Source organism: Neoarius graeffei, chromosome 11 (assembly GCF_027579695.1).
Source record: "Neoarius graeffei isolate fNeoGra1 chromosome 11, fNeoGra1.pri, whole genome shotgun sequence".
NCBI classification, from domain to species: Eukaryota; Metazoa; Chordata; class Actinopteri; order Siluriformes; family Ariidae; genus Neoarius; species Neoarius graeffei.
The window spans coordinates 62453867-62525955 of NC_083579.1; the positions used below are offsets into that span (position 1 = coordinate 62453867).

The 72089-nt window shown below is 41.7% G+C and overlaps 2 protein-coding genes across 3 annotated transcripts; both read left to right on the forward strand.

Annotated features, from left to right (window-relative positions):
- The first annotated feature begins 14802 nt into the window (after window positions 1–14802).
- enpp4 (ectonucleotide pyrophosphatase/phosphodiesterase 4) lies at window positions 14803–21352 on the forward strand. 2 transcript variants are annotated; one of them, XM_060934549.1, is made up of 4 exons: window positions 14803–15049; window positions 15752–16629; window positions 19028–19198; window positions 19327–21352. In XM_060934549.1, the coding sequence occupies exons 2-4, from the start codon at window positions 15783–15785 to the stop codon at window positions 19695–19697; spliced, it is 1389 nt and encodes a 462-aa protein (XP_060790532.1). In that variant the 5' UTR covers window positions 14803–15049; window positions 15752–15782; the 3' UTR covers window positions 19698–21352. The 2 variants fall into 2 exon arrangements, with proteins under 2 accessions (XP_060790532.1, XP_060790533.1); XM_060934550.1 differs by having other exon boundaries at window positions 14808–14880.
- A 2800-nt stretch (window positions 21353–24152) lies between these two features.
- Window positions 24153–31788, forward strand: clic5a (chloride intracellular channel 5a). Its single transcript, XM_060933117.1, has 7 exons — window positions 24153–24483; window positions 30135–30244; window positions 30338–30463; window positions 30548–30654; window positions 30741–30922; window positions 31030–31190; window positions 31315–31788. The coding sequence occupies exons 1-7, from the start codon at window positions 24421–24423 to the stop codon at window positions 31325–31327; spliced, it is 762 nt and encodes a 253-aa protein (XP_060789100.1). The 5' UTR covers window positions 24153–24420; the 3' UTR covers window positions 31328–31788.
- Window positions 31789–72089: the final 40301 nt, after the last annotated feature.

Sequence of the window (72089 nt, forward strand, 5' to 3'; positions counted from 1 at the left end):
GATGGTTCAAGCTGCCAGGAAGGATATAGTAACTTCCTCATAGCAGCTCTTTACAACCATGATACCATTGTTTAAAACCGGAGATAGACACCATTTCACAAACTACAGGCCTGTTTCTTTACTCCCCCAATTCTCCAAAATACTCAAAAAACTTTTTTCAGAACATGCAAACTCCGCACAGAAAGGCCCTCGCCGGCCACGGGGCTCGAACCTGGACCTTCTTGCTGTGAGGCGACGGCGCTAACCACTACACCACCGTGCCACCCCTTTCAGAAATATGTTTTAGCATAATCTTGCCAAATAAACAGAATGTAGAAATCTTTCTTTTCTAGTAGCGTTAGCTACCCAATATGATTTCGAGTTTGAAAAGAGTTTGCTAGCATGTCAGGTGGAGTTTCACTGACTAGCTAGCTTAACGTTAAACCACCATGATGGCACAGCATGCGTTCATTTTCTGAATTCATGTCTTTGGTAACGGCATTAGGTTTTGTAAGCGCTGTGGCAATAATACAACGATGCATTGACAGAAAATGTACTTTTAATACTTAAGTATTTTTAAAAGCAAGTACTTTAGTACTTTAACTTAAGTAAAAATTTGACTGGACAACTTTCACTTGTATCGGAGTAACATTTGACCAGTGAGATCTGTACTTTGACTTAAGTAATGAAGTTGGGTACTTTGTCCACCTCTGTTTGCAAGACAGAAATAATTTTGAAAGAATTATGATGGAATCTGGGCGGCACGGTGGTGTAGTAGTTAGCACTGTCGCCTCACAGCAAGAAGGTCCTGGGTTCGAGCCCAGCGGCTGGCGAGGGCCTTTCTGTGCGGAGTTTGCATGTTCTCCCCGTGTCTGCATGGGTTTCCTCTGGGTGCTCCGGTTTCCCCCACAGTCCAAAGACATGCAGGTTAGGCTAATCAGTGGCTCCAAATTGACCGTAGGTGTGAATGTGAGTGTGAATGGTTGTCTGTGTCTATGTGTCAGCCCTGTGATGACCTGGCGACTTGTCCAGGGTGTACCCCGCCTTTCGCCCGTAGTCAGCTGGGATAGGCTCCAGCTTGCCTGTGACCCTGTAGAACAGGATAAAGCGGCTACAGATAATGGATGGATGTATGATGGAATATTAAATATAGCACACATTGTGTGAAAATGCTCAGGACATGGCCCACACACATTAGTTTGTCTTACTATCCTTGTGAGGACTTTCCACTGACATAAATTATTAATGCTATGCCTACACTGAAAGCTAACCCTAAATCACCAAAGGGGGAAATAAATAAATAAATAAATAAAGCTTGAATTATATTCATCCATCCATCCATTATCTTGAATTATAACTAAATAAAATAGATTAATAAATCAATAAATAAATATTCAGGTATTCCTTTCGTTGTGGGGACATTTGGTCCCCACCAAGATATAAAAGCACATACACACACACACACACACACACACACAGAACTGTGTACATCAAATGCACTGCAAATGCTGAGATCATTCCCAGCAGCATGACACAGGAATGGAGTAAAAGCCTGAAAGAACCACTGTAGGAGGCTGCTAGCTTACAGCTCACACACACACCTCGACATGTGCACGCGCAAATACCCACATTAGCTACAGATGCCACTGCTGTAATCTTCGGGAGCATGGACTGTGAATGCGCCATCTCTTCAGCACACACTGCACTCACAGGAGGCTCTCCAGCTTCGTGCACTCAATGCTGCAATAATGCAATAACCCTTAGACTGCAGCCGTGTAGTGATCTGATATGCGTGCAATGAAATAACACCTACCTCATGTCTTGGTGGGCAGGACCACAGGAGTGTGTATGCTTTTTCTCAGAGCATCTCTCCACTGCAGCCACCAGACTCAGAGACTCATTCATACATATGGGTGGGAGTCTTTACCCACCCACCCACCCACCCACCCACACACACACACACACACACACACGCACACACACACACACACACAAGTACTCAACAAATTTTAGAATGCAAGATAATGCAAATATATAGGCTACACTGTTAGAAATAGGGGTACAGTAGGAGTCCATTTCTGTTCCCCAAGGTACAATCTACACTACTGTAGATTTATTGTTGGACCTCAAGATAACTATGGGTACTTTTTTAGGGCCAAAGAGGTACATATATGTTCCCAAGCAATATATAAAGGGTACAAATAAGTATCTTAGAGGATCCTGCCCCAGTGATAAGCCATTGTACCCCTACAGTGGTGCTTGAAAGTTTGTGAACCCTTTAGAATTGTCTATATTTCTGCATAAATATGACCTAAAACATCATCAGATTTTCACACAAGTCCTAAAAGTAGATAAAGAGAACCCAGTTAAACAAATGAGACAAAAATATTATACTTGGTCATTTATTTATTGAGGAAAATGATCCAATATTACATATCTGTCAGTGGCAAAAGTATGTGAACCTCTAGGATTAGCAGTTAATTTGAAGGTGAAATTAGAGTCAGGTGTTTTCAATCAATGGGATGACAATCAGGAGTGAGTGGCCACCCTGTTTTACAGTATTTAAAGAACAGGGATCTATCAAAGTCTGATCTTCACAACACATGTTTGTGGAAGTGTATCATGGCACGAACAAAGGAGATTTCTGAGGACCTCAGAAAAAGCGTTGTTGATGCTCATCAGGCTGGAAAAGGTTACAAAACCATCTCTAAAGAGTTTGGACTCCACCAATCCACAGTCAGACAGATTGTGTACAAACGGAGGAAATTCCAGACTATTGTGACCCTCCCCAGGAGTGGTTGACCAACAAAGATCACTCCAAGAGCGAGGCATGTAATAGTTGGCGAGGTCACAAAGGACCCCAGGGTGACTTCTAAGCAACTGAAGGCCTCTCTCACATTGGCTAATGTTAATGTTCATGAGTCCATCATCAGGAGAACACTGAACAACAGTGGCGTGCATGGCAGAGTTGCAAGGAGAAAGCCACTGCTCTCCAAAAAGAACATGGCTGTTCGTCTGCAGTTTGCTAAAGATCACGTGGACAAGCCAGAAGGCTACTGGAAAAACGTTTTGTGGGTGGATGAGACCAAAATAGAAGTTTTTGGTTTAAACAAGAAGTGTTATGTTTGGAGAAAGGAAAACACTGCATTCCAGTATAAGAAACTTATCCGATCTGTGAAACATGGTGGTGGTAGTATCATGGTTTGGGCCTGTTTTGCTGCATCTGGGCCAGGACGGAACCACATCACGGCCTACAAAACTCACCGTCCAACATGCAGGAGCATATTGAGGTATATAAATGTTTTATTCCAAGAGAAAGCTTGCAATGAAGTTGTATGTGCTTTTAGAGCTAGCGATAATGTTGCAAACGTAGCTATGCAGTCTGGTTAGTCAAATGACTTTCTATGGATTTGCCCGCCAAGTTGCCATCACCTTGTCCATGGCTAACATTAACACGTAGCAAGTTAACTTGGACACTGTTAGTTAGCATGTAAAAACCGAGTTACACTAACATCCATCCATCCATTATCTGTAGCCGCTTATCCTGTTCTACAGGGTCGCAGGCAAGCTGGAGCCTATCCCAGCTGATTATGGGCAAGAGGCAGGGTACACCCTGGACAAGTCACCAGATCATCGCAGAGCTGACACAGAGACAAACAACCATTCACACTCACACCTACGGTCAATTTAGAATCACCAGTTAACCTAACCTGCATGTCTTTGGACTGTGGGGGAAACCGGAGCACCTGGAGGAAACCCACGTGGACACGGGGAGAACATGCAAACTCCGCACAGAAAGGCCCTCACCGGCCACGGGGCTCGAACCCGGACCTTCTTGCTGTGAGGCAACAGTGCTAACCACTACACCACTGTGCCACCAGTTACACTAACATGAATAACATTAACTTATCTGAAGTCCTTTGAGAAATGTTTTAGCATATCCTGCCAAGTAAACAGAATGTAGAAATCTCTCTTTTCTAGTAATGTTAGCTACCCAATATGATTTCGAGTTTGAAAAGAGTTTGCTAGCATGTCAGGTGAAGCTTCACTGACTAGCTAGCTTAACGTTAAACCACCATGATGGCACAGCATGCGTTCATTTTCTGAATTCACATTTCTGTCTTTGGTAATGGCATTAGGTTTTGTAAGTGTTGTGGCAATAATACAACGATGCGTTGACAGAAAATGTACTTTTAATACTTAAGTATTTTTAAAAGCAAGTACTTCAGCACTTTCAGAGTAAAGAACTGTCTTTCCTACCACCATCAGACTCCTGAACAGCTGACAGGAGTTTATAACCATGGACTACCTCCCTGTAAACTGTCCTTGACTGTTTACATCTGTTTACACTTGTTTGCACATTACTGCCCTTCTGCTGCTATCCGATCATTGCCTTATTTTTGTATTACACTACCTATTTTGCACTACATTTACCTTTATTTTGTACTATACTAGGTGGTTTTTTGTTTGTTTGGCTTTTTGCACTATATTGCCTTTACTTTGTATTCCTTCTTCCGCCTATTTATTTATTTGTAATTGGCATTCATGGTGGACAGCAAGCTAAGAATTTCATTGTACAAGAGGACATGTCCTTACTGTGCATATGAATTTGTTTGTTTGTTTGTTTGTTTGTTTGTTTGGGTCAACAACAACAGCAGTATATGTACAATAGAAGCCAATTTAGTCACCACAAACACAACAGTTCTGTGGCTGACCGAAAAGGGTTTAGGCTGAAGCAAAGCTTATAAGTGCCTAACTCACAAATCACTTGCCCTACAGGATGGTCCAAAGAGCCATACAAATAAAATACAATAACGAAAAAGAAATAACTGTCATTTGAGTAAATCTCATCTCATTATCTCTAGCCGCTTTATCCTGTTCTACAGGGTCGCAGGCAAGCTGGAGCCTATCCCAGCTGACTACGGGCGAAAGGCGGGGTACACCCTGGACAAGTCGCCAGGTCATCACAGGGCTGACACATAGACACAGACAACCATTCACACTCACATTCACGCCTACGGTCAATTTAGAGTCACCAGTTAACCTAACCTGCATGTCTTTGGACTGTGGGGGAAACCGGAGCACCCGGAGGAAACCCACACGGACACGGGGAGAACATGCAAACTCCGCACAGAAAGGCCCTCGCCGGCCACGGGGCTCGAACCCGGACCTTCTTGCTGTGAGGCGACAGCGCTAACCACTACACCACCGTGCCGCCCCGTTTAAGTAAATATAAATTTATAAATTTATATATTTCTTTATAAAACACAAAAAAGATTGAAGAAAAAAGAAAGAAAAGATATCAAGCAACATTTATTTAATCCTTTAACTATCCATACATTCTTCTCTATACTTCTCAAGTATAATGTTTTTAAGCTTTATCTTGAAATGTGCAACACTTTTACTCTCTTTAATTTCAACAGGTAAACTATTCCACAGCTTCACCCCACATACAGATATACACATACTTTTCAGCGTGGTATGAACTATTAAGTGATAGCCCCCTTCTCTATCTATAAATATTTTTTGAATATTGCCAGAAAGTAAATTGTGCAGTTTTGAAATCAATTAAATCTCTAAATGTCAGCATTTTTTACTTTAGAAACAGTGCATTAGTATGTTCATGGTATTCTACATTATTCACTATTCTTATGACCTTCTTTTGCGTAATGTATATTGACTGCAGGGTACTTTTATAGGTGTTGCCCCAAACTTCCACACAATAAGTCAGATATGGTGAAAAGAGAGTACAATACAATATGTGCAATGATTTATAGTTCAGAAGGTGCCTTATTTTACAAAGAATCCCCACTGTGCGTGCTAACTTGGACCTGACATACTTAATATGGGGTTTCCAGCTAAAGTTGTGGTCGATTATTCTCATCTCATCTCATTATCTCTAGCCGCTTTATCCTGTTCTACAGGGTCGCAGGCAAGCTGGAGCCTATCCCAGCTGACTACGGGCGAAAGGCGGGGTACACCCTGGACAAGTCGCCAGGTCATCACAGGGCTGACACATAGACACAGACAACCATTCACACTCACATTCACACCTACGGTCAATTTAGAGTCACCAGTTAACCTAACCTGCATGTCTTTGGACTGTGGGGGAAACCGGAGCACCCGGAGGAAACCCACGCGGACACAGGGAGAACATGCAAACTCCACACAGAAAGGCCCTCGCCGGCCACGGGGCTCGAACCCGGACCTTCTTGCTGTGAGGTGACAGCGCTAACCACTACACCACCGTGCCGCCCTGGTTGATTATTACCCCTAGAAATATATTCTCATATACTCTTTCCAGCTTTACACTATCAATCATTATTTCCACCAGTGTGTCCAGATGTTTATTCTGTTTACCAAAAACCATAAATTTTGTTTTTTTTATACTTAATGATAATTTATTTACATCAAACCACAGCTTTAGCTTTCCTAGTTCTTCCGAGACTACCTCCAATAGCTGCTGAAGGCTCTCCCCTACACAGAATACGTTTGTGTCATCCGCAAAAACAATATGACAATAAACACTTTGAACTTGAACTTGACTTAAGTAAAAATTTGACTGGACAACTTTCACTTGTATCTGAGTAACATTTGACCAGTGGGATCTGTACTTTGACTTAAATAATGAAGTTGGGTACTTTGTCCACCTTCTATGTACTTCTACTTTATTAATTGATAAAGCGTATTTAAACGCATCACATCAATATAAATAAAACATATAAATGCAAGTAATATAAAACTTATAAAATAAATAAATAAAATTAAAGTTCAAGGCTATAAATCATATATATCTAATTTAAAATTTCCTAAAACCACCTTCCATTTTCACTGAGGTGATCATGTAAAGCGGCCTTAAATTTTGTGTTATTCTCTATATTAACAATATCTCCTGGAAGCCAATTCCACTGATTAATCGCTCAAGGAAAGAAACTATTTGAATGCTGATTACAATTTGAATGTGGCCGTAAAAAAGTCATAGAGTTTCCACCTCTTGAAATACGAGGTAGAGGAGTAAGATACAAGTCTCTCTCGATATCAATAGTCCGATATACAATCCGATGAAACATAGCCAATCGAGAGAGAACTCTTCTACCTTCAAGGGATGGCCACTCCAATTTGTTGAGCATATCAGTTACTACCCTTGGTTCCCTCGAATAATTGTTAAAACACAATCTAGCTGCGGTACGTTGAATCATATCAAGACGATATATGTCTTTTTGAAAATAGGGATACCAGGCAGAATTTGCATATTCTATCTTAGGTCTTATTAAACTACAATAAAGTTTAGGTTTACAGGTTGCAGAGACATTTCTAAAATTCCTTCTGATGACACCGAGGCTTTGTTTAGCACGAGATGTAATGTGTGCAACATGCTCTGACCATTTTAGATTTTCAGAACACCTAAATAAGAGTAATGATGAACTCTATCTAAGCTATGATTATTGAGGACATATATTGTATCTTGAATAGTTTTTTTGGTGGAAAAACAGATAGTATGACATTTGCCAATCTTTTTCCCACTTGAAAGAAAACAAAGCACAATTTTATTCATCACACACTTGTGAAATTTCCTCTCTGCATTTAACCCATCTGAAGCAGTGAGCATACACACATACCCAGAGCAGTGGGCAGCCATGCTAACAGCACCCTGCTCAAGGGCACCCAGCCAAGGCTGTCCCATATTAACCTAACCGTATGTCTTTGAACTGTGGGGGAAACCCACACAGACACAGGGAGAACATGCAAACTCCACACAGAAAGGCCCTCACCTGCCGCTGGGTTTGAACCCAGAACCTTCTTGCTGTGAGGTGACCGTGCTAACCACTACACCACCGTGCCACCCACTTGCTTAAAGCATCTAGATCTTTCTGTAGATGCTGGCAATCAGTCAGAAAAACAGTCATCAGCAAACAACCTTATTGTTGATGTAACACATGAAGGCAAGTCATTAATGTAAAGCAAGAACAGTAATGGTCCTAGGACTGTACCTTGAGGGATTCCTGATGTTACAGAGCACGGATTTGATAAAATACCCTCCAAGGCTACCCTCTGTGTTCTCTTAGTGAGAAACACTTTGATCCAGGACAAAAGGCTGCCTTGAATTCCATAATAGCTTAACTTATAAAGTAGTATAATAATAATAATAATAATAATAATAATAATAGGGCGGCACGGTGGTGTAGTGGTTAGCACTGTCGCCTCACAGCAAGAAGGTCCGGGTTCGAGCCCCGTGGCTGGCGAGGGCCCTTCTGTGCAGAGTTTGCATGTTCTCCCCGTGTCCGCGTGGGTTTCCTCCGGGTGCTCCGGTTTCCCCCACAGTCCAAAGACATGCAGGTTAGGTTAACTGGTGACTCTAAATTGACCGTAGGTGTGAATGTGAGTGTGAATGGTTGTCTGTGTCTATGTGTCAGCCCTGTGATGACCTGGCGACTCGTCCAGGGTGTACCCCGCCTTTCGCCCGTAGTCAGCTGGGATAGGCTCCAGCTTGCCTGCGACCCTGTACAAGGCTGGATTAACTATATGGGCCTGCGGCACAGTGCCCAGGGGCACTAACCACTCACAGCCAGTGGGGGGGGGGGGCACCACATGACAGAAACTTTAAAAATATTTTTCGTAAATGTTTGTACACTTAAAATGGTTATACACTTGACATTGTTAAATAGTCATATATAATTCATTATGAACACTAATTTCATAAGAACAACAACAATAATCATAATTCTGAGCAAGAGTGGCCTATGTGACCATTAAGCCCCCTTTCCTCAACCTGTCAGTTGAGTCAGTCCACCTACGGTGAAAAGTATCAATTTTTTAAAAACCGCGGTAGAAATGAAAAATGGACAGACATCAAGTGAGTGGTTGTGCGAAGAGAAAATTAAAAAAGAGAAAGACGTGTAGCTGCAATTAAAAATGTTCCAGTGTTAGATCGTTTTTTTTTATAAAAACATCGACAACTGCTGTCACTACCAGCGCTGAAGCCGGGGAGGAGGATATGTGCGAAGCCACTTTAAGCCAGGTCGAGATCAGGTCACACCAGGCCCGGCGCCATGGGGGGGCGAAAGGGGGCGTCGCCCCCTCGTGGCTACAGCCCCGCCCCCTCAACGGAGACTCAGATCACTTAATTGTTTTCTTATGAAAATATAATGTATTATAGACGTATTAATAATTTGCATTTTCAAATACGAAATATTAAGTGGTTGCGCATTGCACAAAAATACATTTCACATAAATCACTACTAAAACTGGCACGGTAGAACAAATCTGATTGGTTGTTATGATTCTTACGTTGCAATCGTAGAATTCAACTGTATTAAGGTAGGATTATTTCAAAAAGCCTGAATTTAATATTAACCCTGTTTTAGACATATGTATCAATCCTAACTACTGGGGACTAGTTATTGTGGGTGTATGTGTGAAATGCTGACACAGCCGCGCACACACAGACCTGTGATAAGGACAAGGGTCGTGCGGGCGGGCGGGGGTTTTACATGTACACTTACAAGTGCACTGTCTCTGCAATATCCTGTAATATGCAGTCAGTTTGCGGGAGTAGTCTTTCCCCTTCCGAATTAAACGAATTCAATCACAATATTGTGAATCCATTTTCTTTCTTTGTAGGCTAAGTTTATCTCCGTTTATGTTGGTGTATGTGTTCATATATGGTCCGCTTTGTGCGCAAATAGCGTAAGAATATGTGTCGTTGACGTCACCCCCCATGCAGCGGGGGTGAAAATTCATCACTTCAGAGTGTTTAGTCCCCTACACGCCTAAACTGGGATCGCGGATTAAGTGGTTAGCGTTGACTCGGTGCGAGTCAGGAAGGCTATTACTGGTGCAGCCGCGGGGTCTGTTGATTTTTTTAAATTATGATTTTGGCCGCCGAGCCAAGTACCTTAGACTTGCATTGACGTTTTGTTTTCATGCCGCGGAGCTATTTGTATGTATTTTAAATGTAAAGGACTTGCCTGTAGGTTTGTGTGTGTTGTTTTATGTTTGGCATCTTTCCGGTTGTACCGCGTGTCTGTGAGAAAATTGGAGGGGAGGGTTAACAGGTGGGCACGGGGGCTGATAAAGCGCAACTGCCCTGGTAATATGCCACATGATTTTCCCGGACTAAAGCAACCTTCGGGGCCGTGGTTTTGTGGTTGGCGCAGTTAATTGTTTGAAACACGTTGTCAGACCGCCATCACTACTACACACTATATGAAAAAATATTTGCCCCCTTGCGATTTCTAATTGCCCCCTTAGTAAACTGTTCCTGGCGCCGGGCCTGGGTCACACCATGGTGACGAGAAGGAAGACGAGGGTGTTATGGATGTCAACCCAGCGCAGCCAACGCCAGTAGAACACAACTGATCCTGCGCTATGGGGAGAACATGGCTAGGTTCATACAGAACAGACACTCTTTGAATTGATACACATACGTACATTGTAGGGCGGCACGGTGGTGTAGTGGTTAGCGCTGTCGCCTCACAGCAAGAAGGTCCTGGGTTCGAGCCCCGTGGCCGGCGAGGGCCTTTCTGTGTGGAGTTTGCATGTTCTCCCCGTGTCCGCGTGGGTTTCCTCCGGGTGCTCCGGTTTCCCCCACAGTCCAAAGACATGCAGGTTAGGTTAACTGGTGACTCTAAATTGACCGTAGGTGTGAATGTGAGTGTGAATGGTTGTCTGTGTCTATGTGTCAGCCCTGTGATGACCTGGCGACTTGTCCAGGGTGTACCCCGCCTTTCGCCCGTAGTCAGCTGGGATAGGCTCCAGCTTGCCTGCGACCCTGTAGAAGGATAAAGCGGCTAGAGATAATGAATGAATGAATGAACGTACATTGTACATCTGAACACGCCGTACTGGATGTTATTTGAATTTATATTTCGAATTGAGACATTTGAATATGTTGCCTAGATCGATGCTATTTTAATTGATACACATTTTGAATTGACACATTTGAATATGCTGTATTGTATATAGATGGATGCTGTTCAAATTGCTGATGCTGTTTGAATTGATACACATTGTGAACTGAGACATTTTAATATGGATAGAATAGAGTATGGATGCTTTGAAGGTTTTTATTGAAACATACAAACAGGATGCGATTTGTCAAAAAACCAGAAGGGAGGATGGTTTTTTTTTTTCAATCATGAAACGACACAAAATTAAGGTAACAATAGGCTAACAGCTCAATAACATCCGATGATATCAAATGAATAACACTAAATGAAAACGAACACTAAACCAGAGATAGTAAATTCATCTTCCTATCTCTCTGACTAAATACACGAACACTAACACACAACAAAGTTCGCATTGCTTGTCGCGTTGCTATGATGTTTCTCTCATCCCATTCTCATTATCTCTAGCCGCTTTATCCTTCTACAGGGTCGCAGGCAAGCTGGAGCCTATCCCAGCTGACTATGGGCGAAAGGCGGGGTACACCCTGGACAAGTCGCCAGGTCATCACAGGGCTGACACATAGACACAGACAACCATTCACACTCACATTCACACCTACGGTCAATTTAGAGTCACCAGTTAACCTAACCTGCATGTCTTTGGACTGTGGGGGAAACCGGAGCACCCGGAGGAAACCCACGCGGACACGGGGAGAACATGCAAACTCCACACAGAAAGGCCCTCGCCGGCCACGGGGCTCGAACCCGGACCTTCTTGCTGTGAGGCGACAGCGCTAACCACTACACCACCGTGCCGCCATGTTTCTCTCCCTCCGGATTAAATGGACAGTGACTCGAAAATCACTGAAATACATGAATACTAAATGAACAGTTTGCTCTGATGGCGCAGTTCATGTGGCCTTTTCTGCTTTCCCGTCGGTGCGCTATCCGCCGCGTTTCGCCCTTCTTTAATCCACATTTCTGCGAATTTCTCAGCAGGGAAGGAACGCACGTCTGGCCCATTGACAGCAAGGAAAAGAAGGCTGTTCAGTGTGGATACATTCATTCTGTTGCGCTCATCAATAAGGATGTGATTCATGGCGCTAAATCCACATTCACACTCTGGATATTGTTTTTATTATCTACAATGTAGGCTATCTATTTGCTGCAGGCCCGGCGCCATGGGGGGGGCGAAAGGGGGCGTCGCCCCCTCATGGCTACAGCCCCGCCCCCTCAACGGAGACTCAGATCACTTGTTTTCTTATGAAAATATAGTGTATTATAGACGTATTAATAATTTGCATTTTCAAATACGAAATATTAAGTGGTTGCGCATTGCACAAAAATACATTTCACATAAATCACTACTAAAACTGGCACGGTAGAACAAATCTGATTGGTTGTTATGATTCTTACGTTGCAATCGTAGAATTCAACTGTATTAAGGTAGGATTATTTCAAAAAGCCTGAATTTAATATTAACCCTGTTTTAGACATATGTATCAATCCTAACTACTAGGGACTAAGCTACTAGTTGTGTGTGTGTGTGTGTGTGTGTGTGTGTGTGTGTGTGTGTGAAATGCTGACAGCCGCGCACACACAGACCTGTGATAAGGACAAGGGTCGTGCGGGCGGGCGGGGGTTTTACATGTACACTTAAGTGCACTGTCTCTGCAATATCCTGTAATATGCAGTCAGTTTGCGGGAGTAGTCTTTCCCCTTCCGAATTAAACGAATTCAATCACAATATTGTGAATCCATTTTCTTTCTTTGTAGGCTAAGTTTATCTCCGTTTATGTTGGTGTATGTGTTCATATATGGTCCGCTTTGTGCGCAAATAGCGTAAGAATATGTGTCGTTGACGTCACCCCCCATGCAGCGGGGGTGAAAATTCATCACTTCAGAGTGTTTAGTCCCCTACACGCCTAAACTGGGATCGCGGATTAAGTGGTTAGCGTTGACTCGGTGCGAGTCAGGAAGGCTATTACTGGTGCAGCCGCGGGGTCTGTTGATTTTTTTAAATTATGATTTTGGCCGCCGAGCCAAGTACCTTAGACTTGCATTGACGTTTTGTTTTCATGCCGCGGAGCTATTTGTATGTATTTTAAATGTAAAGGACTTGCCTGTAGGTTTGTGTGTGTTGTTTTATGTTTGGCATCTTTCCGGTTGTACCACGTGTCTGTGAGAAAATCGGAGGGGAGGGTTAACAGGTGGGCACGGGGGTTGATAAAGCGCAACTGCCCTGGTAATATGCCACATGATTTTCCCGGACTAAAGCAACCTTCGGGGCCGTGGTTTTGTGGTTGACGCAGTTAATTGTTTGAAACACGTTGTCAGACCGCCATCACTACTACACACTATATGAAAAAATATTTGCCCCCTTGCGATTTCTAATTGCCCCCTTAGTAAACTGTTCCTGGCGCCGGGCCTGATTTGCTGGCGACGTTCGTGAACATCAAAGCTGCCACTTCGGGTCATTTTGAAAGTGAGTGCAATGTAGACCATAGAATAGAATAGAATAGAATTTCATCACATAGAGTATAATGAGATTCAGAGCTGCTCCATAAAGTGCACACACACATAGAAAAAAAAGAAAAGGTATGTACAATATACAATATACAAAAACTACTATTGAACTACTAGCTACTATATACAGACACATTTGTATAGGTCCTGCATGGAGAATACACCCAAGACAAAGCACAGTAGATAAAACCTTAAGGGCAAGTAAAGTGGCTGATAGTAGCAGCATCCAGTGGTGTGCAACCATGTGTAACATAATTACAAGTATATTGGCATTACAATTACAGTGTATATATATATATATATATATATATATATATATATATATATATATATACACACACGTACATACAGTTCAAGTTGGCATCAATACTCCAGTAGTATAAGTAAAGTGGCCATAGAAAACTGTGTCACAACATGCCTGTCATGTCAACTTTTTTTTTTTTTTTTTGGTTTGTTTGTTTTATTGACGGGGTTGTCCCCGAGGATTTTTTTTTTTCAGCAGAGATAAAAACCAGAGGGGGGGATGATCCCCACCAGCAAATCGCACCCAGCATACAAATATATGCTGCTCATTTTTGAATAAGACATTTCAATATGCCTACATGCATATCGTTGGTTGTTTTCAGTGAATTTGATGGGCTGATGTCTCATCTCATCTCATTATCTCTAGCCGCTTTATCCTTCTACAGGGTCGCAGGCAAGCTGGAGCCTATCCCAGCTGACTACGGGCGAAAGGCGGGGTACACCCTGGACAAGTCGCCAGGTCATCACAGGGCTGACACATAGACACAGACAACCATTCACACACTCATTCACACCTACGGTCAATTTAGAGTCACCAGTTAACCTAACCTGCATGTCTTTGGACTGTGGGGGAAACCGGAGCACCCGGAGGAAACCCACGCGGACACGGGGAGAACATGCAAACTCCACACAGAAAGGCCCTCGCCGGCCCCAGGGCTCGAACCCAGGACCTTCTTGCTGTGAGGGGACAGCGCTAACCACTACACCACCGTGCCGCCATGGGCTGATGTAGCCTACTTAATACATTTTCAATGAGGAAGAATGACCTTATGTGTACTATTGTTTATGTATATGCTACTATTTTTGACAGCAAAGGGCAAGGTTTGTGAGTGTGTGCAGGAGGTTACTGAACGCGTGCACGCAGGGTGGTGGTGGTGTGTGTCGGGGGGGCACTTGAGGTATAGTGCCCAGGGGCACCGCATTGGCTTTAATACGGCACTGACCCTGTAGAACAGATTAAAGCGGCTAGAGATAATGAGATGAGATGAATAATAATAATACTATCAAACACCACATTTCCCTGCAAGTGAGCGCCTGCTGTTGAGGGGCGGGACCATTGCAGAACTGAAGCCTGCTATTGGCTCATCGAGCTGTCTGTCACAACTTGAGGCTCACTTTGAGGAAGTGAGCAACCCGGTAATAATAAATACAATAAAGCTTGGGGCAGGTTGCTTGTAAAACAGTAAGTGTTTGATTTAGTGACTTATCACGGCTGAGTATAGTCGTAGTTACTCGTTATGGTACAGGAGCAGATATTTTTAACTTGGTTCTGGTCAGTTGGTGGAAATTTGTTTGGGGCTTTTGGAGTCTCTGTGTCACACAGAGTGTGTGGACTGGATTCTGCCTCACTGGTATGTTGTTTAAATGTTATATAATATAATATAAAGCTGTGTTTGGGGCTAATGTAGAAGATAGAGAAGTGTTTGGAGCTCAGCTAGCGTCTTAGCATTAGCTAGTTGTCAAATGTTTTCCACACGGTTAGCTAGCTGTGGTAAATTCCTCTGCTTGCCACCAAGCTCAGGAATGTGTCTCTGACTCGCTTTAATTCGTTGTTATTCTTCTCAAATCCACTCTTAACTCTGACTAACACTAGAATAATCAAGTATTTCTCACTTGTTTTAAAATAACTTGGATTGTATTGGGTTATTCGGTAGTGGGAGGCCAAGTCGGCTAGTTTAGCATTATAGCACCAAAGGAAGAACCTGGGTCAAACTGCTCTTCATAAACTCTTTTTTTTTTTTTTTTTAAATAATCAGCTATCTAGCCCTTAAAATGATCAGATTTAATTTGCAATTGCTCAGTAGAGTTTACACACAACCATGAATGTCCATGTGAGACCTAGAAAAGTCTAAATGAACCTTTTTTTAAACATGTATATAAATAAATAAGGCCTTCACAGCTGCAAATCTGATATGCCAGTTGACACTCATCTAAGGTAACTCAAAGTACAGAAGACTTCATGTGTCCTCTTTCCATTCTGAACTTTTCACAGCGTAAGGCTTAAAAAAAAACATAAATGACATCTGAGTTGATGCACTTCTTCTTTCTCGCAGTAAGGACTGGTTCCTCGTTCCTGCTCGCAGGATGCATCTCCAGGTTCTTCTGTGTGTTCTTGCAGCATGCTATGAATCAGCTGCTGTTCTGAATGTGACGAGCAATGAACAGAAAGGCGATGGAAAAGATGTAATCCCACTCCTGATTGTATCGTTTGATGGTTTCCGGGCAGATTATCTGGAAAAATACCCATTACCTAACCTGCAGAAATTCTTCTCTGATGGTGTTCTTATTGATCACGTGAGCAATGTCTTTACTACTAAAACCTTTCCTAATCATTACAGTCTTGCCACTGGATTGTATGCGGAAAGTCATGGAATCCTGGCAAGTAGGATGTATGACTCCGAGACAGGAAAACATTTTACTGTTCAGAATTCGAGCGATCCTTTCTGGTGGAATGAAGCAACGCCGATTTGGGTGTCTGTGCAGAACAGGAATTATAAATCTGCAGCTGCAATGTGGCCAGGAACGGATTTGTTGATTCAAAACCGTACCTCGACCTACTTCTTAAAATATGACCCAAAGGTTGGCTTTAATGAAAGACTGGAAAACTTAACAAAATGGCTCACTGAAGACAATTTGGTCAAGTTTGCTGCTCTGTACTACGAAGAACCTGATAAGACTGGACACCACTATGGACCAGAAAACACCACAATGATGGCCAAGGCGCTGAAAGAAGTCGATGACCATGTAGGATTTCTGATCTACCACCTCAACCAGACAGGACTGTGGGGGAAAGTTAATGTAATTATTACTAGTGATCATGGCATGGCGCAGTGCTCCCAAGACCGACTTATCAAGCTTGATGAGTGTGTTGATCGGAATAGCTATGTTTTGGTGGATGCCACTCCAGTGGCTGCCATCATACCACGCAATGGTGAGTGTTTGCCATTAAGTAAGTGTGCTATTCACTGTGAACTGAGTAACTGTGTAATATTCACCATAACAATTAACAACTGGAAGTTTAAAATCTCACCAGAGGTGTCAACATCAGTAATATGTTTTCAGGATTACCATTTCGGTCTCCTTTCTACAGCCATACAAAAGACAGCTGGTATTTACACTTTGCTGCTTTTTCAGTTAAACCAGAAGTCAAACTAAGCACGAGTAAAATGCGGTCAGTGTAAAAGTTAATTCACTGAAAGGGAAAAGACCGCGGATGTGAAAGGCATTCATGGTTACTCTTGCGTTACACTGACTTTGTCGGTTTGTTTTACGGTGGTGCTTGAAAGTTTGTGAACCCTTTAGAATTTTCTATATTTCTGCATAAATATGACCTAAAACAATATCAGATTTCCACAAGTCCTAAAAGTAGACAAAGAGAACCCAGTTAAACAAATGAGACAAAAATATTTTATACTTGGTCATTTATTTATTGAGGAAAATGATCCAATATTACATATCTGTGAGTGGCAAAAGTATGTGAACCTTTGCTTTCAGTATCTGCTGTGACCCCCTTGTGCAGCAATAACTGCAGCTAAACGTTTCCAGTAACTGTTGATCAGTCCTGCACACCGGCTTGGAGGAATTTTAGCCCATTCCTCCGTACAGAACAGCTTCAACTCTGGGATGTTGGTGGGTTTCCTCACATGAACTGCTCGCTTGAGGTCCTTCCACAATATTTCCATTGGATTAAGGTCAGGACTTTGACTTGGCCATTCCAAAACATTCACTTTATTCTTCTTTAACCATTCTTTGGTAGAACGACTTGTGTGCTTAGGATCGTTGTTTTGCTGCATGACCCACCTTCTTTTGAGATTCAGTTCATGGACAGATGTCCTGACATTTTCCTTTAGAATTTGCTGGTATAATTCAGAATTCATTGTTCCATCAATGATGGCAAGCCGTCCTGGACCAGATGCAGCAAAACAGGCCCAAACCATGATACTACCACCACCATGTTTCACAGATGGGATAAGGTTCTTATGCTGGAATGCAGTGTTTTTCCTTTCTCCAAACATAAAGCTTTTCATTTAAACCAAAAAGTTCTATTTTGGTCTCATCCGTCCACAAAACATTTTTCCAATAGCCTTCTGGCTTGTCCACGTGATCTTTAGCAAACTGCAGACGAGCAGCAATGTTTTTTTGGAGAGCAGTGGCTTTCTCCTTGCAATCCTGCCATGCACACTATTGTTGTTCAGTGTTCTCCTGATGGTGGACTCATGAACATTAACATTAGCCAATGTCAGAGAGGCCTTTAGTTGCTTAGAAGTTACCCTGGGGTCCTTTGTGACCTCGCTGACTATTACACACCTTGCTCTTGGAGTGATCTTTGTTGGTCGACCACTCCTGGGGAGGGTAACAGTGGTCTTGAATTTCCTCCATTTGTACACAATCTGTCTGACTGTGGATTGGTGGAGTCCAAACTCTTTAGAGATGGTTTTGTAACCTTTTCCAGCCTGATGAGCATCAAAAACGCTTTTTCTGAGGTCCTCAGAAATCTCCTTGGTTCGTGCCATGATACACTTCCACAAACATGTGTTGTGAAGATCAGACTTTGATAGATCCCTGTTCTTTAAATAAAACAGGGTGCCCACTCACACCTGATTGCCATCCCATTGATTGAAAACACCTGACTCTAATTTCACCTTCAAATTAACTGCTAATCCTAGAGGTTCACATACTTTTACCACTCACAGATATTGGATCATTTTCCTCAATAAATAAATGACCAAGTATATTTTTGTCTCATTTGTTTAACTGAGTTCTCTTTATCTACTTTTAGGACTTGTGTGAAAATCTGATGATGTTTTAGGTCATATTTATGCGGAAATGTAGAAAATTCTAAAGGGTTCACAAACTTTCAAGCACCACTGTTGATTTGTTCAATAATAAAACCAAATGCCCTGCATTATAAGTAATGACGTATACGGTATTATTTTTATTTTTTTAAATAATGCTTTTTTTTTTAATGTGCATCTGACATCAACCAAACTGCAACCTGGATATTTTGTCATGTTTTATATAAATAATATAATGAAAAGTTTTTACACACACCTAGTTACAAACATTTTATACAGATTACAGATAAGTATTAGATCAGCCACTAAATATCGTATCACTTATGCTGTTAGTATGGAGCAGTCACTTCCATCAAAATGGGTGTTTTTGTTTGTTTGTTTTAAATTATGAAGGGTACAGTTCTGTTTTTCTTGTTTTCAATGTTGGCACCATGGTCCCAGTCCAATCCCAGTGTTTTTGAGAGGAAATCTGTACCATTTTATTTAACAGTTTGAGGTGAAAGATTTCTGTTTTTGTTTTTTTTTCCTTTTCAGATTCCTCAGATCTGTACAGAAAACTTAGCAAATGCAATAATCACATGAAGGCTTACAAGAAAGCTGCCATACCTGACAGGCTGCACTACAAAAACAATAAACGTATTCAGCCCATCATCCTGGTGGCTGATGAAGGTTGGACAATTGTTCAGCAAGGCAACCTCCCACGATGTAAGTGGTGTCCAATCAAGTTAGAATTATCAAATGACTGCTGAAATGTAGTATGCTTACAGTGCTGTTTAAATGTTCAGTGTTTTATTTTGACATTGATCCTGTATTGTGTGGTTTCCCCCCCATAGTGGGTGATCATGGCTATGATAACTCTCTGCCCAGCATGCAACCCTTCCTAGCGGCGCAGGGCCCTGCTTTTCGGAAAGGCTACCGGATGAGCACCATAAACAGCGTGGATCTCTACCCACTCATGTGCAACCTCCTGGGCATCCCTGAGATGCCTAATAATGGCAGCTTCTCCAGCGTGCGCTGTGTGCTGCTCAGAGAGAAGTGCTCAGACCTGGCAGCAGTGGTAGGCATCGTCATCGGTGCACTCATAGTGCTCACCACCATCACCCTCCTCTTCAGACTGCTAAAGAACAGGGAGCAATCCTCGTCACGGCCGTTTGCCCGCTTGGAGCTGGAGGAGGAGGACGACGATGATCCTTTGCTCGAATGAGTGCGAAAATCTTTAGGGTTGGTTGAAGTACATGCAGTATGTTTTTGTCCAAAAAGAAAATAAATAAATAAAAAGCACAAATAGGCAAAAGATGAATGAAGGAAATGATTGTAGGTTAGGAGCTCTACTTCTGTAGCAAAATTTTGCCTATTTTCTCCTATAGCTATCCAAAGATTAAGACTGCTCTTTTGTTATTAAGCAACAGCGTCCCATAATGTTCAAACACATTCCCGCTTACTTGTGGGTTGTTGGGGTTTTTTTTCTCTCTCTTCTGTTTTCGGTATATCATGAGAATATTAAGATGTTAGAGATGAGGACTCTATATAGTGATGTTAATATGTAGTCTTTCAGTATAAAGCATTTGCAAATGAATGTCAGGTCATATCTAATGTAAAATCGCATAATATCGAATACTTCTATTATTTTTAAAGCGGCTATTTTGGGGCACATATGACACAAACTATAGTAAACTAATAAGTCAGACAGGTATAGGTATTATCAGGTATGCTCAAGTGCAATGTTCATTTGACTTAATGGCTTACTGGAAATGCACTGAGAATTTTCATATTATGCATCGCTTCACGGGTTTGAGGAGTTTTCTGATCTCAAGCATAGTACCAGGAGCTGAAGCAATCAAGTTACTGAGTCATGTACACTGTGTATTTATTTCCCTTTTTTTTAATGCTTTTATTAAGAGTATATGAATCGTTTTTCTCCTGCTTCCTCAGTGAATATTGATCATGTTTAGTGTTAAAGGAAATTTCTATTTTTCTATGTTGGTAGTATATAAGTGTAGACTATTCAGTGATGTGAAAAATATGCTTTTAATCAGTTCAATTAAAAGAGCTTGTTTGGGGTTTTTTGGTTTTAAATGATTGAGTTTCTTGCACTTAGATGTTTGTATTTATGGTGAGAGGGGTTTAAGGGCTGTTTCACTGTTTTCTTGAAGTCTTCCTTGAAAGGTATTTGTACTGTAACTATGCAAGAGAGAATTTCAGGTACTGATACGTTGCAGGAGCTTTTGCGGAGCTGTGTTTGCGTTTAAACTGTGGTTGTGTTAGATTTTCTTTGTGATATTTAGTAATGTTATTTTACGGCAGCGTAAACGGTTTGCTAGATGTGAAGTAGTAATACATTGACAGATGTAATATGGTTACATCTGAACCAGTAGAGGTCACGCTTTCTAATGTGCATCTTATAATGTGGCTCACAGTAGTGTGTACAATTATTCTTAAGAGGATAATATTCTGAATTTGATACAGGTCTTGTAAACGTATATTCCATTTGGATGTTCTGAATTTAGCCTTATTCCCAATTTAGCATTTTCTGATTTTAAGATGTGCGATATGCTGATATTTGGGTTTTAGGAGCATTATTTGAACCTGTACGCAGTGCTTTCAGAATGTGTATCGCAATTGGGGTTTTTATAGCAGTTTACAACACACTGCCTCTTACCTGTTTATGGTCAGCTCTGTGTGTTTTGTACACAAACTAGACATGTGGAGTATGCATGGCTGCATGTAAATGGGAACGATGGAATATTTTTCATTAGCCATGTAAACAGCTTGGTAGACTTGTTGTCTTTTTCTGAATAAGGGGAAGAAATGGAATATTTTGTGAATGTAAACGTAATAAATAATATATAAGACTCCTAAGCTTTCCTGGAATCATCTTTGGTTTCAAAAAAAACTGGATGAAACAAAATGAGTGACTGGTACATTTGAAGTTGATTTTACTCATGCATCTCAAAAAATTAGGATATTGTGAAATTTTTTTTTGGTAATTTGATTAAAGTAAACTTTCATATGTTCTATGTTCGTTACATATAAAGTGAAATAGTTCAAGATTTTTTTGTTTTGTTCTGATTTTGATGATTATGGCTTAGAGCTCATGAAAATCTGAAATCCAGTATCTCGAGTTATTAGAATATTTCTTAAGATCAATCAAAAAAGGATTTACAATACAGAAATGTCCAAACGTATGTTCATTTATACACTCAGCACTTGGTTGGGGCTTGTTTACCATGAATTACTTCATCAATGTGGTGTGGCATGGAGGTGATCAGCCTGTGGTACTCATGAGGTGTTATTGAAGCCTAGGTTGCTTTGATAGTGGCCTTCAGCTGATCTGTGTTTTTGGGTTGGGTGTTTCTCATTTTCCTCTTGGCAATACCCCATAATTCTCTATGGGGTTCAGGTCAGGAGAGTTGGCTGGCCAATCAAGCACAATAATATCATGGTCAGCAAACTATTTGGTAGTAGTTTTGGCGCTGTGGGTAGATGCCAAGTCCTGCTGGAAAAGGAAATCAGCATCTCCATAAAGCTTGTCAGCAGATGGAAGCATGAAGTGCTCTAAAATCTGGCAGATGGCTGCATTGACTTTGGACTTGACAAAACACAGTGGACCAGCACCAGCAGATGACATTGCACCCAAATCATCAGACTGTGGAAACTTCACACTGGACTTCAAACACCTTGGATTGTGTCTCTCCACTTTTCCTCCAGACTTTAGGACCTTGATTTCCAAATTAAATGCAAAATTTATTTTCATCTGGAAAGAAGACTTTGGACCACTGAGCAACAGTCCAGTTCTTTCTCTCCTTAGCCCAGGTAAGACGCTTCTGACATTTGTCTCTGGTTCAGGAGTGACTTGATATTAGGAATGGAACAGTTGTAGCCTCTTTCCTGAAGACGTCTGTGCGTGGTGCCTCTTGATGTACTGACACCAGCCTCAGTCCGTTCCTTGTGAAGCTCTTCCAGGTTCTTGAATTGACTTTTCTTGACAATCCTCTCAAGGCTGTAGTCATCCCTGTTGCTTGTGCACCTTTTCCAGCCAACCTTTTCAGCAATGACCTCCTGTGGCTTACCCTCCTTGTGGAGGGTGTCGGTGATCATCTTCTGGACAACTGTCAAGTCAGTATTCTTTTCCATAATTGTGGTCGCGTGTACTGAACTAGACCGAGAGATACATGGTATTTATACTGTTTTTCTCAAACTTGAAATGAAATATTTTGAGATTTTTTTAGGCCATGATTATCAAAATTAAAATAGCAAAATGCTTGAAACATTTTAATTTACATGTAATGAGTCTAGAATATACTAAATTTTCACATTCTTTAATAACTGATGGAAAAAATTGAACATTTTCATGATATTTGAATTTTTTGAGATGTTCTAGTAGTTGGGATAGTAAATTTAATTGCCCGTGTACTGTATGTGGACGAACTTGCAGCTCTAACAAGTTTTAAGTCAAGTGTTTTTCCTGTAATAAAGTCCCCTTCAGCACAGTAAATTACAGTGCCATTGCTATTTATTTAACCAAATTATCAATTATTCAGCCCAATTGACTACTTTTACATTATCCATAATGCTTTGCGGGCGGCACGGTGGTGTAGTGGTTAGCGCTGTCGCCTCACAGCAAGAAGGTCCGGATTCGAGCCCCGTGGCCAGCGAGGGCCTTTCTGTGTGGAGTTTGCATGTTCTCCCCGTGTCCGCGTGGGTTTCCTCCGGGTGCTCCGGTTTCCCCCACAGTCCAAAGACATGCAGGTTAGGTTAACTGGTGACTCTAAATTGACCGTAGGTGTGAATGCGAGTGTGAATGGTTGTCTGTGTCTATGTGTCAGCCCTGTGATGACCTGGCGACTTGTCCAGGGTGTACCCCGCCTTTCGCCCGTAGTCAGCTGGGATAGGCTCCAGCTTGCCTGCGACCCTGTAGAACAGGATAAAGCGGCTAGAGATAATGAGATGAGATCAATTATTCAATAAGTAGATCCTTGTTTACCTAGTAATAACTGTTTAAATCATAAGACCTAAGTAAAGACCTGAGCCCTAGGTGGGGGCCCTGTATATGTGGTGTGTGTGTTAAGAGTTGAGCAAGCCGCTATATTTAGAGAGTGGAATGTCCAGCTCCTTTCTCCACCTCAGGCCATAGCCCACCTCTGACTCACTATATATATAGCATATGCTGCACTTTCCAACAGGTTATCATTTTCACAATAACTACTCATCAGTATTATCCAATTTTTATATTAACCTTTTTTTAGTTTTCCTTCATGCTTTATATTCAGGAGATTCTCATCGTTTGACGCAGAGATAATGTTGGTGGAGGTTAGATATTCAAGCAGTTTATCAGATGAGCTTTCAGTGTATCTACTTATACTGCAATACTGTATTGGTTCTCGAATCGTACTCTTTTAATCACCATTTATCAGTTACTGGTGTATCATGTCCTTTAGTGCTTAAGCATTACTCATCCCCCTGGATCTTGAACACTCTGTCTGGATTTTCACACTATCTGAAGTAGGACATCTCGTTCCTGTGCTCCCAGAGTGACTCAGTTCCTGACTTATTTTTTACAGGAAAGGCTGAAAAAAGTGATTGATTGCTGGCAGGACATAAAGGCCAGAGAGTGAGAGTGTGTGGAGGGAGTGTAGGTGACACAGGAGCAGACATTCGGAGCTCCTCCCTCTCCTCTTTGCCGGTTATTTTTGGCCTGAGTGTGACAGTGAGAGCATGCTGTACCCCTGACAGCTGGGCCCAGGGGCCAAATCAAAACAAGGCTGCACCTCGTGCACTTGTTGCATGATCAAGACCATCACTAGAGCCAGCTGGAGGTACAGTAAGGAGGTTCTTTGGTGAGCAAGCTTTCTCTTGCTTACTGGCTATCCCACCCGGAGCTCAGTGGCACGTTTGGGTGAAGGAACGTTAATAAAGCCTGAGTTAAAATGACCGACTTGGTCTCTTCAAATGAAGAGGATAAGGATCCTGACATTGAATTGTTTGTAAAGGTAAGGATGCATGGCATGCTAGGATCAACCTTTATGTAATTCACTTTAGCTATCATGAGAAAGCTCTTTGCACAGTCTTTGGATTCAGTATTGAACAATGTTTTGACGTGTGCATGTTGTGTAGGTCTGTGTCTTAGTGTTTGGTCAGCAGCACTTGGTCAGTGAAGCAGAAGTACTGAAGTGCTGAGCTGAAATGGACAGGTGTCTCAGTAGCACACTCTCTGCCCAGGAGGCACACTCCCTCCTGAATTATTTCTGCCTTCCTATCAACACTGCAACGCTCTAATTCCTCAGCAGGGGTGCTACACTAGATTAAATCAGATCTGTGCTAGTGTCTCTGGATTGCTCCATCAGGCTTAATAGAGCACCGAGAACATTTAAAGATGGTGGAAATGATGTGATTATTGCGATAATGAAAGATCAGATCAACTGCACCATCAGCTGAAGCACTCTAAGTTATGTCAGTATTTTTTTGTGTGTGTGTAATTGCTCCATATCTTAGTTTATCAGGATCTATATAGCAGTTGACGTGTTAAATTGCATATCACTATTCAGTCACACATCTGTGGTACAACCAGTGGGAAAATCCCATACAACTGACCGTCTTGGTGTCTTATGAAAGTATTAAGGAGGGTAAAGTGGACCTAATGGTAGAAGCAGATCTTGTATGAATACCTGACAGTGTGTGAAACTATTCACAGAAACCTTACTGTATTAAATCAATGTAAATTTTCCAAAATAGTCAAAAGAAGAAACTTTGAATCCTCACTGCAGGCCTTTGAAATCGAAGCGCTCTGCATTTGAACCTGAAATGAAGAGGTTATAAAACAAAATCGAATGAAATGGGTTAGAATGGAGTCAAGCTCAAGGTTCTGTTGACAAGTCAGACTCGAACCGTTTGGGTCGAGGGCTAATGAGGCAAGTAATGGAATTTCCATCAATAATTCAGCTCCAGTTGGGATCCGGTGACTGGCTCAGTTTTCCGGCCCAGTTCAATGTTGCTATTGGATAGCAGGAGCGCTTCATTTCAGATATGGATTGTGATTGCTCCCTTGTTTGGTTCCTATGATTGACTAGAGATAAGGATTAGCTGCTAGGACAAAAGGCTCCACCTGATTCATGCAACTGCGCATGTCACTCAAGGGTGTAATAATCTTGAGTCTGGCCCCATGACCCTGACTCACATATTGACGTTATAAATTACCCTCCATAGCTTTAAAGCAGGGCAATGTTTCCACAACACAAGTTGGAAAAAGTAACAAAGAAATTAATTATGGCTTTTAATGACTTTGTTCATGTCATAAATACATACAGTGGTGCTTGGAAGTTTGCGAACCCTTTAGAATTTTCGATATTTCTGCATAAATATGACCTAAAACATCATCAGATTTTCACACAAGTCCTAAAAGTAGATAAAGAGAACTCAGTTAAACAAACGAGACAAAAATATTATACTTGGTCATTTATTTATTGAGGAAAATGAGCCAATATTACATATCTGTGAGTGGCAAAAGTATGTGAACCTCTAGGATTAGCAGTTAATTTGAAGGTGAAATTAGAGTCAGGTGTTTTCAATCAATGGGATGACAATCAGGTGTGAGTGGGCACCCTGTTTTATTTAAAGAACAGGGATCTATCAAAGTCTGATCTTCACAACACATGTTTGTGGAAGTGTATCATGGCATCAACCAAGGAGATTTCTGAGGACCTCAGAAAAAGCGTTGTTGATGCTCATCAGGCTGGAAAAGGTTAAAAAACCATCTCTAAAGAGTTTGGACTCCACCAATCCACAGTCAGACAGATTGTGTACAAATGGAGGAAATTCAAGCCCATTGTTACCCTCCCCAGGAGTGGTCGACCAACAAAGATCACTCCAAGAGCGAGGCATGTAATAGTCGGCGAGGTCACAAAGGACCCCAGGGTAACTTCTAAGCGACTGAAGGCCTCTCTGACACTGGCTAATGTTAATGTTCATGAGTCCACCATCAGAAGAACACTGAACAACAATGATGTGCATGACAGGGTTGCAAGGAGAAAGCCACTGCTCACCAAAAAGAATAGTGCTGCTCATTTTCAGTTTGCTAAAATCATGTGGACAAGCCAGAAGGCTATTGGAAAAATTTTTTGTGGACAGATGAGACCAAAATAGAACTTTTTGGTTTAAATGAGAAGTGTTATGTTTGGAGAAAGGAAAATACTACATTCCAGCATAAGAACCTTATCCCATCTGTGAAACATGGTGGTGGTAGTATCATGGTTTGGGCCTGTTTTGCTGCATCTGGGCCAGGACGGCTTGCCATCATTGATGGAACAATGAATTCTGAATTATACCAGCAAATTCTAAAGGAAAATGTCAGGACGTCTGTCCATGAACTGAATCTCAAGAGAAGGTGGGTCATGCAGCAAGACAACGACCCTAAGCACACAAGTCATTCTACCAAAGAATGGTTAAAGAAGAATAAAGTTAATGTTTTGGAATGGCCAAGTCAAAGTCCTGACCTTAATCCAATCGAAATGTTGTGGAAGGACCTGACGCGAGCAGTTCATGTGAGGAAACCCACCAACATCCCAGAGTTGAAGCTGTTCTGTACAGAGGAATGGGCTAAAATTCCTCCAAGCCAGTGTGCAGGACTGATCAAACAGTTACAGGAAACGTTTAGTTGCAGTTATTGCTGCACAAGGGGGTCACACCAGATACTGAAAACAAAGGTTCACATACTTTTGCCACTCACAGATGTGTAATGTTGGATCATTTTCCTCAACCAATAAATGACCAAGTATAATATTTTTATCTCATTTGTTTAACTGGGTTCTCTTTATCTACTTTTAGGACTTGTATGAACATCTGATGTTGTTTTAGGTCATATTTATGCAGAAATATAGAAAATTCTAAAGGGTTCACAAACTTTCAAGCACCACTGTAAGTATCCATCCATCCATGTACCCCCAAGAGGTCATTATTGGTCCTCAAGGTAACTATGTGTACCTTTTTAGAGCCAAAAATGTACGGATATGTTCCAAAGTAGTATATAAAGGGTACAAATACGTACCTTCGAGGATACTGCCCCAGTGACAAGCTGTTGTACCACTAAAGGTACAATAATGTACTTTATTTAGAGTGCAGTCACCAGGCCTCAACCTAATTCGGCACCTACTCGTAGATTTTGGTGATTGTGTTAGACAGTGCTCTTCACCAATATCATCAAAACACTAAGTGAGGAAATACTTCTTGGAAAAATGGTGTTCATCCCTCCGGTACCGTTCCAGAGATATGTGGAATCAACGCCAAAGTGCTTGGTGGCGCTTTTATGGTGGCTCATGGAGGCTCAAAACCTTACTAAGCCACTTCGTAGTTTTTTGTTTTGTTTTTGTATAGCACTTTAAACCCTAAGCGCACAGTGGTTTGTACAGAAATCGATGTCAATTTAGATCCCTTCTGTGCAAGCTAGTGGTGGCAGTTGCAAGAAAAGACTCCCTGAGGTGACTTGAGAGGAACCAGTCTCAAAAGTGAACCGCTTTCTTCTTTGTGTGACACCAGAGAGTGTGGTTATAAATCATTCCCCATCTTCAACAGTATACTATAAAGTCACTCAATTCTTCCAGCTTGTCCCACTTATGTGTGTGGGGTCGCTGCTATGTGTACCCTATTGATCCACATGTCATATTAATTGGAGCATAGTTTTATGCCAGATGTCCTTCCTGGGGCAACCCTCACATTTCCAGGCTTGGGAAAACAACCATTCAAACATAAACAATTTAGCGTAGCCAGTTAATCTGGCTGCATGTCTTTGGACAGTGGGGGAAACCGGAGCACCCAGAGGAAACCCGCACAGACACAGGGAGAAGATGCAAACTCCACACAGAAAGGCCCTCACCAACCACAAACCCAGAACCTTCTTGCTGTAAGGCAACAGTGCTAACCATTACACCACTGTCCTGCCCAACTATATACTATGAAGTCAAACAGTACCAAGTCCACTGAAGGGATATTCATTACAATCATGAACATGTGAACTGGAGTCCTAGAATAAGCACAAGAATGTCTTTCTGCTCAATTTTTAATAAACAAATGATAGCCCTCTTTTTAGATTATAGTTTCTTTATGCTATAAACACCGAGTGTCATGAGTAGAACGGTTGTTCTTTAACCCTTTGATGCAAAACATGGGTTAAAAGTGACCCGGCTGAGTTTTTATCTTCTATATCTTTGCAATAAATTAATTCCATCATTCAGTATTCAAGGTATTCCTCAATTAACTTCTTTTTGATCATCATACATCCTTATTTTATTTTTTCCTTTCTTACTTTTTGAATAAAAACCCTTTTTGTATCACTACCCTTCTAATGCACAACATGGGTCAAAAACGACCTGCATTCATTTTCCAGGTTATTTCATGTATGGCTGAGTGTTTCTATGATATACTTTTGAAATAAATTCATTTTGTCATTTACTTTTCCAAATATGCAGTAAATATCTTGTTTTTGTTTAGCACAAATCATCATTTTTATTTTTCCTTTCTTAAGTTATGAACAAGCACAGCTTTTGTAATTCTACATCAAGTTTACACACATGGGTCAGAACCGACCCGCATGCATTTACTCCAGCGTTTGGTGGGAACTGTGAATTGTGCTTGTGTCAGACATTTCACAGCTCAGCACAGCGCCCTTTGCCCATCTAATACATGTAAGTAATGATTTTCAATTGTTCTAACATTACCTTAGAAAAAAATTGATTATGTTTAGGTTCCCTTGAGAGTGAGTAGATTACTTGTCAGAAAGTTACAAGTAATTACTATTAGCTACCGAGCTGTTGACATATTCTACATTAGTTAGCTAATTTTATTGTAGTTGGCTTAGCTAACTACATAGTTAATAAATAAATAACTGGCCCCATTCACTGCTAAAGTAATTACTTGAAACAAATTATTATTATAGTATTAAGACATTTAATTTTAAATCACACTTGGATGACCCATGTGTAGTAATATAAAAATTATTTTTGTTCATAAAGTAGGAAAGAAAAAATTAAATTAATGATTTGTGGTAATTAAAAACAAGATATTTAAAGAATACTTGGAATATTCAATCTCATCTCATCTCATTATCAGTAGCCGCTTTATCCTGTTCTACAGGGTCGCAGGCGAGCTGGAGCCTATCCCAGCTGACTACGGGCGAAAGGCGGGGTACACCCTGGACAAGTCGCCAGGTCATCACAGGGCTGACACATAGACACAGACAACCATTCACACTCACATTCACACCTACGGTCAATTTAGAGTCACCAGTTAACCTAACCTGCATGTCTTTGGACTGTGGGGGAAACCGGAGCACCCGGAGGAAACCCACGCGGACACGGGGAGAACATGCAAACTCCACACAGAAAGGCCCTCATCGGCCGCAGGGCTCGAACCCGGACCCTCTTGCTGTGAGGCGACAGCGCTAACCACTACACCACCGTGCCGCCGGAATATTCAATCATAAAATAAATTGATTTCAAAAGACAGAGCAAAGAAAAACTCAGTCAGCATGAAATAACCTGGAAAATGAATGCGGGTCATTTTTGACCCATGTTGTGCATTAGAAGGGGTGTGCATATGTTTTGCATCAAAGGGTTAATGATGAATTTTGTCCTATTGGATTGTTTCACTTCAGGCAGGCAGTGATGGGGAGAGCATTGGGAATTGTCCCTTCTCCCAAAGACTCTTCATGATCCTATGGCTGAAAGGGGTGGTGTTCAATGTCACCACTGTTGATCTGAAAAGGTAATAATATGGTCATGAACATGGGTATATTTTGGGTGGTATAATGTCTGAGTGTTCATGTATAATCTGTTGTTGTCTGTCATTGCTCCTCAGGAAACCACCTGATCTACATAACCTGGCGCCTGGAACACACCCGCCTTTTCTCACCTTCAATGGTGAGGTGCGGACTGATGTCAACAAAATCGAAGAGTACCTAGAGGAGATGCTAGCACCTCCAAAGTGTGTAGTAAAAGCAGGGTTGGGCTTTTTTGTTGTTCTGCCTGTGCAAGTTCAATGCCACCTTACTGCCTCTGTTCTCTCAAGGTACCCGAAACTAGCGACAAAAAACAGGGAATCAAACACAGCAGGAAATGATATCTTCGCTAAGTTCTCTGCATACATAAAGAACACAAAGCCTGAGGCGAACACAAGTAAGTGGCACATTTTATGGTGATTCAGATGCCACTCGTGTTCAGGAAGTCCTCTCTGGACCAGTGTACACCTTTTCACCTTGCAGGTCTGCAGCGAGGGTTACTGAAGGCTCTGAAGAAACTAGATGACTTCCTTAACTCTCCTCTACCTGAAGAGATCGATGCAGATAGCATGGAGGAAGAGAAATGCTCCACACGTAAATACCTTGATGGCAATGAATTAACACTAGCAGACTGCAACCTTCTCCCAAAACTTCATGTAGTCAAGGTAAGACCTTTGATTTCAAAAGCCAGGAATAATGTTCCACTATTTTAAATTTTATACATTGTTTAAGCCCATTGGAGATTTCCCATTGAAGACATTCTCATTTCAAGGTTGTTTCTAAGAAATACCGTAACTTTGAGATACCATCAGAGTACAGTGGAGTGTGGCGCTATCTAAAGAACGCCTACGCACGGGACGAGTTCACGAACACGTGTGCAGCTGACAGAGAAATCGAACTGGCTTACCAGGACGTAGCCAGGCGGCTGGGCAGGTGAAATCTAGTTCAAGAGCTGATTTTTACTGACAAAAACTACAATGAGAGGTGACTTCTTTGTCATATGAACGTGTTTAATACATTTGATAAATAATGCATGACATTAACATTTTTTTTTCAGGGGGAATTTTTGAGTTAGCAACTTTATTGTGTGTGTTGCCTTGAGGACGCCATATTGGATTGGTCCTATAAATGCCCTAGATAGACTGTTGCCTGGTCTGATGCTGCCTGTGTACATTTTACATGTCGTTGTCGTTTTGCTCCCTGGGTGTAAATGGCACGAATCTGTCTAATCAGCAACTCTGTAATGGGCTTGAGAAAAGACTGTGCCACTAAACTAGTTCTATTATTAAAATCTCTGCAGCCTTCATTCTCCTGAAATGCACAAGGCAGCGTGTTTCATTTGCTTCCAGTTTGCAGTCAAATCACCAGAGTTAAATAAACCTATAGTGCTCTTTAGAATGCAGTTTAAATATGCACACATTATGCTATGGGGTGCCAAGTGTCACCGGGCCCATTTTGTGGACGAAATGGAGAAAATGAAGACGAAATTATAAAACACTGTGATGCCTTTCCTCCATGAAAGGCACACATCAGTTTTCATTGTGTCCACGAAATGATGAAGACAGTATGTCATTTCGTGTGTTTGAAATCTCATCTCATCTCATCTCATTATCTCTAGCCGCTTTATCCTTCTACAGGGTCGCAGGCAAGCTGGAGCCTATCTCAGCTGACTACGGGCGAAAGGCGGGGTACACCCTGGACAAGTCGCCAGGTCATCACAGGACTGACACATGGACATAAACAACCATTCACACTCACATTCACACCTACGGTCAATTTAGAGTCACCAGTTAACCTAACCTGCATGTCTTTGGACTGTGGGGGAAACCGGAGCACCCGGAGGAAACCCACGCGGACACGGGGAGAACATGCAAACTCCGCACAGAAAGGCCCTCGCCGGCCACGGGGCTCGAACCCGGACCTTCTTGCTGTGAGGCAACAGCGCTAACCACTACACCACCGTGCCGCCGTGTGTGAAATCACGAAATGCATTTTGTCAATCACGGAATGCATTCCCTATATCACGAAATTCATGGTGTCAATCACGACATATATTTCGTCCACAGAACGCATTCTGGACATCACAACATGTATTTCGTCCACGGAATGCATAAGATGCATCACGAAATGAATTTCGTCAATGACAGAGCGCATTTCGTCCATCACAAAATGCATTTTGTCCCACGAAACACATTCTGTGATGGACGAAATGCATTTCGTGATTTCACACACACGAAATGACATACTGTCTTCATCATTTCGTGGACACAATGAAAATTGATGTGTGCATTTCATGGACGAAAGGCATCACGGTGTTTTATAATTTCGTCTTCGTTTTCTCCATTTCGTCGGACGAAATGCATTTCGTCCACGAAATGGGCCCGGTGACACTTGGCACCCCATATTATGCATCATCAACTGAATACTATAGAATTTAATTCTGCACTGAATCTATTATAGCTATGATCTTGTCATTATCTTCGATCAAGAGTTTTGTGCAGTTTGGTTCCTTCTGTATTCTGTGAACCTGTTAAAATACATCACATGCAACAACATGTTCTTAGCATATTTATTATAAAACTGCTATACACTTAACTGTTTGATTACAGGGCCGGTCCCACAATACCAATAACTATAACTACAACTATAACGATAACTATAAATAAATCGGTCCCCTGCCGTTTATATGGTTTGTGGTCACACTAGACCGATAACGAAACCTATACTTCGTTTGCAACCACGTGACCAAAACTGCTTGCATCATTGACTGCCGCCATGTTGGAGGATATACTATACACACACATACACAGTGGAAAGAGTACAGACTGGAAGGTACATTTAGAAGCTTGTAGTCATTTCTCAAATCTATTTTAAAAGCAATCATTTTGACTGCTTCAAAAGAGAGGTATCTAATGCCGCTTTTCCACTACCAACGCGGTTGAGTTGGGCTGAGTCGAGCTGAGTGGGGCTGTTGGGGTTGCATTTCGACTACAACCACGCTGAACCGTGCTGGCTGGAAGTGGGTGGACACATTGGGTGGAGTTAGCGAAAGTGGGTGGACGTCACGTGATGTCGTTAGGCGGCGCAAACAGTGACATCAGTGATCTTTTAAGCGGTAGTCTCACGACCCTGATAGTAAACAATAAACATGGAGGACATGGAGTCGTTAGTGTTGCTGGTCTTGGTGCTGTAGCTTGTTGTCGGTGACAGCGCCAACAGATACTGGCAAGAGCGTATAGATGAGGCGAGGCGCATAAGGCTTCATAATTCTCGTAATTCGTAATTCTTCTTCTTCCAGGTTTACAGTGTTTACAGATCCCAGCGTGCTCGCGGGGCGTGTGTGGACATGTGAGGACACTCCTCCTAACCAATCAGTGCACAGGGGAGTGTCTCCTCACGCCCCTAGCCCCACTCGGCTCGGTTTGGCTCACTTCAGCCCCACTCCAAAACCGTGCGAGTTTTGGGTGCTGAGTAAGGCTGAAGCAAGCTGAGTTGTGCTGCTCTGAGGTAGTCGAAACGCGAGCCGTGTTGGGCTGAAGTGAGCTGAAAAAGAGTAGTGGAAAAGGGCCATAATACACTATATAACATATTTATTTATAAAAGAGCAGAGATGGCGGCAGGAAGTTTTGGATGAGGGGGCGACGTGTCATGGGCCAAAGGTGCGCCAAATCTAGGGGGTTCCGGGGCATTTTTTTCTATATGAAACAGAACCGATTTTACTATAACGTAATTACGTCTACTTAGTATTGTTGAGAGGATAACACCCTCTTACCATGGGTTTGGTACTTTCTACTGTGTTTACATGTGAGTAAATACACATACAATGTTCAAATGTACCTTGCTTAATTGAAGGAACCAAAGTAGCGCATTCTCTCGTCATTGAAAGACGGGAACGCAGAAGCAATAGGGGTCAAGTCCATGGTGTCCACGACATCTTTATGTGCATGTAGCAGTGTAAGTCGTTGTTCAGCCATCGAAGACTTACGGTATGTCAACACCCTTTTCAAGGTGGAGAAAGCTCTTTCAGATGTTGCAGATGCCTCCGGGGCGCCGGGATGAAGGGACGCAGTGGGATTTAATAAGGGAAAACAAAGGCGCTCAGCGGGCTGTTTATTCACACTACTCTCTCCTTTCCTTCCTTATAAATAGTCAAAGGACTCCCATCATAACCCCCCCTAAAATTATTAAAACATAATTTTTTGGGGGTGGGGGACCGCCCTGCCCACCCTCTGCCGCCTGCCCTCTGCCGCCGCCACTGAAAAGCACTCACCGGGCGAGGAGGCTGCAGTATTTGAGGTAGGGGATTGACATGAATCTTGTTCGATTGACTCTGTGATCATTTGGGAAGATTCTTCAATAATTTTGCACTTCTTTCTGCGCTCTGTAGGCCTAGCATTTCGAGCTACCTCTTTAGTAGCTACCATCTTTGATTTTGTTGTGGCCCGTATTTTGTGTTGGAGCCCAGTCTGGATCCGGAAAATTGGAGAGATCAGCTGGTTTCCCTAATGGAAAGAAAAAGCAAAATAAAAGCAGCAGCATCAAAAATGATATACAGCTCTTCTTAAAATGAAATAATCGTAGAAGCCTTTGATTGTCAGCTCACGCACTCGATGATCACAGCTTTGTCACATTTCACAGTGGCGAGTTTCTGCATGAGCAGGCTGTTAAACGATCCAATATCTCTTATATACTGCCATCTTTCTTTCATTAATAACTAGCTAGTTCGTAGGTCGTACCATTGATAAAATGTTCACTGCAGACTCGTGTGGTTTTTGCTTTCTCACATCACTTAGATCAGCCCGGTTTATGTTGGACAGCCACTGATGTCTACGCTCCATAGACAACTCTCTTGTTTTATCTCTGTGATTATTTATAATTGCTGGAATTCTAAAGAACTTACTCGTGCATCTCAAAAAATTAGAATACCATGAAAAAGTTCCTTTTTTTCATAATTTAATTCAAAAAGGTAAACTTTAATATATTCTATATTCATTACATGTAAAGTGAAATATTTAAAGCCTTTTTTGTTTTAATTTTGATGATTATGGCTTATAGCTCATGAAAATCAGAAATCCAGTATCTCAAATTATTAGAATATTCCCTAAGATCAATCAAAAAAAGGATTTACAATACAGAAATGTCCAACTTCTGAAAAGTATATTCATTTATACACTCAATACTTGGTTGGGGCTCCTTTACCATGAATTACTGTATCAATGCGGTGTGGCATGGAGGTGATCAGTCTGTGGCACTGCTGAGGTGTTATTGAAGCCCAGGTTGCTTTGATAGTGGCCTTCAGCGTATCTGTATTTTTGGGTCGGGTGTTTCTCATCTTCCTCTTGACAATACCCCATAGATTCTCTATGGGGTTCAGGTCAGGCAAGTTGGCTGGCCAATCAAACACACTAATATCATGGTCAGCAAACCATTTGGTAGTAGTTTTGGCACTGTGGGTAGGTGCTAAGTCCTGCTGGAAAAGGAAATCAGCATCTCCAAAAAGCTCATCAGCAGATGGAAGCATGAAGTGCTCTAAAATCTCCTGGTAGATGGCTGTGTTGACTTTGGACTTGATAAAATACAGTGGACCAACACCAGCAGATGACATGGCACCCCAAATCATCACAGACTGTGGAAACTTCACACTGGGCTTCAAACACCTTGGATTCTGTGCCTCTCCACTCTTCCTCCAGACTCTAGAACCGTCATTTCCAAATTAAATGCAAAATGTACTTTCATCTGAAAAGAGGACTTAGTTTGGACCACTGAGCAACAGTCCATTTCTTTCTCTCCTGAGCCCAGATAAGACACTTCTGACATTGTCTCTGGCTCAGGAGTAGTTTGATATTAGGAATGCAAAAGTTATATCCCCTTTCTTGAAGATGTCTGTTCGTGATGGGTCTTGATACACTGACACCAGCCTCAGTCCACTCCTTGTGAAGCTCTCCCAAGTTCTTGAATCAACTTTTCTTGACAATCCTCTCAAGACTGCGGCCATCCCTGTTGCTTGTGCACCTTTTCCAGCCACCCTTTTCAGCAGTGACCTTTTGTGGCTTACCCTCCTTGTGGAGGGCATCAGTGATCATCTTCTGGACAACAGTCAAGTCAGCAGTCTTCCCCATGATTGTGGTTGTGTGTACTGAACTAGACCGAGAGATACACTGTGTTCATACTGTTTTACTCAAACTCGAAATGAAATATTCTAATATTTTGCGATGGTTTTTTTTTATGTTTTTGTACTGTATGCCATACTGATTAAAATTAAAATAGAAAAATGCTTGAAACATTTTAGTTTATGTGTAATGAGTCTATACATTTTCACTTTCTTAAATAACTCATGGAAAATATTGAACTTTTTCACAATATTCTAATTTTTTGAGATGCACTAGTATAAGTCCCCTTGTCTCGAATAGAGTTGTGCCCGCGTCCAATTACAGCACAAAGATTAGGCATAGCAAAGAAACACAAGGAATTCTTGAGCGCAACAACCTCTCGAGCATATCTTCTATAGTAAACGTGCGCCGCGTGAGTTTGTGCATATCCTCCAACATGGCCACCTTCCAGTGCAAAGCCTCATGCATAATTAGCTATGATGTCACATGGAAACAAAGAATAGCCCAGGCCTGGGTTTATCCATATCGATGAGATTGCTTCTGGAACGATTTTTCCAGACCTGGGCCTGATCCAATAAAACATCTGACCAATCAGGTAATTGTTTACGTGTAACGTTGTCTGAGCACATGGTATTTTTCCACGGGCATCTTTGCATCATGAAGTCATGGAATACAAATTCACTGAAAATAAAAAATATAATACAAAGCACGGATCTTTCATTCACGGCTATGTGATTTTCCATGAAATATCAATAGCAAATTACTAAAGTAAACATATAAATGCAGGTAAGATATTTTAATTATGAAGCTCGGCAAACCAAACATTTAATTGTTTTAGACTTCTTAATTTTTTATCCACGATACATCATCTGTATGAAATCGGTAACCAATCTGTAATATACTGAAACGTCCGTGACCAATCCGTAAATTATTAGCATCTGTGATTCATCTGTATTAAAATCCGTAACCACTCAATATTTTGTATCCTTTATTATATTTCTATAATCCGTGACCTATCCGTATTATATCAACCATTGGAGTATGTACATGGGTTGTTTTGAAGTCCAACCTGTACAGTATGACCCGGAATAATGTGCTACTACTTGGAAAAAACTTCCATGACTGTTCCTACAGTGGTGCTTGAAAGTTTGTGAACCCTTTAGAATTTTCTATATTTCTGCATAAATATGACCTAAAACATCATCAGATTTTCACACAAGTCCTAAAAGTAGACAAAGAGAACCCAGTTTAAAAAATGAGACAAAAATATTATACTTGGTCATTTATTAATTGAGGAAAATAAACCAATATTGCATATATGTGAGTGGTAAAAGTATGTGAACCTTTGCTTTCAGTATCTGGTGTGACCCCCTTGTGCAGCAATAACTGCAACTAAACGTTTGCGGTAACTGTTGATCAGTCCTGCACACCGGCTTGGAGGAATTTTAGCCCATTCCTCCGTACAGAACAGCTTCAACTCTGGGATGTTGGTGGGTTTCCTCACATGAACTGCTCACTTCAGGTCCTTCCACAGCATTTCGATTGGATTAAAGTCAAGACTTTGACTTGGCCATTCCAGAACATTAACTTTTTATTCTTTTTTAACCATTCTTTGGTAGAACGACTTGTGTGCTTAGGGTCATTGTCTTGCTGCATGACCCACCTTCTCTTGAGATTCAATTCATGGACAGATGTCCTGACATTTTCCTTTAGAATTTGCTGGCATAATTCAGAATTCATTGTTCCATCAATGATGGCAAGCCGTCCTGGCCCAGATGCAGCAAAACAGGCCCAAACCATGATACTACCACCACCATGTTTCACAGATGGGATAAGGTTCTTATGCTGGAATGCAGTGTTTTCCCTTCTCCAAACATAATGCTTCTCATTTAAATCAAAAAGTTCTATTTTGGTCTCATCTGTCCACAAAACATTTTTCCAATAGCCTTCTGGCTTGTCCATGTGATCTTTAGCAAACTACAGATGAGCAACAATGTTCTTTTTGGACAGCAGTGGCTTTCTCCTTGCAATCCTGCCATGCACACCATAGTTGTTCAGTGTTCTCCTGATGATGGACTCATGAACATTAACATTAGCCAACATGAGAGAGGCCTTCAGTTGCTTAGAAGTTACCATGGGGTCCTTTGTGACCTCGCTGACTATTACATGCCTTGCTCTTGGAGTGATCTTTGTTGGTCGACCACTCCTGGGGAGGGTAACAATGGTCTTGAATTTCCTCCATTTGTATACAATCTGTCTGACTGTGGATTGGTGGAGTCCAAACTCTTTAGAGATGGTTTTGTAACCTTTTCCAGCCTGATGAGCATCAACAACGCTTTTTCTGAGGTCCTCAGAAATCTCCTTTGTTCGTGCCATGATACACTTCCACAAACATGTGTTGTGAAGATCAGACTTTGATAGATCCCTGTTCTTTAAATAAAACAGGGTGCCCACTCACACCTGATTGTCATCCCATTGATTGAAAACACCTGACTCTAATTTCACCTTCAAATTAACTGCTCATCCTAGAGGTTCACATACTCTTGCCACTCACAGATATGTAATATTGGCTCATTTTCCTCAATAAATATATGACCAAGTATAATATTTTTGTCTCGTTTGTTTAACTGGGTTCTCTTTATCTACTTTAAAGACTTGTGTGAAAATCTGATGATGTTTTAGGTCATATTTATGCAGAAATATAGAAAATTCTAAAGGGTTCGCAAACTTTCAAGCAGCACTGTAAGTTGCATGCATTTATTTACCTGAATGTCAGGACCAACTGATATTATAGTCGGGATTATAGCTGTGGTGTGACTGCCCCAGACTGGAACTAAACTCAGGCAGATGGATAGTCAGAGTTGGAGTTATAGGTATAGTTATCGGTGTTGTAGGAGCGGGCCCACTGTATGTGCTGACATTTTATGTTTATTTGAGAACAGTATTGTATGTTGAGATTGAACTTCAGTAAGCCACAAACATATCCATTCCCTGCACTCCTTGTGATGATCAGTGCAGAGGCTAATCTACATTACAGGAGCTGTCAGAGGTTCTAGTGAACAAACCACGCCATCTTGTGATAAAGCAGGAGAAGTCAAAAAAGCGATGGCACACTCTAACAACGTCCACCATCAAGTGCAAAAGTTTGCATACTCTTAAAGCAAAGGAATGGAACGAACAGTTCCACAGACATTTCTTCATTATGACAATGAATATAAATGTTATTAAATCTCTGCCAGTTCTGCAAACGTTTGCCCTCAAATCACTCTCAAAGGTTTTGCATCAATGTTCTATTTAATTCACCGAAGCCATTTTATGTGATTCTACACTGTAGCTAAAATATTGACATGGCATTGTAATTATTGTTAGTCTTATTAATAATGATATAACTGCTCATGTACAATGTCCCAATTTATTTGTTAATGAATTTTTGGATAGATCTTGTATATTTCTATCCTCTGCTATATGCCACAGTGGTTGTACTGAAATCTCTTCTAATGGCAAATAAATCTATTTTTTATAATGTTGTTTTGCATTATATATTTATTGTATTATATATACAGTGCTGGGCGGCACGGTGGTGTAGTGGTTAGCGCTGTCGCCTCACAGCAAGAAGGTCCTGGGTTCGAGCCCCATGGCTGGCGAGGGCCTTTCTGTGCGGAGTTTGCATGTTCTCCCCGTGTCCACGTGGGTTTCCTCCGGGTGCTCCGGTTTCCCCCACAGTCCAAAGACATGCAGGTTAGGTTAACTGGTGACTCTAAATTGACCGTAGGTGTGAATATGAGTGTGAATGGTTGTCTGTGTCTATGTGTCAGCCCTGTGATGACCTGGCGACTTGTCCAGGGTGTACCCCGCCTTTCGCCCGTAGTCAGCTGGGATAGGCTCCAGCTTGCCTGCGACCCTGTAGAACAGGATAAAGCGGCTAGAGATAATGAGATGAGATGAGATATACAGTGCTGAGCGTAAATGAGTACACCCCCTTTGAAAAGTAGCATTTTAAACAATATCTCAATGAACACAAACAATTTCCAAAATGTTGACAAGACACAGTTTAATATAACATCTGTTTAACTTATAACGTGAAAGTAAGGTTAATAATATAAACTTAGATTACACATTTTTTCAGTTTTACTCAAATTAGGGTGGTGCAAAAATGAGTACAACCCACAACAAAAACTACTACATCTAGTACTTTGTATGGCCTCCATGATTTTTAATGACGGCACCAAGTTTCTAGGCATGGAATGAACAAGTTGGCGACATTTTGCAACATCAATCTTTTTCCATTCTTCAGCAATGACCTCTTTTAGTGGCTGGATGGAGAGTGATGCTCAACTTGTCTCTTCAGAATTCCCCACAGGTGTTCGATTGGGTTCAGATCAGGAGACATACTTGGCCACTGAATCACTTTCACTCTGTTCTTCTTCAGAAATCCAACAGTGGGCTTAGATGTGTGTTTAGTCATGTTGGACAAGTGCACAACGAGCAAGGGCACGGAGTGATGGTAGCATCTTCTCTTTCAGTATAGAGCAATACATCTGTGAATTCATGATGCCATCAATGAAATGCAGCTCCCCGACACCAGCAGCACTCATGCAGCCCCACATAAGGGCACTGCCACCACCATGTTTCACTGTAGGCACCATGCATTTTTCTTTGTATTCCTCACCTTTGCGACGCCATACAGTTTTGAAGCCATCAGTTCCAAAAACATTCATCTTGGTCTCATCACTCCAGAGTATAGAGTCCCAGTAGTCTTCATCTTTGTCAGCATGGGCCCTGGCAAACTCTAGGCGGGCTTTTTTGTGCCTGGGCTTTAGGAGAGGCTTCTTTCTTGGACGGCATCCATGCATGCCATTCCTCTGCAGTGTACGCCATATTGTGTCACGGGAAATAGTCACTCCAGTTTGGCTTTCTATTTCTTTAGATAACTGCAGTGAACTTGCATGCCGATTTTCTTCAACGCTTCTCATCAGAAGATGCTCCTGTCGAGGTGTTAACTTCCGTGGATGACCTGGACGTCTCTGTGAGATGGTTGCACTTCCATCTTTCTTAAATTTTTGTACTACTTTTGCTACAGTATTCTGACTGATAAGTAAAGCTTTGCTGATCTTCTTGTAGCCTTCACCTTTGTGGTGTAAAGAAATTATTTTCTTTGGGGAATTCTGAAGAAGACTTGAAGACTTGGTGCTGTCATTAAAAATCATGGCATACAAAGTACTAGATGTAGTAGTTTTTGTTGTGGGGTGTACTCCTTTTTGCACCACCCTAATTTGAATAAAACTGAAAAAGTTATATTATTAACCTTACTTTCACGTTATACTGTAAGTTAAACAGATGTTATATTAAATTTTGTCTTTTCAACATTTTGGAAATTGTTTGTGTTCATTGAGATATTGTTTAAAATGTTACTTTTCAAAGGGGGTGTACTCATTTACGCTGAGTACTCTATATACGGGTATATTTATCCACATTCACCAGATATGAGCAATCGTGCGCTCTGATTGGCTACTCTACTACTAGGATATCAGCTAATATGGACCCTTTTCACGTGACGTCACGACAAACGCGGCCGCCATTTTGGACATGTACTACCAGTAGTTTACCACAGCCAACACTGAGGAACGGCAGCAAAGAAAGTTTTTACTTTCAGCAAGACTTCCATCATGCCACTATATTGTTGTGCACCTGGATGTAGTAACCATCAACAAACAAGGCAAGGTTTATCATTTTATCGGATCCCGACGGAGAAGATGGTTAGCGGCCATTAACAGATTGGCAGCCCTCGGCATACCAATGCTTGTGTAGTGACCACTTTGTTGGAGGTAAGACGAATAAAATTAGCCAGAAAAGGCATTACATTGCTGTTAACATTCTGTGGCGGCGAGCGTGTAACCAAATAGGTTAAAATAACCCATTGTAACCTCTTTGTTCTTCTGTAGTAGCTATTGTTGACTAGCTAATGTCAACAAGTAGCTGGTATGTTACTGTAGCAATGTTTACGTTCAGTCATTTGGATGACTGTTAAAACCTTTCAGTCTCAAGTTTTTCCTTTACTGTATTTACTAGTTTACTGTAATTATGATCCGGCAGCTATTTACACCGGATCCAGTGTAAATAGCTGCCGGAGCCAACGTCCGAGGTTCCGGAGCACGCTCCGGCTTGCTCCCCCTCAAATTAAGCAGCGTGCTCCGGCTTGCTCCCGGAGTGCTCCGGCTGAGGTTCCGGAGTGCGCTCCGGCCGAGGTTCCCCTCAAATTAAGCAGCGCGCTCCGGCTTGCTCCCGGAGTGCTCCGGCCGAGGTTCCGGAGTGCGCTCCGGCCGAGGTTCCCCTCAAATTAAGCAGCGCGCTCCGGCTTGCTCCCGGAGTGCTCCGGCCGAGGTTCCGGAGTGCGCTCCAGCCGAGGTTCCCCTCAAATTAAGCAGCGTGCACCGGCTTGCTCCCGGAGTGCTCCGGCTGAGGTTCCGGAGTGCGCTCCGGCCGAGGTTCCCCTCAAATTAAGCAGTGCGTTCCGGCTTGCTCCCGGAGTGCTCCGGCCGAGGTTCCGGAGCGCTCTCCAGCCGAGGTTCCCCTCAAATTAAGCAGCGCGCTCCGGCTTGCTCCGGAGCAAGCCGGAGCGCGCTGCTTAATTTGAGGGGGAGCAAGCCGGCGCGCGCTCCGGAACCTCGGCCGGAGCACTCCTGGAGCAAGCCGGAGCGCGCTCCGGAACCTCGGCCGGAGCACTCCTGGAGCAAGCCGGAGCGTGCTCCGGAACCTCGGACGTTGGCGTGTATGTGTATGGCGATGGGTTTTTAACGACATAGGTATACAGATCATGTGGGCCGAAGTCAGGTAAAGACGAGGGCTTCGTGTACTTCCGTACGTCAGTGAACGATCCTGGTGGAAGCAGGTAAACGTCGTTCTCTAAGCCTGCTAACCTCAATTTTTGCAAATACCTCTCCCTCTGCTCGCCCTGTAAATGCCGTACGTCGCTGGATAGTGAAGGTGTTTTCTGCATCTCGCTCCTTTTTCTTTTATGTTTTTCGTTTGTCGCCTTCCTCGCATTCAAACTGATTCGAGCCGAAGTCCACTACATGTCCAAAATGGCGGTCGCGTTTACGAAGGTCACGTGACTGAAAAGGGTCTATACCGTGAGCAGAGAAAAACAAAATGCCGGCGCGTGTTGCTGAACCAACCAAGGAGGAAACAGAAACTCTACTCGAAAACAAAAACCCAAAAAATACAAAACAAAGGCAACAAAATATGGAATAAAAGTATTTGATGGTAAGAACATATCTTTTTTATTTTTCAAGAATTATTATTATTATTATTATTATTATTATAGCATTTTTCACAAATTGCTCCTGTCATTTCGCTGGTTTGTTTACATTCTTAGTGGAAATGATTTTGTCGGACGTTTTGTGTAAAGTTTTTATTTATCGAATTTGCAAAAGGTAAAAATAAAAATGTACGATTCGATTTCATGGAATAGCTGTTAAATATAGTGTAATGATATATGTATATAAATATCGTGTAATAGCAATACTTCAACATTTTCCATCATACAGTGTGCATGAACATAAAGTGCTAGCAGTATTTAATCAATTGTTTAGGCAAATTTAACTTCAATTAATAAGTAAGCAAAAAGTTTTGACACCAATAGCCTGTACCTGTCCTCACGGACACTACCGTGTGCATGAAAATTCCCTGCCACACCGTCACATTGCTCTCCTGCTCTCCGTGTCAGACTTGGTTGACAACAGAATAACACACACTGCAGTGTAATATGTGGATGAATATCACACTGGTGGAGATCTGGGTGAAACCGGAGAGGTGTTCCTCAGCTACGGCTGCATGGCCTGGGGCTGCTCAGCCTCCTGGGCTTTAATTATTGCACTTCCTGTGGAGGAAGCCCTTTCACCAGCTCAGGCCTGTCCAGCCTGTTTCTTTCACTGGAAATTCAAACCATCTGTATATACGTCTACAATCTTTTTTGGCCACTGGTGGTAGGGGGGCTGTCAAACATGCACCTCACTCCTTCCTTGATTACTTAAGCAAGCTTTGCGGCATTCAGGATGATAAAATGTCTTGCCTTGAGCACACGGGTCCAGACATTCAGTTTGTTACACCACACATATCATCATGTCCCTTCAGGCTCTCGATGGAACATAATGAAGAGAGACACTTCAGTAATACATCTGTGGTGCATTTGATGTCTTTTATTCCTTCTTTTCAGTATTACGTGTAGCAATTGAGGACTGACCTGAAACCAGAAGTGGCAGAAGAAGAGATGCCAGGCATAAAATCCTTATTCAAATTATACTCTTCTAAACTGTTATAAAAAAAAAAAATACAGCTTCAAATCATGTACTCAAGGAAAGATCAAATGCACAAACCTTTGTAGTTACTAAGTAAAAGTACAAGAAAGAATGACAAAATATAAAGAAATTACTTTAAAAATCATTAAATTACAAATGACATTTGTCACTTTTCACATATCAAAACATCAGCTAAAAACAGCAAGCAAAAGCTAAACCCCAAATATTAGCTAGCATGCTACTAACATTGACAATGCAGTATAATTAATAGTTATTCCAAGAAATCGAGTCGTACATGAGCTGATAGCTGATGAGGCGCGTAGCACCGAGTCGGCTATAAGCCATGTACAATGAGACTGAGTGGAATAACTGTTTTATTCTATCCACATTCAATGGATTTTGGGAAACAGAGCACTTTTATTTATTTATTTATTTATTTATTTTGCAAATTTGATAAATAAAAACTTCATACAAAATAATTTCCACTTAGAATGTAAACAAACTGGTGAATTGACTGTAGCAATTTGTGAAAAATGCTATGATAAAAATTGTTGAAAAATAAAGATATATTCTTACCGTCAAATATTTTTATTCCATATTTTGTTGCTTTTTACCTCCGCCAAGGAGGTTATGTTTTCGGTAGCGTTGGTTTGTTTGTTTGTTTGTTGGTTTGTCTGTTAGCAACATTACGGAAAAAGTAATGAACGGATTGCTCTGAAATTTTTTCCAGAGGTGTGACTGGGCACAAGTAACAATCCATTAAATTTTGGCGGTGATCCGGATCGCCATCTGGATCTCGGAATTTTTTAAAGGATTCTTGGCGGAGGTCTGCGCTCTCCGAGTGCTTTTCTAGTTTTTTCTCTTTTTTTTTGCAGTTTTCTTCTTCTTCTTCTTCAGGTTTTTTTTTTGGTGGTTGGCAAACCAACTCATCTCATCTCATCTAATTATCTCTAGCCGCTTTATCCTGTTCTACAGGGTCGCAGGCAAGCTGGAGCCTATCCCAGCTGACTACGGGCGAAAGGCGGGGTACACCCTGGACAAGTCGCCAGGTCATCACAGGGCTGACACATAGACACAGACAACCATTCACACTCACATTCACACCTACGGTCAATTTAGAGTCACCAGTTAACCTAACCTGCATGTCTTTGGACTGTGGGGGAAACCGGAGCACCCGGAGGAAACCCACGCGGACACGGGAGAACATGCAAACTCCACACAGAAAGGCCCTCGTCAGCCACAGGGCTCGAACCCAGACCTTCTTGCTGTGAGGTGACAGCGCTAACCACTACACCACCGTGCCGCCCGGCAAACCAACTTAAAGGTGCATTAGCGCCACCGACTGGGCTGGAGTGTGGAACAGGCGATATTGGAGGAAAAAACACTATATTCTTCTAGCTATTTTTAATTTTTTCTTACCTTTATTTAACCAAGAAAGACTCCTTGAGATTAAAAATCTCTTTTACAAGAACGTCCTGGCCATGGTTATTATTTCTGTTTCTTTTCAATACTTGATAAAAATTTTTGAGGTTTTGTTACCTCACCCACAACAGAGTAAGCAGTGCGAGGTATTGTAATCAGTGCAGTTTGTTTCTTTGTGTGTCAAATCAAATCAAATCAAGTTTATTTGTATAGCGCTTTTAACAATAAACATTGTCGCAAAGCAGCTTTACAGAATTTGAACGACTTAAAACATGAGCTAATTTTATCCCTAATCTATCCCCAATGAGCAAGCCTGTGGCGACGGTGGCAAGGAAAAACTCCCTCAGACGACATGAGGAAGAAACCTCGAGAGGAACCAGACTCAAAAGGGAACCCATCCTCATTTGGGCAACAACAGACAGCCTGACTATAATATTAACAGTTTTAACAGGTATAACCCTCAACTGTCCTCATGGGGCCGTCCTTCACAGGAGCGGTGCGATAAAACTCTGACCAGACACAGGGCACCAGGATGGATCAAGCAGGTCCGAGGGGCAGAAGAGGCCAGCATCTCAATCCCAGGATCAACATGTAACTCAGAGGGACAGACTGGGGGGGGAAGAGAATGTGTGTCACCAATGTGTGTCTGTCTGTTAACAATCTAGTATCTAGACGGTTGCACCGATTAACTTCAAATTTTCAGGGTAGGTGGGCAATGGTCCGTAGATTACCTGATTAAATTTTGGGGGTAATCGGGTCAAGGTGAAGGTCAACCTTTTGGTCAAAATAATATTTTTCCATTATAACTCAAAAACGGTTGCCGATAGACAGATGTTTACTACTATGAGCATATAGGAACTCCCATATGGCCTTTCATTTGGCACCATGATCTATGACCTTGAGTGACTTTGAAAGGTCAAACTCAAGGTCACAGATTTTCAGAGGGCTGTAACTTGAAAACGGTTGATGGTAGATAGATATTTACCATTATCAACTTATAGGAAGTGCCATATGGGCTTTCATTTGGCACCATGATCTTTGACCTTGAAAGGTCAAACTGAAGGTCATGGGTTTTCAAAGGGCTATAACTTTAAAATGATTCATGAGAGCCAGGTGTTTACCATTATCAACATATAAGAAGTCCCATATGGGCTTTCAGTTGCATGCCTTGAATGACTTTGAAATGTCAAACTCACGGTCATGGATTTTCATAGGACTATAACCTGACAGCTGATGATTGAGAAATATTACCATTATCAAGGTATAAAATAAGTGCTGCTGGGTGAGGCTTGTTTTGCCTGGCAACACTTGTTTTCGAGTAGATTTTATTTCATCCTCGGTTGGTTCAGCAACACGCACCGCCATTTTGTTTTTCACTACTCATGGTATATGAGCTGATAGCCTAGTAGTAGAGTAGCCAATCAGAGCATGTGATTTCTCATATCCAGTGAATGTGGCTAGAATAATACTCATTTTAATATGTGAATAATGCTAATAGCTAGCTATCTTTAATACAAATTGGGTAGATAAATGTAAAACAGCTAACAACAGAGCAAAAAGTATTAGGTCACTTACCACAGAGTGTGTAGCGTCATTAGTGTCACTTAACTATCATTGTCCAAATAGCCTTGTAATAACTCCATCAATGGATCTGCTCGAAGTAGTCTTGCAAGAAAAAAAAAAAAGGCAGCTGGTGGTTTCCAAAAATATTCCAGTTATTTTAGATCAATGTATGTTTTTGAAATTTAAGTGAAAAGTACAGAATTTTCTTGTGAAATGTAGTGATGTAAAGTCATTATGAGACAAATAAGTCACTATTGCTCACTAACTATAGCCCACATCTTTCTACTGGTTTGTGCTTTAACATTCATCATTATCATGGAAGATTTCCTGCTTCACAGTCAGGGAATTTTCACGATATTGAATGAGAGGCTTAAAAATGTAATACTACCTAGCCAGCTTTATTTTTCTTTCTTTCTTTCAAACCAAACAAAACATACAGTTCTGCCATTTTTCCCTCTCTGTAATTTGTACTTTGATGGGATAATGTGTGCTTAGTCTGTTTACTTCTAGTTTACGCCTGTTATCTCACATGCACCTTCTCAGTCACTGCTGTCTTAATGATGTGTTATGGATGTGTCAGTGAAGCTGACTTAGATGAATTTGCCTCAGTGCACACAAAACCTTGGAGGCATTCACTAAGTGTAATCATTTCACATGGTTGTCACTGATAGGCTACATGAATATACAGTCTGGGCTAGAAAAAATCAGCCCCAGCATCTAATTCCTACCATTATGTGTTTTCTGTTTACTTCTGACCATATGGAGTGTTGTTCTCATCTCATCTCATTATCTGTAGCCGCTTTATCCTGTTCTACAGGGTCGCAGGCAAGCTGGAGCCTATCCCAGCTGACTACGGGCGAAAGGCGGGGTACACCCTGGACAAGTCGCCAGGTCATCACAGGGCTGACACATAGACACAGACAACCATTCACACTCACATTCACACCTACGGTCAATTTAGAGTCACCAGTTAACCTAACCTGCATGTCTTTGGACTGTGGGGGAAACCGGAGCACCCGGAGGAAACCCACACGGACACGGGGAGAACATGCAAACTCCGCACAGAAAGGCCCTCGCCGGCCATGGGGCTCGAACCCGGACCTTCTTGCTGTGAGGCGACAGTGCTAACCACTACACCACCGTGCCGCCTGGAGTGTTGTTGCTTACAAAAAATCTATATAATAAGCGGCAAAGTTTGTTTGTTTGTTTGTCTTGAACTAATCCTGCCATTTCTCGATGGATTTTCATCAAATTTGGCAAGTAGGTCTGGGGAATAACCCAGAATTTTGCAGATATAAACAAAATTCATGTACAGGCCCCTGGTGGGCCCCTGGGTGGTGGATGTTTGGATTTTTGTTTGTCATGGGTTAACATCACCATTCCTCGACGGATCTTCACCAAATTTGACATGGAAGTCTGGAGGCAACCCAGAATTTTCCAAAACCCTGGCAACACCAGGTAACCCGCTAGTAATATATAATCCACTTTAAAACATTAGCTAACATGAAATAAGATGATGTCGAAAATTGTTGGATGGCAAAAATTGAGCTTTATTTTTTATATACATTTTCCCTGAAAGCCTACAGCCCAATCACAGTCATGCTTATATTCAGTACAATGGCACTTTTGCTCATATGATATTGTTTAAATGTACCTTTATGGAAGAAAACTTGCATTCCCATAGCCATGATTAGTTATATGGCTGAGGAGAAAACAACCCAGATAGCAGAGGGTCGTTGATTCGACGTGGAATCATCGGCATGTTCTTCGACCTATACGCCGTCAAATCACCGTCGATCACCGACGTTGATTTAACACCGCTTTGCTCATACGAGTTTCCGTTGAAACGATGTTGAAAAGTGGCTGGTGGTCGACAGAGAATAGACCCCCTTTCACCCTTTATTCAACTACGTATTTCGGTTGATTTATAGTTGAATTTTCGGCGATGATTCATCCAACTTTACTTCCTGTTTTATGTACAACAGGAAGGCTACAAATTAATCAAAACAGGCTAAATTAAACTAGCTAACAATAAAGCATCGGGGCTCTTGCCTAGGATGAACACACACATGCATACTTCAACCATGAAAGTGAAACTTAATTTATGTCAATGTGCGTAGGCTACGTCCTGTTTAATGTACAACAGGATATAAAAATGCATGCAACAATGCACCTCTCCTAATGTTTGTCAAGCTATCTAATGAGGCATAACTTTTAACATTTATAAGGAACAGAACACACTTGAACAAGTTCTTAGAAACATTTTATGATTTATTTATAATTGTGGCCTATTCCTCCTGCGGCGCAGACCTGTACATGGAAACAGAAAAACATAACCAAAATTAATTTGATGCAGCATTGATAAAGAAAGTCAGCAGTAGGCTATGGGTTTCTAAATGCCACCCTACCTCATTATTTGGACATGGGGAAAAACTATATTTAAAATCCAAAGAGGGATGGAGGGAGGAAAATTAAAACAAAAGAAAGAAATGAAATATAGAGTAGAGAATATTTGATAAAATTAAGGATGTTTTTATTCAGTAAACATTTAAAAAAATGTTCTACAACACTCTAGCCTAGTGACTTACCAGTAACAAAATAGACTTGAAGTATTCAGATCCGCTCTGCATAAAGCAGCTAAATCCTCTCTCTGTCTCCCGGCAGAAAGCTCCTTGGTTTGCTTGTGTCTCAATCACAGCTGGTATTCTGTAGAAAGACTTCTTTTCACCTTTCCCATCAGCTTTGTTAGAACCCTAACACAGCACAAAAAGTTTACCGTTGTAGGTTTATGATGAACCAAGTGCCTCGTGGGTTCACATACTGCGCGCTGCCTTTATTTCCCCCAAATCACGAGTTTGTTGGTCTTCCAATGTGGCGCAGGGTTTGTTTACTTCCGGTTTCGGGTGACGTCAGTGAAAGGGGTCTAATGGGGGCATTACCGCCACCCACTGGATTGGGGTGTAAAGCAGTCTGAACAAAACGTGTAAACATAAACATAGGAGAAATGAACCCGTTTTTCTAACTCGTCCTCAGTCTACTTTTCTTTTTTGATTAGTCTGGATTTGATATTGTAAATTTAAATGTGAATCAATGTATATTCATCAGACATGAACAAATGAATAAATCTTGAGTAATCTTGTGTGTCCGGGGCGCGGTGTCGCGGGGGGGGATCGAATGAACCCTCCGATCCCCCCTGGCTACGGGCCAGTTGCTCATCCTACCAATGTTGAAAACTGGCCGGCAAAAGTGACGATGGTTCAACGTCGTATATTCAACCTTCTCTGACGGTCGACAGATCAACCTTTACCCATGTTGATTCAACGGTGATAAATCGACCCTCTAAGACGGCGGAGAAATCGACGTTTCACGGCGCCGTTTCAACGTTGATTTTCTGACGTACGACGGAAACCGACCATTCTGACCAAAACTCTACGTCGTTTCAACGACCCTCTGCTATCGGGGAATAGACCTCAGTGAGTGCTAACCTTTCAGCGCCAGTTCTTAACCTTAACTCACAGAGAACTCAGGTCATTAACCTTCATCCTACCAAGTGGGGTCCATCTGGACCCCGCACCTATATGTTTGTTTGCCATTTTAAAAATATGTGATATACTGCCTCACCGTTTTATGAATTTGTTGGAATTTATGTCTTAATTAAAACACTAAAGCACCGGAAGATCACTTTTTTGCATTGTGAAGGTATAATTAATTTGTTACTGGGGTCCAACCGGACCCCAGAGTAAAGTTTATCTGTCTTTCATTTTATAATTGAATAGCACACTGAAAGTTAACTTCTTTTATTTCTTTTATGTTCCATAATGAAACTACCAAGGCATTCCTTCTTGGGGTCCGTGTGGACCCCACTGCTGCAATAAGCACAGGCTGCAAAACAAAAGCCCTAAATTATTTTACAATTACTTTTTTGTTTTAAATTCTGTAAGAAAAGACCTAAGTTGTAATCCAGAATGTTTTACAGCTGCATGAGCTGCAAAAATCATGTATATAATGGCAATTTTTTTTGTGGCGCTATAATTTGCTACATGTATGCTAGTTATTGCAATATTATTGCAATGTTATTGCATTTATAATACATCATTGATATTCAGCCATAGTGGATTTTGTTCTTCAATAAAGTTATGTCTGTTTGCTGCATTGAATTGGTTCTTACTGCATTGATTTCAAGGTATTCCCTCCTGGGGTCCATACGGACCCCACCTGGTAGTTTGTGTATGTAAAATTGGCTGGTAGGATGAAGGTTAAGTGTGTTCTTTATGCCTTGGGCCCTTTAGTGTATTGCTGTTATTAATACAAGATGTTCTGAACAAAACTTATCTGGTGATTTTGTCTTTATAAGCTTTAATTTTAAAGAAAAGTATTGGGGTCCAAACGGACCCCACATGGTAAGATTAAGGTGTAAAATAGCATGGTAGGATGAGGGTTAAAATGACCTGATAAAGGCAGGGTTTGAAATTAGATTTGGTTTATTTTTCAGGCCAGCTGCGCCTATACCCCAGCACATTTTCATGAGTGGAGTTTATCATATAGTGTCCCATACCATTTTCATACCAAAGACCAGGCTTGGACCGGGGTTATTTGTTCAATGTTCAATGTTCAACCCTTCTTTTGGCAAGTCAAACCAAGAGCGTCAACTCTGGGTAACCCCTGGTATTAACAATTCAGATAAGACCTGGGTCACAACTCGGAAGAGATGCATAACAATTAACTCACAGGCTGGAAATGGGTAGATATCACACACACACACACACACACACACACACACACACTGTATCTCATGTGTTCTTTTCCTCTTGACTGCATTGTTTCTGTGCCTGTCATAAACGAGCCTTTCTCTGCCCTGGTTTTCGTTGACACCCCACACGATGAGACATGAATAAGTATTTGGATTCATTTGTACATCATTTGTGCACGCAAAAAAAAAAAAATTGTAAGTTTACACCGTGTGTGCGCGCTTGTGTGTGCCTACAGGACAAAGCACTGTTTGCATGAGATTCATTAGTCACGCCCTGGCTGTTAGCGATCCGGGTGGTGCTATTCACATTGAAATGTCCTTGGTCAACGCTGGTTAACCTTTTCAAACACAAATCAATGTGGGTATAACCTGGGTCGGCCACTCGGTACGAAAGAAGTATAATAGGTCTGTGCCTTTTGGATGTTTTCTCAAGCTAACATCCAAAAGGTTTCATTGTGCAACTTAATGGCTTCAACATGCAAATGAGCCTGGACAGTCCCTCCCAAGCGTTATTTCCAAGAAAGAACATATTAATTGGTGAACCAGTCCATAACACTACATGCTCACTCGAGCAGAATCTGTCGGGTGTTGTGAAATAATGATGCGCATTATTAGTATGAATCCCTTGACATATGTTCATCTGTATTTATTGTAGAGCTTTCCTCCAGCTTGTATGGTGTGAAAATGAAAGAGGCCACTGACTAGCAGTTCTCACTTCCCACATGATTTAACTTATACCGAAGTGGCAATTACATTTTCATAGCTCTAAAACCAATCCACATGCATCGTAATGTAAAGCAGAACCTGAGCCACAGACAGTGCCAAAGGGCCTTGCACGAGGCATGCTAGTTCACCACAAGCAGGCTCAAGTCCCCGACATCAGAGGCTTTTTGGACAGTGGAGTCAGTCCTTGATCGAGAGAACCTGCAGTTCAGTTAAGGTTTTTCAAAAACAAGCGCTTGCTTCATCCTTATAATTATAGGTTAATACACAGAGCTGGATTTGAGCAGCGCAGCACAGTAATATCTTCTGAGATCTTGTTGGATTTGTTACTGAGAGCTGGTTGTGCATCACTGACATTGCCTACACACTAAATAATACCAAATGTTTCAGCTCGTCCCTATTTCAAACAGCAGGGTAATTGTGGGTATAGATTGGTCAGATCCCGATTTAGACTTCAGTGCTGTCCGTCTGCACCTCATGAAAAGATCCAAGCGGTTCCACGTTTTATGGTGGAAAATTAGACGTGTTCATGCCGAGGGTGTATGTGATGGCGTTCAGCATTGTTTGCTTTGGTAAGAACATTTTTTGTCCCGGGCCAAGTTAACTTTTTGGATCTTTCATGAACTGCATATAGCTTTTCTTCATGTACAGCACGTTAACTTTCCATCCTACAGTGCACTCCTTTCAACATACTGTCTTCAAAGTTGATTTGCACATGCCAGTACAGCATGATGTTCATTTTCTTATTGGAGCTCCTGAACTTGTTTTGTCAATCTACAGCAAAAAGCTGTTTGTCAGAGTCGCTGCAATGGCAACTTATTACCTGAAGCCACACTTGTCTTTAGAATACTATCTAGAGTCACCTGAAAATGGCACACATACAGCACGTGAAACAAGGCTGAAGTAAACGCAACAAGTTTTCCACTAACTCACAGTAAATCACACATGCACTCTGTAAGCTGAGGAACGGCTCTTTCATGGCTGTACCATGACATGCTTTGAGGAAAGGGCCAGCGTTGATGTCAGGCCGGCCACGGAGTGCAGTGGACCGTGGCAGATTGAGAGGGTGAGTCCGACATTCTGTAAAGTTGTCACTCTATGACACATGCATTTGTTTAGCTTTTGGCACTCCATTGCTTCCATGGAGGTGTCAGAACAGGGTCTTTCTTCTGTTTTGCACATCTTTTTTCTCCCTCTGCTTTCAAATCTAAGTTTCTTTCTGAAAGAAAGGGGAAAGTAATGATGTGCTGGAATCTGCAAGCAGGGAGGCATTTTGTATCAATAAGACGATGGGCGTTAAGATGCTAGTGTCTTCCCGAGCCATGCAGGAATCCAACCAGCTTATAGCACGGCTCAGTTCCCTGGTTGCCCTGCTTGAAAACGGCACCCTGATGATCAGTCTATATTTAAAAGCACACTGAGGCCCGAGCCAAATGCCTTCCACAACAGAGGCGAAATGCACCGCATAGTAGTTTGACTTCTTCCAAAACATTAAAAAAAAAAAAACCCTGAATCCGGAGAGCATTATTTCTAGAATCTAAAACCAACCACCCAGCATGGAGAGACTGATTGCATATGTATACATGGCACAAAGCTCAGATTAAGATTTCTGCTTGTGCATCAGAATGCTGTCTTGCCATGGTTTCCATGGGCCACAGCCACCCACTCTCTCTGACTCAGAACAACGTTTGTGGATATGACTGAGTTTCCGTTTATGCGCCTGGCATTCTCTCTTCTGCTGTCGGCTCTTCTGGTCTGCCCGCTGGCGGTAGGCCATGCCAGGTCTGTGGTAGGCTGCCATGAAGGAGAAAGTGCAGAGGACACCACTGGCCTCTTTCATCACTCACTCTTTCCCTTTCCTCGAATGAATCTCAATGTTTAGAACCCAGTTCACATAAGCTGTCCAACAAATGTAAATATCGTCATAGCTCATCTGTTAAAATCACTGATCTACTCCCGCTTATATTTTCCTGTTTGTCCAGCTTTTTTTAAACAATGAAATTTCATTCAGCCTCTGAGGACATGGGGTATAAACAAGTTTTGAGCTTATAAACACAAAATAAACCCAACAGTGGAATTTATACCGTCATTGTTTTATAACTGAACTGATGGGTCTTCCTAACATGCCATTAAAATAGTGCTTTGAAAGGCTTCGCATGAGGTTCGAGATGCAAACATTCACACATGCAAAAGCATTTTCTTTTGGAACTTCACCAATATAGGAGCAATATTGATATGAAACTCATCAAATCTCAGCTGTGAGTCTTAACTTCTCTCCATACATGCCTTTCAGGACTGAGGCTTTTCTGTTTCAGTTTTGTACTGTGAACTCAAGTAGGCTGTCATTGGCATTGTTGTTGATGTCTAGCAAAGAATGGAGCTGGAGTAGAAGATTTTCGACAGGATATTACCCAAGTTGCCTTTGAGGAGATGGTGAAGATGACCACAGCCAAAACACCAGTGGTTTGGTCTGAGAAAAAACAAACAAACAAACAAACAAGCAACAACAAAATGTTATAGGTTCCAAGCACAGGCCAAGCTGGTCAAACTGATAGACCAACTTTGCCAGTTGTAAGTGCTGGGAGATGGAAACAGTTTCTGAATTACTGTTACTAATGCTACATCGTAGACAAGTTGCTTTAATACGGTAACACAACAGTCAGGCAATTAGCAAATCTCAAACATTTACTGGTCACAAGTAATAATGAAGCTGAAAAATAACATACTAGCTACACTGTAAAAAAAAAATGAATAACCTGGTTGCCTTAAAATTTTGAGTTCATTAAAACTCATATAGGCAGTACGGTGGTGTAGCGGTTAGCACTGTCACCTCACAGCAAGAAGGTCCGGGTTCGAGCCCCGTGGCCGGCGAGGGCCTTTCTGTGTGGAGTTTGCATGTTCTCCCCGTGTCCGCGTGGGTTTCGTCTGGGTGCTCCGGTTTCCCCCACAGTCCAAAGACATGCAGGTTAGGTTAACTGGTGACTCTAAATTGACCGTAGGTGTGAATGCGAGTGTGAATGGTTGTTTGTCTCTATGTGTCAGCCCTGCGCTGATCTGGCGACTTGTCCAGGGTGTACCCCGCCTCTCGCCCATAGTCATGCCAGCAACCTGTAGAACAGGATAAGTGGCTACAGATAATGGATGGATGGATAAAACTCATACAGTAAGTTAACATAATGAGGCAATCAAGTTGGGCGGCACGGTGGTGTAGTGGTTAGCGCTGTCGCCTCACAGCAAGAAGGTCCTGGGTTCGAGCCCCAGGGCCGGCAAGGGCCTTTCTGTGTGGAGTTTGCATGTTCTCCCTGTGTCCGCGTGGGTTTCCTCCGGGTGCTCCGGTTTCCCCCACAGTCCAAAGACATGCAGGTTAGGTTAACTGGTGACTCTAAATTGACCGTAGGTGTGAATGTGAGTGTGAATGGTTGTCTGTGTCTATGTGTCAGCCCTGTGATGACCTGGCGACTTGTCCAGGGTGTACCCCGCCTTTCGCCCATAGTCAGCTGGGATAGGCTCCAGCTTGCCTGCGACCCTGTAGAAGGATAAAGCGGCTAGAGATAATGAGATGAGATGAGATGAGGCAATCAAGTTGCATTGTGCTAACTTTCTATATGAGTTTCAACAAACTTGAAATTTTAAAGCAATCAGGTTAATCACTTTTTTTAAGTTAACACAACTAATTCTTTTTTACAGTGTAGCAAAGACCAGCTTGACTAACTCAGCCTGTATTTTGACAGCTAGCAACATTTTAGACTCTTTCGAATCTAGCAACAAATCTGTATATGGTATAGATATGGCTCGCCAGCGTTCAGTTGAGAGAGCAGATTCACTCGACTCACCACCACTGTGTAAAGCCTGACTTAGTTGTGCTTGTACAAGCCTGCTCCAAATATTCATATCAGTAATTTTCATAGAATCCAAAGTGAGTTTAACCAGTCAAAAGTTTGGACACACCTTCTAATTCAATGTTTTTTCTTTATTTTTATTAATTAAAAGACACTTCTTCATGTCTTAAAGTAATGACGGATGTCGTTTCTCTTTACTTATTTGAGCGGTTCTTGACATAGATTACTACAGTTGTGGAATAGGGCTATTTACTGTCTTTTTATTATTATTTACTATTTGATCTCAAACACATTAAGAAGGGAAGAAATTGCACTAATTAACTTTTGATGAAGCACCTGTTAATTGAAAAGCATTCCAGGTGACGACCTCATGAAGCTGGTTAAGATAACGCCAATATTGTGCAAAGCGTCATCAAGGTGAACGCTGGAGACTTTGAAGAATCTAAAGTATGAAACATATTTTGGCTTTTTAGCACTCTTCTTTTTGTTTACTACATAATTCGATATATGTCCCACATGTTATTTCATAGTGTTGTCAACTTCAGTATTGTTCTACAATGTAGAAAATAGTCAAAATACCAAAAAAAACCTGTGGGGGGAGGCACAGTGGTGTAGTGGTTAGCACTGTCACCTCACAGCAAGAAGGTCCGGGTTCGAGCCCCGTGGCCGGCGAGGGCCTTTCTGTGTGGAGTTTGCATGTTCTCCCTGTGTCCGCGTGGGTTTCCTCCGGGTGCTCCAGTTTCCCCCACAGTCCAAAGACATGCAGGTTAGGTTAACTGGTGACTCTAAATTGACCGTAGGTGTGAATGTGAGTGTGAATGGTTGTCTGTGTCTATGTGTCAGCCCTGTGATGACCTGGCGACTTGTCCAGGGTGTACCCCGCCTTTCGCCCGTAGTCAGCTGGGATAGGCTCCAGCTTGCCTGCGACCCTGTAGAACAGGATAAGCGGGTACAGATAACGGATGGATATATATATATATATATATATATATATACAGTGCAATGCAATAATGAGTACACCCCCCCTGAAAAATGACATTTTTCACAGTATTAAAATGAACACAAACAATATGTCCCAAACAGTTCCTTGATGATGTTTATTGCACTATGTTCTTACATTATAACTCAAGCAGAAAGGTGAAAAGATGCCTTAAATTACATATTTTTCTGTTTCCGTGAAAGTGGGGTGGAGCAAAAGTGAGTACACCCCACAACAAACTCACTTACATCCAGTACATTTAGTACTTTGTATGGCCTCCATTATTTGCAATGACAGCCCCAAGTCTCCTTGGCATGGAGTGCACAAGTTGACAACATTTGGCTACATCAATCTTTTTCCATTCTTCAAGGATGACATCTTTCAGAGCCTGGATGTTGGATGGAGAGTGATGCTCAACCTGCCTCTTCAGTATTCCCCAAAGATGTTCAGATCAGGTGACATACTTGGCCATGGAATCACTCTCACCCTGTTCCTCTTCAGAAAGTCAGCAGTGGCCTTAGATGTGTGTTTTGGGTCATTGTCATGTTGAAAAATGGCACGACGACCAACGGCCCGAAGTGATGGAAGCATCTTAGCTTTCAGTATAGAGCAGTACATTTGAGAATTCATGATGCCATCAATGAAATGCAGTTCTCCAACACCCGCAGCACTCATGCAACCCCACATAAGAACACTACCCCCTCCATGTTTCACTGTGGGCACCATGCATTTTTCCTTGTACTCCTCACCCTTGCGACACCAGACTGTTTTGAAGCCATCAGTTTCAAAAAGATTGATTTTGGTCTCATCACTCCAGAGTATAGAGTCCCAGTAGCCTTCGTCCTTTTCAGCATGTGCCCTGGCGAACTCTAGACGGGCTTTTTTGTGACTGGGCTTTAGGAGAGGCTTCCTTCGGGGACGACACCCATGCATGCCATTCCGCTGCACTGTACGGCATATTGTGTCATGTGACACATTCACTCCAATTTCAGTCTCTACTTCCTTAGATACCTGTTGTGCACTTGCATGCCGATTTTCCTCAACTTTTCTCATTACAAGCCGCTCCTGCCTGGGTGTTAATTTTCTTGGCCGGCCTGTACGTCTCTGTACTTTGGCTGCAGTTCCATCTGTCTTGAATTTTTGGATCACTTTTGCAACCGTGTTCTTACTGATAAGTAAGGCTTTACTGATCTTCTTGTAGCCCTCACCTCTCTTGTGTAAAGCAATAATCCGCTTTCTCAGATCCAGAGACATTTCCTGGCCATGAGGTGCCATTGCTGACAGCAGGAAATGGGAAAGGGTGGTTTGCTTTAGGTAACAGCCTTTTGTAGCCAACTGCCTAATTAACACCTGTGTAATGACTAATTAGACTCACCTGTGGTTAATTGTTTGTTCAGGTCCACATTGGTAGCCTAAAAAGTTGCTTTACTCAGAACCCTTCAGTGGGGTGTACTCATTTCTGCACCACACAAATTTCACTAAAACTGAAATAAAAATCATTTAAGTTATATTATTAGCCTTTGTTTTGATTTCAAAAGCTCAACAGAACCTGTGTTTAACTTAGTCTGGGAACATTTTGGAAATATATCTTTGTGTTCCTTGTTATATTGCGTGAAATGTTACTTTTCAAAGAGGGTGTACTCATTATTGCATTGCACTGTATATATATATATATATATATATATATATATATATATATATATATATATATATGAGAAATCACGAGGTCTGGTTGGCTACTCTACTACAAGGATAACAGTTCATATACCATGAGTAGACGAAAATAAAATGGCGGAGCGTGTTGCTGAACCAGCTGAGGACAAAATAAAAACTCTACTTGAGAACAAAACCCCAAAAATTACAAAAAAAAGCAACAGAATATGGAATGAAAGTGTGTGTGTATGTTTTGGTATCTTGTATTGGAACAAATAATTTCTTCATTCTGATGTATTCATATTCAGTCAAATCCCTAGAGGATGTATTCCCAAGGACCTATTCAATTCTATTCTATTCTGTCTTCAGAAAATCTTTCTTCTCCACATTTTGATATGTAAATCATCATGACAATCCAATAAATATTCATATTAGTCTGCTACGTTATTTGTTAACTTCTAGCACCTTTCTGAGCGGGCATTAGCTCCATACCCCCAGAAGATCTGGCAAAACTTGAGGTAAAGTGTTCTGTGTGGAATGCTCCATCTTTCTGAGTATTTAACTGTTTGAGGTATGTTTATAAGGAACTGAACCCAACTGTTCCTGAGTGTGTCATGGAATCGTGGTCCTTCACATCCATTTGAGTTTGTTTTTGCTCTTTTGGCAAAATGTTTCAGTGGACACATGAGGGCAGCATTTCTTTCTGTTGCTCTGCAAACTTGTGAGCATGATGCCATGGGGTTTGACCTTTATGACTTGTACATCAGCATGCTTTAAAATTTCTCCAAGAACCTGCTTTATCTTAATTACTTGCCACTTTCTTTTGACTTAAGTTCTCATAATGATAACTTAATATGTTAGAATAATTCAATATTTTTCTCATAATTCTGACTTCCATCCATCTATCCGTCCCCTGTAGCCGCTTATCCTGTTCTACAGGGTCGCAGGCAAGCTGGAGCCTATCCCAGCTGACTATGGGTGAGAGGTGGGGTACACCCTGAACCAGAGCATTTTTTAACATAGTTACTGGTCTCCCAGTGGCCAGATTTGGTCTCCTAGTCAATGCCAAACCAGCTTCACTGGGAGACCAAATTTTAAACCAAGTTATGTCTTATCATTTGGTTCAATCAGTTGCAATTAATTAACCAAGTACCATGTAAGTATACATTTAACAAGGAAAACAAAGATCCATGTTATAAGATATACACACAAGATCATGTTGGTTAAGAAAAACAAAACTAAAATTTGGTTACTGAGATGGCTGATGTCAGAATCCGATGTCATTACTGTGTAACTTTGAGTGTCTTTGACATAACATTTGTGCTTGGTAATTGCTCTTGATAGCTGTGTAGTCACTGTAGTGTGTTTGTCTGTATGGTGATTGGTGAACCACTTTGCATCACAGAATATGCCGCAGCGGTGCAGCCGCATGGACTCTGGGGCCTGTGATTGTATTGCCCAGACCAGTTGGTCTCCTGTGGAAAATCCTTAAAAAATGCTTTGCCCCGAACAAGTCGCCAGATCATTACAGGGCTGACACATAGACACAGACAACCATTCACACTCACATTCACACCTACAGTCAATTTAGAGTCACCAGTTAACCTAACTTGCATGTCTTTGGGGGAAACCGGAGCACCCGGAGGAAACCCACGCAGACACGGCGAGAACATACAAACTCCACACAGAAAGGCCCCTGTCAGCTGCTGTGCTCGAACCCAGAGCCTTCTTGCTGTGAGGTGACAGTGCTAACCACTACGCCGCCCTCATAAATCCATGTTCATGCCATTGTAAGCATTTCAATTTGATTGTCAATTAATGGAACCAATTCAATATAATTGCATTTCTTTTAAGATAGATGCAGCCACACGCTGGGCTCGAACCCAGAACCTTTTCGCTGTGAGGCGACAGTGCTAACCATTACACCACCATGCCACCAAAAAACAAACAAAAATTCTCAGTTTGAACATTTGCTATGTTGTCTTTGTACTACTTTCAATGAAGTACAGGGTTTCCATGATTCGCAAATCTTTATATTCTGTTTTTCTTTATGTTTTACACGGTGTCCCAACTTTTTTGGAATTGAGGTTGTAAAAAAGTCATTATTATGACATAATAAGTCATAATTACGACATAGTATTTCTTAATCGTGAAATGCAAAGTTATAATTATGAGATATGTGCTCATTATTATGACATATTAGGTGGCTTCTTTTCTTTCTTTTTTTTTTCAAGTGGTGTAAACGGGTTTCCACCTCGAAACCCTGACAGGTAATACTGAGGAGAAGGCTTTGGTGTGGAGTTCTCTCAAACATTCATGCAGTGTCATTTCAGACTTACACTTACTCATTCCTCATCAAACATCAAATCTGCTCTCTATTCATAAGTTTCTCCAGTCTCATGTGAAGCTCTGCTGTGCTCTAAGTGAGCTGTGCGCATTCAGTGTCTGTGCCGCCCTCTTCCTCCTCCTCCACCTCCTCCTCCTTCTTCTTCTCCTCCTCCTCCTCCTGCTCCCGGGAGCTTCACACTTCATTTGTCCGGATCTCCCTCCCGGTGGCAGCAAATATTTCACCGACACTGACCGCTCGGCTGCCGGTGTAAATCACGGCTGTGTGTGTATGGCTGAGACAGCGCAGGGACACCGAGTGGCTCTGTTTTCACATGGAAAGCACGGGCGTCTGGGCCGCTCTCGATGGCAAGGTGCCATCGTTAAACTCGTGGATTGGGATTGCTTGTGAAATGATTCTGGGGCCATCGGGTTGTTTTTAGGTCTGTGAGAAATGAGCAGGCCTCCTCGCGACACGCAGTGAAACCGGAGCCCTCGTAATTCACGCGCAGAGAAATATGGGAAATGACGCGTAAATCAGAGTTGCTCAAATAAAGACGGAGACGTGAGAAAGAAACACAGGGGTTCTGTTGGTTTGGATCGTGCAGCTCACGGCAGCTGGGAGAAATCAGATTTATTAATCCTACCGAGTCCCAAAAGGTGATTTTTGTTTTCTTGTATGCACAAGTTATTATCTTGTGCACACAAGATAATTATCTCGCATAAAGTAATAATCATGTGTGCACAAGACAATAACTTGTACATGCGACATACAACCCCGATTCCAAAAAAGTTGGGACAAAGTACAAATTGTAAATAAAAATGGAATGCAATAATTTACAAATCTCAAAAACTGATATTGTATTCACAATAGAACATAGACAACATATCAAATGTCGAAAGTGAGACATTTTGAAATTTCATGCCAAATATTGGCTCATTTGAAATTTCATGACAGCAACACATCTCAAAAAAGTTGGGACGGGGCAATAAGAGGCTGGAAAAGTTAAAGGTACAAAAAAGGAACAGCTGGAGGACCAAATTGCAACTCATTAGGTCAATTGGCAATAGGTCATTAACATGACTGGGTATAAAAAGAGCATCTTGGAGTGGCAGCGGCTCTCAGAAGTAAAGATGGGAAGAGGACCACCAATCCCCCTAATTCTGCGCCGGCAAATAGTGGGGTAATATCAGAAAGGAGTTCGACAGTGTAAAATTGCAAAGAGTTTGAACATATCATCATCTACAGTGCATAATATCATCAAAAGATTCAGAGAATCTGGAAGAATCTCTGTGTGTAAGGGTCAAGGCCGGAAGACCATACCGGGTGCCCGTGATCTTTGGGCCCTTAGACGGCACTGCATCACATACAGGCATGCTTCTGTATTGGAAATCACAAAATGGGCTCAGGAATATTTCCAGGGAACATTATCTGTGAACACAATTCACCGTGCCATCCGCCGTTGCCAGCTAAAACTCTATAGTTCAAAGAAGAAGCCGTATCTAAACATGATCCAGAAGCGCAGACGTCTTCTCTGGGCCAAGGCTCATTTAAAATGGACTGTGGCAAAGTGGAAAACTGTTCTGTGGTCAGACGAATCAAAATTTGAAGTTCTTTATGGAAATCAGGGACGCCGTGTCATTCGGACTAAAGAGGAGAAGGACGACCCAAGTTGTTATCGGCGCCCAGTTCAGAAGCCTGCATCTCTGATGGTATGGGGTTGCATTAGTGCGTGTGCCATGGGCAGCTTACACATCTGGAAAGACACCATCAATGCTGAAAGGTATATCCAGGTTCTAGAGCAACATATGCTCCCATCCAGACGACGTCTCTTTCAGGGAAGACCTTGCATTTTCCAACATGACCATGCCAAACCACATACTGCATCAATTACAGCATCATGGCTGCGTAGAAGAAGGGTCCGGGTACTGAACTGGCCAGCCTGCAGTCCAGATCTTTCATCCATAGAAAACATTTGGCGCATCATAAAACGGAAGATACGACAAAAAAGACCTAAGACAGTTGAACAACTAGAATCCTACATTAGACAAGAATGGGTTAACATTCCTATCCCTAAACTTGAGCAACTTGTCTCCTCAGTCCCCAGACGTTTACAGACTGTTGTAAAGAGAAAAGGGGATGTCTCACAGTGGTAAACATGGCCTTGTCCCAACTTTTTTGAGATGTGTTGTCGTCATGAAATTTAAAATCACCTAATTTTTCTCTTTAAATGATACATTTTCTCAGTTTAAACATTTGATATGTCATCTATGTTCTATTCTGAATAAAATATGGAATTTTGAAACTTCCACATCATTGCATTCCGTTTTTATTTACAATTTGTACTTTGTCCCAACTTTTTTGGAATCGGGGTTGTAAATAACTTGTGTGCACACATTATTATCTCATGCACACAAGATAATTGATAATTGTGAGCACAATATAATTACATCAAGTTATTATCTTGTACACACTTGTAATTATCTCGCACAAGGTAACAATCGTGTGTGCACAAGATAATAACTTGTTCATACGAAGTAAATAACTTGTGTGCACAAAATAATTATCTCGCACAAGGTAATAATTGTGTGCACAAGATAATAACTTGTGCATACGATATAAACAACTTGCGTGCACAAGTTCTTATCTCATGTGATAAGGTCATTGTGAGCACAAGATAATTATAGCAAGTTATTATCTTGTACCCACTTGTAATTATCTCGCACAAGGTAACAATTGTGTGTGCACAAGATAATAACTTGTGCATACGAAATAAATAATTTGTGTGCACAGGTTATTTATCTTGTGTTAACAAGATAACTAAAAGGGCACTCAATAGAGTACATACCTCCACCAAGCCACATATCAACGTCAAAATCAAATCACGTGAGCCTAGGATAATGTTAAATCTGCGTACCAAATTTCATCAAAATCCGTTCACTGCTTTTTGAGTTACATTCAAGTCAAAAAGTCAAAGTCCTTTTCATGCTAGGATCTGTTCTTCTCCTGTCCCAGTACTAACCAGCTCTTTAAGGCTTATGGGTGCGGCGCTGATCTTTGTTTCAATAGCTCTCAGCCTCTCACCTATACAGCTAGGGTTACAGCAGGGGGCTAGTCCTCTGGTAACCACAAGAGTTTGACTCCACACTCACATCTGTATTGCAGCATGCCTTGCCAGACAGTAGTAGGTACCATTTTTATAATGGTCTTTGGTATAACCCAACTGTGAGTAGAACTCACAATCTCCCATTCGAAAGGCAGACACGCTAACCACTAGGCCAACTCACAGTTTGAGTTACATTGTGAACAGACAAAAAAAATCCTGGCTCCACATACTGTACCTATCCAGGGTTACGTCAAAATCTAATCAACTGTTCCTTGGCCCATGGGCCACCTTTCCTCAAAATGTCATCAAAATCCGTTCACTACTTTTTGAGTTATGTTGGGAACAAACAAACGGAGGTGAAAACATAACCTGCTCCAACACAGTTTGTGGAGATAGTTATCTTGTTCCTACAATATAAAACTTGTGCACGCAAGATTTAAAAAAAAAAATCACATTTAGAGGCTCTGTATTAATCACATAGACTTTTCATGACCCGTGCAAGCTTGTGATGAAGTCCTTTCAAAAAGCTCATCATGTCTTCCTCTGGCCTTGTCCTTTACAGCACACCAGCACTCCTGAACTGTTAACAACTGAAAGCTAACGAGAACGTAAGAAAAATACGCCAGCGATATGGCGATTTGATCATTAGATGACTGTACACTCTCGGCTATAGACTTCATTAGCAGAGCTGACAGCATTTGTAATCTTACTAGAGGACATTCCTATCAATCATCCATCCATCCATCCATCCATCCATCCATAACAGCTTATCCTGTGCAGGATCACGGGCAAACTGGAGCCTATCCCAGCTGACTATGGGCGAGAGGCGGGGTACACCCTGGACAAGTCGCCAGAACATCGCATGGCTGACACATAGAAACACAAACAACCATTCACACTCACATTCACACCTACGGTCAATTTAGAGCCACCATTTTACCTAACCTGCATGTCTTTGGACTGTGAGGGAAACCCACATAAACACAGGGAGAACATGCAAACTCCACAAAGAAAGGCCCCCGTCAGCCACTGGCCTTGAACCCAGAACTTTCTTGCTGTGAGACAACAGCGCTAACCACTACACCACCTCCTATCAATCATGCACTGTTTTTTTAATTACTGTTATTATACTTGTGTTTAAGAAATGTGCAAAACATAAACGATCCAACATGTCCATGTGACCTAACTAAAATGTAAACTGTTGGTTTTGGTACGAAACATGATTAATAATAATAATAATAATTATTATTATTTTGTACAGGACGGCACGGTGGTGTAGTAGTTAGCACTGTCGCTTCACAGCAAGAAGGTCCAGGTTCGAGCCCCGTGGCCGGCGAGGGCCTTTCTGTGTGGAGTTTGCATGTTCTCCCCGTGGGTTTCCTCCGGGTGCTCCGGTTTCCCCCACAGTCCAAAGACATGCAGGTTAGGTTAACTGGTGACTCTAAATTGAGCGTAGGTGTGAATGTGAGTGTGAATGGTTGTCTGTGTCTATGTGTCAGCCCTGTGATGACCTGGCGACTTGTCCAGGGTGTACCCCGCCTTTCGCCCGTAGTCAGCTGGGATAGGCTCCAGCTTGCCTGCGACCCTGTAGAACAGGATAAAGCGGCTAGAGATAATGAGATGAGATGAGATGAGATGAGATTATTTTGTACACAGAAAAAAAAAAACAACAACGTGAGAGCAATCTATATTTAACAGGATATATTTAATTTAAAATGAAATGTTATTATTTAATGAAAACTGCATGTATCTGATGTTTATGTAAGTGCAGTTATATAAAATATACTCTTTAAGTACACAAGAAGGTCTTTTTGAGCCAGTGTGCCATGGTCAAAACAAAAAGAATGATCAAGAGCACATGGGACGCTAAAAGTCCCCCCCCCCCCCCCCCCCCCCGCCCCCCCGCCCCTTCCTTAAACTTAAACATTTCGGTTTCATGCCACAAAAAAGACTTTGGTGTCCGTGATGTTATTCATTTTAAAAATATATTTTTTAAATTTACAAATAATATAATTTATAAAACTTTTCCTTGCTTCCAACTAATCAGTGCTTCTTTAATAAATATAAGATTATAATGGAAATTTATTTCTTTAAAAATATCATTGATCATTTTGCTAGTAAAATGCTCGAATAAATCCTCAAACCATACGTAACTTAAACCTCCATAACATATTTTATTTTAAAAATGGTACATGATAACAGGACATGATAACAACACTGACAAACCTAAGACTTTTTTCAAATCTATAGGTTCTTCTGTTGTCCTTCTGAGGAACTCGGAACCTTACCGCTGTTTTTTTTTTTAATCACAGAGGGTTCCAATAAGATCTCTTTTAGGATATTATGAAACATAAGCGGGGCGGCACAGTGATGTAGTGGTTAGCGCTGTCGCCTCACAGCAAGAAGGTCCGGGTTCGAGCCCCGTGGGTGGCGAGGGCCTTTCTGTGTGGAGTTTGCATGTTCTCCCCGTGTCCGCGTGGGTTTCCTCCGGGTGCTCCGGTTTCCCCCACAGTCCAAAGACATGCAGGTTAGGTTAACTGGTGACTCTAAATTGACCGTAGGTGTGAATGTGAGTGTGAATGGTTGTCTGTGTCTATGTGTCAGCCCTGTGATGACCTGGCGACTTGTCCAGGGTGTACCCCGCCTTTTGCCCGTAGTCAGCTGGGATAGGCTCCAGCTTGCTTGTGACCCTGTAGAACAGGATAAAGCGGCTACAGATAATGAGATGAGATGAGATGAAACATAAGCTATCCAAATAACTGGATGGCATGGTGGTGTAGTGGTTCACACTGTTGCCTCACAGCAAGAAGGTCCTGGGTTTGAGCCCAGTGGTCGACAGCGGCCCTTCTATGTGGAGTTTGCATGTTCTCCCCATGTCTGTGTGGGTTTGATCCGGTTTCCCCCAAAGACATGCAGTTAGGTTAACTGGCTACTCTAAATTGTCCATAGGTGTGAATGATTGTTTCCCAAGCCCAGAAATGGGAGGATTCTTGGGTTGCACGTGACGTCACATCCGCCTCATTGGTTATTCAGAACTTTAGCTGGTGGTCTACCAAAACTCAGTTGACAAAGCATTTGTATGAAGAAGGTGCATTGCTCGCATGAAAAATGCCTTACACTTGCATTGTTTTAGGTTGTTCGAATCGATCAAACCATGAAACTGATAAAAGTTTCTTCAGGGTTCCCCGTGAACTAATAAAAAAAGAGTGAACAAACACAGGATTTCACAAAAAGACGTTGAGAAAGGTGGCTTTTGAAACTCTCACTGAAATCGAAGGGAGCCGAGTCGAAGCATGCTCGAGTTTGCAGTGATCACTTGGTGAAAGGTTTGTATTTCCCTCTCAGCTATGGCCTTAGTGTTTTCCAAGCACTTTTCTTGCTATGTGTCGTTATTTTACGATACGTTTTTTAGTCACGAAGCGCTAAAGTCCCCAGCTGTTTCTTTGTTTACTCCTCACAAAGTCCATATGCATGAAGGTTGTGACAAAATTCTTCCCCAGCCGTACAGTTACAATGCGCCGTGATCACTTCTCCGTCTTGTTTAACTAAGATCCAGGTCTTTAAAGGGGTTTCTGATGATCTTTGTGAATGATTTACCTGAGAGATAAGAGCCAACACAAGTGAGAATCAAGCGAACTGTTGTTTGTTTACACTTCAACTTGCAGCACTTCGTTGTAAAGATGCAAACGAAAAGCTTAAAAAAAATGTACTTACACGGGCAAAAACAATACAGGATTCATTCTGCAGCGACTTGATCCCGAGGTCCTTTACCCAGCCACGTACAAAAAAGTTGTAAGCCTCCATACTCTTCCACACTTTCATCTGTTTTGCGGTGTAGAAGGACGTCTGCAACACCAGATAGTTCGAGATGTCGGGGAACTCGACTGAAGGGTAGTTTTCGAGATCGTATGACAAATCCTTCTTTCCCAGACTGTAGGGGTCGATTCCATTGCACATAGCAATCTTCTGAATAGATCTAAAGCGAGCAGTGGCTTCTAGATTACGAGCGTACTCTGATAAGTTATCGCTAGTTGTTTGCACTACAGCAGCCTTTTTGGTTTGCTAGACCACCAGCTGTTTTACCAGAAGTGAAATCGCGAAGAAAAGTCACATGACTGAAACCCAAGAATTGCAGCAGGAAGGGCATCTGGTGTAAAACTATGTTACAATTAATATGACATGTGAATCAGTGTCCAATGTGATATGGACCCCAACCTGGCAATAGTGCTGGACGAAGAAGAAGAAGAAGTTATCCGAATAACTGTTGAAGAACATCTTAAATGTACCCTTTTAATATTATTATTATATCAGCCTGGACAGCTACAGGACCTACATGACAGCTGCCATAAAAAAGCACTGAAACACAGGAAACATCGTTACTATGCTAACTAGTTAAAGTTGATGTATGATTTAGTGATGTAATGGGAACCTCTTCTCTGGAAAGCGCTTACTCATGTGAATGAGTGTTTTTCTAATGTAATATACAGTTCTGCCTTTTTGCTGCAAGTAGCCACAGAAATGATACACACTTCTGAGTCATTAGGGGAAGTTGTCCACCCAAAAGAAAAACCAACAGTGGACGAAGTTTTCTAGTCTTTCAGCGAGAGTCATATTTCTGACTGGCCATAGCAGACATGATCACACAGTACCTAACATACAGAACATAAATCAGACTTGGATCATGAATTTGTCAACTGTTTTTACAATTCTTCACCTCAAGGAAGAGAAATTTTTGTATAATTTTTTTTATCGAGACATTTCAATCCATTATTTTTTGTACACAAAAATTACATAATATTGGCTGGCGTTGAGTGATCTATCAGATATTTTGCATTCAGCTAGCATGATATTGTATGAGTCGAAGACATGTAGCTGAATGGAATATATATGATAGACCATGAAAAAAAGCCAGCTAATATTATTCTCATCTCATCATCTCTAGCCGCTTTATCCTGTTCTACAGGGTTGCAGGCAAGCTGGAGCCTATCCCAGCTGACTACGGGCGAAAGGCGGGGTACACCCTGGACAAGTCGCCAGGTCATCACAGGGCTGACACATAGACACAGACAACCATTCATACTCACATTCACACCTACGGTCAATTTAGAGTCACCAGTTAGCCTAACCTGCATGTCTTTGGACTGTGGGGGAAAACGGAGCACCCGGAGGAAACCCACGGGGACACGGGGAGAACATGCAAACTCCGCACAGAAAGGCCCCCGTCGGCCACGGGGCTCGAACCCAGACTTTCTTGCTGGGAGGCAACAGCGCTAACCACTACACCACCATGCCGCAGCCATTATTATTATTATTATTATTATTATTATTATTATACATACACACTCTCTTCATATCAGTGTTCTCAAAGGCCAACGCTAGCTTACCAGTGACTCGGTGCTGTTAGTGTGGCAGTGCATTTACCTTCCAGCCGGTGTAGTGTTAGCGAAGGCCAATGCTATAGCGTACGCCAGTGCTAGCACAGTCAAGCCAAATATTATTATTATTATTATTATTATTATTATTATCCCTGTGTAAGTTACTTAGTTACTTTTAAAATCAACATCGACAACTATATACAATGGAGCAACCTGGGAACCAAAATTCTCTCAAAACCTTCCGCTTTTAATGCAGCAAGCCTCGCAGCCATGTTTGTTTACAAATTGTTACAGTCACTCAGAAGTTTTTCATCTCCGACATGCCTCTTTTCCAGTTTTTCGATGTCCGTTGGTATGTTTTTCTCTTGTAAATATGCATGAAGAATATATAATGAAGTTTTGGTAGCCTTTCAGGTGTTCAGAGTGTCTTCACTTTCAGTTTTCAGTTTATTTATTTAGTGCTTAAACCTAGCAGTAGCACTGAATTAGCTGAATTCTCTCTTTCCTGGCCGACAAAGAAATGATTGTGTGCATGCGCAGCAGAAAAGTTTTGTCATTGGATTTTCGATGAGCTCCAAAGTGTGACGTCGTGTTATCTTGACAACGTGCAATATTGTAACAATATTGTACATTCATTCTCCATTGGGGAGAGTGGCGTAATACACGGAGGATAAGCAATATGATAACAATATTGCATGGTTTCAATAAACCCACTAGAAGGGAATAGTTGTAGAATACATGTTTTTATTCCATGGAAAAAGTGGCTGGCATTGAGTGGTCTATCAGATATATTCCATTCAGCTAGCAAGATATTGAACAAGTTCGAAGACGAGTTCAATATCATGCTAGCTGAATGGAATATATCTGATAGACCACAAAAAAGTGCCAGTCAATATTATTAATTTGTGCTAGCAACAGTAGTGCAAATTGTTACTCTCACTCAGGATCTTTCTCCTTTATTCTTCTTCTTCCTCTTATTATTATCCTAAGGGTTTTTTTTAGGATGCTATTTCTCCCTCAGTTTTCAACCAATCATCACCAAATTCGACATGAAGAATAGCCCTGGGCTGAATTACGTTGCTATGACTTTTGGTGCTGATCTGGATCACTGATCTGGAATGAGCCATGAAAAACAGGATTTTTTTTTCAATCACTTATAACTGTCAATTTTCATGATTTTTTTCTGATCAGTTTTTTAAAAATTTTGTTCAGAGAGGCAGGGCACAACTTTTCCTCACTCATTCTCTATCTCTTACCGTTCCGGATCTATGGGGTATGGTGACCAGATGTCCCAGTTTGTAACAGCTAGCACAAATTACTGTGACTTTAGTCACAGTCTCTATTTAGTTATTATTATACATACACATTCGATGGAACAATTATAGATTTGTTTACAAATTGTCACAGTTGCTCGCCAGTGTGGAAGTTTTACATGTAATACGTATCTTATGGAATTTTCAATTCGCTGTGAGAGTTTACTGTGGGCACCGCTGATGAACAAAGAAATGCTTCTGTGCATGCTCAGCAGAAAACTTTCTCATTGAATATTTGCATCAGCTCTGACGTGTGACATCATGTTGTCTTGACAACCATACAATATCGTAAATCATATTCAGTGCTCACTTTCCATTGGGTAGAGTGATGTAATACATGTAGGATAAGCGATATGCTAACAATATCGCATGCTGT

What these genes read in the sequence shown, in the direction of transcription:
- enpp4 (XM_060934549.1), top strand. Translation starts at nt 15,783, where the DNA reads ATGCATCTCCAGGTTCTTCTGTGTGTTCTTGCAGCATGCTATGAATCA. An exon ending in TGCCATCATACCACGCAATG is followed by an intron (nt 16,630 to 19,027) that starts GTGAGTGTTTGC and finishes TTTCCTTTTCAG; the next exon opens with ATTCCTCAGATCTGTACAGA. An exon ending in GCAAGGCAACCTCCCACGAT is followed by an intron (nt 19,199 to 19,326) that starts GTAAGTGGTGTC and finishes TCCCCCCCATAG; the next exon opens with TGGGTGATCATGGCTATGAT.
- clic5a (XM_060933117.1), top strand. Translation starts at nt 24,421, where the DNA reads ATGACCGACTTGGTCTCTTCAAATGAAGAGGATAAGGATCCTGACATT. An exon ending in ACATTGAATTGTTTGTAAAG is followed by an intron (nt 24,484 to 30,134) that starts GTAAGGATGCAT and finishes GTTTCACTTCAG; the next exon opens with GCAGGCAGTGATGGGGAGAG. An exon ending in CAAAACTTCATGTAGTCAAG is followed by an intron (nt 30,923 to 31,029) that starts GTAAGACCTTTG and finishes TCTCATTTCAAG; the next exon opens with GTTGTTTCTAAGAAATACCG.